Source organism: Cryptomeria japonica, chromosome 3 (assembly GCF_030272615.1).
Source record: "Cryptomeria japonica chromosome 3, Sugi_1.0, whole genome shotgun sequence".
Taxonomy (NCBI): Eukaryota; Viridiplantae; Streptophyta; class Pinopsida; order Cupressales; family Cupressaceae; genus Cryptomeria; species Cryptomeria japonica.
This window is the reverse complement of record NC_081407.1, coordinates 294,262,051-294,334,139: the sequence shown is the minus strand read 5'-3', so window position 1 is coordinate 294,334,139 and position 72,089 is coordinate 294,262,051.

The following is a 72,089-nucleotide window of genomic DNA, read 5'->3' as shown; positions in this document are numbered from 1 at the left end:
GGGATCAACGAACTGCTTGGGGTCAACATGCCGCTTCCGATTGGGAAACACATTCTGCAAAATCACCACTAGTCTAAAGACTAGTATACAACATACCAGTTGGAACAAATACTGGTTGAGCACAAGCTCATACATATAAAAGGGGATCTCAATACAAGTGTGTGTCCATCAATGACAATCACATCATAAACAACAAAAATGCTAACAGAGTTTGCAATCCTAAATTACACCAAAGAAATGAAAGAATACAACAGTGTAGTCCGCAAGATTATGAAAATCAAATCACAATGCTGAAGACCCTATAGAAGACGTTCTCTATCAAATACGGCTATATATGCAAAGCAGTGAGGTTTCATCTTTAGAATGCAGGGTTTGTCAGCTAGGGTTTGCAAAACCCTATGTTGGTCAAGAGCAAGCCATCAAAAATCATGAATCAGTTCAAGAATATAAAGGTTTACTTGACATTTCGAGTAATAATATAAGCAGGAGGACACTTTGTATAATAATTAGGTGTAAGTTTCATACATCAACTGAATGCTCAGAAAAATACAGTATGTCCAACTAGGAGAAATTAGGAGTTTAAAATACTCCTCACAGAAAGTACTCAAGAGAATAGCCTTCTCACAAAACATAGTGTGAAATATTCATCTAAGAAGCATCCAAGAAACATTCCCAGTGAATAAAGGATCAAATAAAGTTTTATTTTTTGTCAATGATCAAGAGATTGACCCAATACAAATAAAATGTGAGGTGCATAATGAGGTTCATCTTCCTAACCTATTTAAGACAAAGAAGCTCCAGAAAACCTTATTTTTTTTGCAACACGTACTCAGAAAAATTAATTTGCAAAGAAGAGGAGCGAGCACAAGTTCATTTACAGTTACAGAGGAAGTAAGAAAACATGATTTCGTCGATTGTTAGCCAAGGAAGCTAGGATTTGAGCTTATATTTTCCAAGGAATTACAAAATAACTTTGTTAGAAGCATACCAATTTTGCAAAGGCCGAGAGTTTTTTGGGAAATGCAACAAAAAACCCTTGTGAAAGCTTCAAAAAACCCTCAAGTTTTCTTAGATCCTAGGTTGGCCGACAGTAAAACAGAAAAGGGAAATGGGTGATTTTTTCTTTGTTTCAAAGTAATTATAGACAAAGCAACAAGTATGCACAATGTTCTAAGTTAAAAAGCACAATAAGTATCAAATTGGTGTAGATCAATCTTACCTGTAGCAGCCCGATGGTGAAAGAAAAATACATCAAGGCTTCTGTCAAAGAAAGCTTTAGAAACCCTCATAATGGCAGCTATGAGTAGTATGGAAGTAGGGTTTCACATTCTTATCAGCCTACAGCTTCCTTGAGAAGCTTGAGTGCAAATGAGATGTTTCATCTCTTGGCATTTAGGTTTTATTTTAGGGTTGTTTATGCCCTAAGGAAAATGTCGACCATTTGCTTTTGGTGGCATTTTATTTTTTTCTGCAAACTGTGAATTATATGTTTTGTGAACTTGTCTCTCTAGATGTAAAGCCCAGGCATTTTATTTGTGTTAGTGTTTTATGAGACAAAGTTGTAAACGACTTTGAATATAACATGCCTTGTGGTGTTTTCACCATTATCATTATTTTCCTTGTCATTCAAATAAGAGTGGTTTCCTTTATTTTTGCATGAGAATTCATTGTACATCAAATGAATTGAGAGGTGTCATTATAAACATTCAACTCATTTTGTTAATCTTTAATGAAAATGAGGGCATATAGGGTGGTTATGAGTAAGTTGCCAACAAAAGGAGAGAATATAGTGTTTCGTCATCACATTGTGGAGACAATATAGGTTTCTTTAACTTCTTTGAGCATTTTCAGAAGAATTTATGGTTTGATTAAGTCATGTTTGACTTTTTCACCCTTTTGGAGTACTTTTGAATAAGATCTAGAGGCTAGATTCTAGGGATATTTGTTGAATCCAACCTCAATTGGTTTATGGTTCCTATCTTCTTGGTTTTTTTTTTAGGGAGAGGAGGTTTCGTCTATTTATTCATGTTTGTAGCTCATTTTGAAGTAGTTCTTGATGATGCAGATTTTGACCTTAGTGACTTTTGACAGTCATTTATCCAATTTTTGGCATATTTTGTAATTCATATAATTTGATATTTATAGAAGCTACCTTGGAGACAAATATCAGAGTATTTTTACCTTCTTATCATTAAAAAAATTGTGTATTTCATGTCATTGATCAAGGTATTAGTGAAGTTTGAATGCCTTCTTTATAATTTTGTGTCATTATCTTCATGCCTTTTCTGTGAAATTGTTATGTGCAGGTTACATTTTATGTTTGAATAAGTGATGTGAGCTCAACTTCGTGAAGTTTTCTTTCCTTGTGTGAGAAAATTTCATTCAGACCTTCTTGTGAAATACTTATGCATGTTGATGTTTATAATGAGTCATGTAATTTCATTTCTATCATCTTAGTATTCAAGTGTCTTGTTTTTCTGAGTATCATAACTTGTAGTTTGGTGTATCATTTTTTTTTTTTTCTTAATTTAATTATTGTAGTAGGTTTTACTTTCCAAGTTATCCTTCTCCCTTTTCTTGGTAAGTTTAGTTGTGTAGGTGATAACTAACTATGAGTCGGCCTTATCCAGAGTTTCAGTTCAGTCATAGGTGACTTGCAACCTTGAATTGATCCTATGTTTCTCCAAAAGGTTTTATTTTTCAAACTTTATTGAGGGTGCATTTCTAGGAGATAACAGTTTTTGGAACGCCTGGTGGGATTGTCGTCAAGACAGTTGAAGGATTTTCAACGCGTTGTTGGTTTTGATGTGCAACCAACAAATTTCAAGCCTTTTAGAAGGTGATTTTAAACATATTTCGTGAATCTGATTTTTTGTGAGCAGACATAGTGCATATTTACAGATTATGAGAAGAGTGAAAACAAGAAGCAACTCTTCATCTTTTGAATACTTACAACTTTCTTGTCTAAAAAGGAGAGGGAGAGTTACAAACAGAACTCCTGAGCAATCCAAAAGAGTGTTGTCAACACCACCCAGTTTTAGGCCAGCAGGTCCTATTTTTTTATTTGTTGTTTTACCCATCTTTCCACCCTAGGTTAACCCACCTCCAGTTGTTCCTATGGCTAGACATTTTCCTTTTGCGCCATTCAATGGAGGTAGCCCCTTAAATCTTACAGTGCATTATGATATTCTAGTAGCTGCAATTAAAAGTCTATCATTCTATACTGGTGAAGATCCGACCACTCTCATAGAGCATATTAGTGATAGAGCCTCTTTTTGTGGAGTACATCATATCACTCAGGAAAATGTATCCTTAGATTACTTTCTACTTCATTTAAAGGTAAGGCTTTACAATGGTTTAGAGGCCTGGTAGTTGCCTCAGTTGTAACATGGGATGATTTAGGAAAAAATCTATATAATCAATTCAAGGACAAGTCTGATCATCTATCCCTTTTTGGGAAAATTACAACTGTTAAAAGGGCCCCTCAAGAGTAGATTTTTCATTTTCAAAGGACTTGGGACAAAATTCCCACCACTATTAAGCCATCTGTTGAATATGCTTTCCTCTACTACCTAAGATCCCTAAATAGTGATATAGAAGTGATGATCCAATCAATGGGATGAATTTCATTACCTAATGCATATGAGATATCCATCAAAGTAGAGAACAACTTAATTCAGGTGGGAAAAATTGCTCCTAGACTTCCTATGATCATATTTTCTGACATTCAACCCAATATGCCTTTGCAAATCCCATCACTCCCACCTTTGCTAGTGCTGCCAACATTACCAGCAACTTCTTAGGCTATTGTAATTCAGGAAGTTGCTTCTTTAGGCTCATCTCAAGAGCTACAATAAATTAAAATCCCACTTTAGACTTTTGGCAACAAGCTAGTGAACTTGGAAAAGCAACAATCTCATAATAGACCCCCTTATCAGCAACAAAATCAGGTTTCAAATCAATCTTTTCAAGGTCCAAAACATAATGTAAATCAGAGGCCTTTTCAAACATATAATATAGCACCTATCAGTACAATGAAAGACCTTGTACTTGTTCAAAATAATCTTGCTTCTGATTATGAATGGTGTTTTCCTTGTGGTCAACCTCATGACCAAGATACATGTGCAAATGGTGTTATCAATCAATGTTTAATGGTGCAAAGTGCCATGACTAGTTTGAGTACTACAAGTAAAAAACTTAACTCACCTAATGATGAAACTCCAGAAAAGAAAGAGCAACATACACATGCCACTACTCTGCTAAATTGCAAGGGAGAGGAGTTTTGTGGAATGAATGCAGATGATACTCCAGTTGCTGCTAACACTAGATCAAAGAGGAGAGCTTTTGGTCTTGAGTGAGCATCTAGTAAAGAAAAGGAAGTAGTTGCACAACCATCTGCATCACAAATACCTCGCATCCTACAGAGAAACACCTAACCAACTACCAAGTGTTAGTAAGATGAGAGGGGGGGTGAATCATAAAAACTCAATAATCATTGTATACATCAGATTCAACCTTGGTAGTCTTTACTGATATACAACTATGACTGTAAATCATTCAAACTCATAAACAAATACACTTAAAACATCATAACACATTTAACACCAGATTTAACGCGGAAACCCAAATAGGGAAAAACCATTGTGGGATTTCAGAACCACTAAGAAATATACCCTTCTAGAGTATGCTCAGTTAAAATCGAATCCTGTTACAAATTACATAAACACATTGCTAGATGTGACCCTATTAAGGGATTTCCCTAAGATTTGTTATAATCTTGCACTTTTTTAGAAGTGACCTTGTCAAAGGATTTCAAACACTCGTTCAGAATGTTACCTTGCTAGAGGATTTACAAATAAGACTGTTAGGTCCACTCGGTTAAGAGATTTCCTGTCACTTACAAAATAAATAATAGTATAAGATATATCTGCAACTTCACATCTGAAATGCTAATGAAGACTCTATGCGCTCAAAATAATCTTATCATAAGACTTATCTTGCTTCTTGCTAGGCTTCTCAATCTGTTCTTTAATCAGATATTCAATCTTCTGTGCTCGGTGATTACTGTTGTAGTATCACTGTTCTTCTATTTGCCCGCATCTATTGTTTATCAATAATTTCTTATTTAAAAACAATTCCTAACCGCTTAATCTCCTTGATCACATTTCCCATGATCAATCTTAGCCATCAGATCTTCAAACTTGACTAGGTTCATTATATCCTTCGATCTAAAAACATTTTATCTCACCTTGGAACTTGTACTAGGTTATGATCGATGAATCTGCGTTGTACATCTAACTCCAGTATTTTTGTTGATGTAGATCTTCAACAAACTTCTTGCATGACATACCAATCATCTATACATCTCCAACTCACTGGGATCTTTCATTTAATAATGCTTTTATCCATCCAATGCATTTTGTTATTACTCAGTTGTTACTCGGTAGATATTCTTCCTTTTTTAACCGATATCGATAACCTTAGGGTTTACCGACTAGCTTCTTTTCTCCATAACATAGAGCAGTATCAAACCTATATTCATCTATTGAATGAAATCTTTTCTCCTTCATGTTCAGTTTTTGAATAATCATTATATAGGATATCAAAATAATCAAAACAACAAAATATCATCATTGTCTTACTCGGTAATAGTTGCCCATTGAATAACTTATTACTCCCCTTCATTTTCATTCTTTCTATGTCACTTACTGACATCTTTATACTTATCAAAATATTCTCATTAAGATATGGCAACATCATACTGAATCAGAAAATCAATTACTTTACATCAATCACAAAATAATATTATTAAGACAGTAATAATCCTTTCTCAGTTATATCCATAATCTTCAACAACCTTTTCAATATCCTCATACCAACAAACTTACTGGAATGCCAACAATCTCCCTTTGTGAAATGATAACAATCTCCCACTTTGGCATTGATGGCAAAACCAACTTTTAATGGCAATACAAACTTGATTTTATTTCGATTGATTCAAATTTGGATTGGTCTTCTCCCATCTTCACCTATTAATCTTCACTAATTAGTCTTCTCCCCCTTTGACAACAATGCCAAAAAGTAAAACTAATTCATGATTTCTTCCATTGTGAAGTAATTTGCTTGCTGAAAATACAAGTGTATCATCTCAGTCTCGGTCAGAGCAACTTGTCTTCAATCATTATTTCCTGCACAACTTTAGGTAACCTCCTAAAGTGTGTAAATCAACATCAACTACTAAATAGTTAATCTGTAGATTCATAGAATTGATGCTTTCCACGAACTCTATGAGTGAGTGCTAGATAGGGGTAGGACCCCTAACTTACTTCTGAGATACTCAAAAGTGTCCTTTGGCAGTGGCTATGAAAATGTCTACTATTTGTTCCTTTGAACTAATATTCTAGCACAACTTTCTTCTCTTGAACTTCTTCTCTGAGATAATGATACTTTATAGAGATGTTCTTTGTCTTAGATTGCATTACCGGATTCTTTGAAATGTTAATGGCACTAGTACTATCACATAATATAGTTACTGGCTTGTTAACTTTCTCATTCATTCCTTCCAACAGTTGTTTGATCCATGCAATATTGGTAAAATTCAATCCTACAGCAACATATTCAACTTCAGTTGTTGACTGTGAAATGCATCCTTGTTTCTTGCTAAGCCAACTTACTAGTTTGTCTCCCAAAAAGAAAGTTCCACCACTTGTGCTTTTCCTATCATCAATGTTCCCTACCCAATCAGCATTAGTGTAGACTTTTAATTCAAAATCATTCCTCTTTTTAAACACTAAACCATAATTTTTTAGTCCCTCTTAAGTATCTGAAAATTCTCTTGATTACTGTCATATGGGTTTCTTTGGGATCTACAGAAAATCTTGCAACTATACGTACTGCATGTGTTATATCTGGCCTGCTGTGAACCACATATTGCAACTTTCCAATCATAGATCAGTAAAGTTTCTCATCAACAGATGTAGATTCATCACTCTTTGATAGTTTACAATTGGTAGTCATAGGAGTACTTATAGGTTTAGAATCCTCCATTCCAAATTTCTTCAAGATTTCCTTTTTATAGTTGGATTGAGTAATGAAAATCTCATTTTTCATTTCCAGTATTTGTAAACCTATAAAATACTTTATTTCACTGATTAATGACATTTCAAATTCTTTGAACATTTCATTTCCAAAGTTCTTGCATAAAGAGTCATTTCACAAAAAATAATATCATCAACAAATATGGCTGAAAGCAGTATTCCATTGTCTTCATCATTTTTCATATACATGTTGTGGTTTTCACTTGTCCTTATAAATCCAATCTTGATTAAGTAAGAGTGCAGTCTTTCATACCATGCTCTAGGTGCTTTCTTTAGACCATATAATGCTTTGTTCAACTTACATACCTGATCTTTATTATTGTCTTCAATAAGTCCTTCAGGCTATAAAATATAAACTTCTCCTTCTAGTATACCATTTAAAAATGCATATTTAACATCCATTTGATATACCTTGAAATTTTTGTAAGCAACATATGCCAACAATGTTCTCACTCCTTCAAGTCTTGCCATAGGTGCAAAATTCTTACCATAATCTATTCCTTCTTCTTGAACATAACCTTTGCAAACTAGTCTTGCTTTATTCCGAATGACCTCTCCTTTTTCATTTAGCTTGTTTCTGAAAAATCCACTTTGTACCGATCACATTTTTCTCTTTTAGTCTTGGGACCAGTGTCCATGTTTCATTCTTCTTGATTTGTTCAATCTCTTCTATCATATCATTTACCCAATCTTCATTACTAAAAGCCTCTTTTACTATTCTTGGTTCAAATTTAGATATCAGACATGTGTTTTGTCTCAGTTTGTTCCTTGTCATCACTGGATCATCCTTATCTCCTATAATTTGACTTGATGCATGATTTCTTCTTACATACTTGGCTAATATAGGCTCGGTAAGATCTGTATGATCTTCTTCATCACTCGGTAACTCGGTATTTTTTCTTCATTTTCTCCATCAACTTTCTTGGTACAACTTCTCAGTTGAACATAAACAAACTCTTCATAATCTAACGGTTCTTTGGAATTTCCTTCATCATTTCTTTATGCAAATTCATCAATTTTCACATTTACACTTTCCACTATTTTGTTAGATGATTTGATCAGGCATTTAAATGCTTTACTTCTAGAAGAATAACCAAGAAATGTCCCTTCCTCGCTTTTCTGATCAAACTTTCCATTTCTGTCATCTTTGTGAACATAACATCTGCTTCCAAATATTTTAAAGTAACTTACATTAGGTTTCTTGTGATACTAGATTTCATATCGTGTCTTCAAAGTTCCTTTCTTCAGTTGTACTCAGTTCAAGGTGTAAACTGCAGTGTTGATCGCTTCTCTCCAAAATGTTTGAGGTATCCTCTTTTCTATCATCGGGGTTTTGGCACAATCTACAATTGATCTGTTTCTTCTTTCAGCTATCCCATTTTGCGGAGGTGTTCTCGGTGCAGATACTTGTCTCTTTATACCATGATCATTGCAAAATAGGTTAAATTCATCATAAATTTATTCTCCTCCTCTGTCAGATCTTAGACATTTCAACTGTCTTCCTGTTTCTTTTTCAACTCTAGCCTTGTACCATTTGAACATTTGAAAGGCTTCTGATTTTTCTTTTAAAAACATAACTGACATCATCCTTGAGTAATCATCCACAAATAATATAAAGTATTTATCACCAAAATAAATTTGAACTTTCATAGGGCCATAGGGATCAGTGTGCATGAGATCTAAAATGCCTTTAGAAGTGTAAGACTTACTTGTAAAGATTGACTTTGTCATCTTACCCATTTGGCATCGTCGGCATATTGCATTCTCAGGTTTTTCCAAGCTTGGTAGACCTCTTACTCGGTGCTTCTTACTTATTTTGATCAAGTTATCAAAATTTACATGACAAAACCTTTTGTGCCATAACTAGGTATCTTCTATTTTAGCATACAGACAATTGTTCTGAGTTGAGTCAAGATGAAATGTATTACCTTTTGTTTGTGTCCCAGTAGTAGCCAACTTTCCATGCTTGTCATGAACTTTGACTCTTCCTTTCTGAAATTCTATTTGGTATCCTATATTGTTTAGTTGTGCTACACTCAACAAATTGTATTTAAAACCTTCAACCCAATATACATCATCACATTTAGCATTGCCAAGAAGTGTGATAGAACCTTTACCTTTCATCGGACATGGTGCATCATTACCAAATCTCACATAACCTCCATCATAGTCTTCTAATTTAACAAACTTGTGTTTATCACCTATCATGTGATGTGAGCATCCACTATCTATGATCCAAGAATCATTTTTATTTATGTGAGATATGAAGGCTTTTTCCTCATACCTTTCTTCATCTGATCAATCTTTGATAGCCACATATACAACTTCCTTTGTCTCAATCCCATCAGATTTGTCATCGTTGGATTCCTCATCAGCTACTAGGCATGTCTTTCTATCTCTCCTTCTGGAGTCTTGGTGTCCTCTGTATTGGTTGTCTTTCTGTCTGTCATCTCAGTATTCTTTCTTTTCACTACATTCTTTGTCAGGACAGTTAGAAGCCATATGTCCTATTCTATCACTGTTAAAACATTTTAAAGGTAACTTTCCTTTATACTTACCTTTGCCTCTTGGTAACCTTCTGGCTAATAATGCTTCAAACTCTTCTTGCTTTTTGATTTCCTCATATAGTTTGTGTACCTCTTCCATGTTTTTGTGAAATCTCTCACTTGCTCCACTATGATTTCCTTCAGTATACTTATACATTCTATCATTGTAATCATCAGATTCACCAAGATGAAAAGAACTGAATGCAGATTCAACTTTATTTACCGAAGACCCACTGTTATCAAAATTACTTAACTCAAATGCATGTAGCTTACCGATAGTAGCATCCAAAGAGACTGGCATGTTTGGTACAGACCTTAATTCATTGATTGCAAAGACTCGAATGGCATAAGCAGGTAGAAGTGTTCTAAGCAATTTACTCGTTACATCCTTTTCTTCAATAGTTTCTCCTGCTCCTTTGATTTGATTGACAGTTTCCTTTAACCTTGTACTGTATTGGGTTATGTTCTCACCTTCATTCATTCTCATGGATTCAAGTTGACCTCTTAGACTATTTACTTTTGCTCTCTGAGCATGTTCATCACCACCATACACAGATATAAGCTTGTTCCATATTGCTTTGGCATCAATGCAGCTTTCTAGATCATTGAACTCTGAATCGGTTAATGCTGATGTTATTTCAATCATTGCTTGAATATGTTCTTGCTTTGCCTTTATCTCTTCCATTGTCATCAGGTAGGTGCTAGGTGCACTATAGTCATTCTCCAGATAGTATGTTGCATATTCTCTAATTCCTTATAAGTGCAGCTTCATCCTTTTCTGCCATCTGGAGAAACTAGACTTGTTTAGCTTTGGTGCATCCCTTTTATACATCTTTGGATCTTGCCTCAAGTACCTTTAAAATTTTCTTCTAGAGTTCAAAGCTCTGATACCAATTGTTAATAAGATGAGAGGAGGGGTGAATCATATAAACTCAATAATCATTGTATACATCAGATTCAACCTCCGTAGCCTTTACTCATATGCAACTATGACTGTAAATCATTCAAACTCATAAACAGATACACTTAAAACATCATAACACATTAATACTAGATTTAACGTGGAAACTCAAATAGGGAAAAACCACTGTGGGATTTCAGACCCAGTAAGAAATATACCCTTCTAGAGTATGCTCGGTTAAAAGCCAATCCTGTTATATATTACATAAACACATTGCTAGATGTGACCCAATTAAGGTATTTCCCTCAAATTTGTTAGAATCTTGCACTTTGTTAGAAGTGCCCTTGTCAAAGCATTTCAAACACTCATTTAGATGATTACCTTGCTAGAGGATTTACAAATAATACTGTTAGGTCCACTCAGTTAAGAGATTTCCTATTACTTACAAAATAAATAACAGTATAAGATATATCTGCAACTTCATATCTAAAATGCTAAAGCAGACTCTATGTGCTCAAAACAATCTTGTCATAAGACTTATCTTGCTCCTTACTGGGCTTCTCAATCTATTCTTTAATTAGATATTCAATCTTCTGTGCTCGGTGATTACTGTTGTAGTATCACCGTTCTTCTATTTGCCCGCATATATTATTCATCAACAATTTCTTATTTATAAACAATTCCTAACCGCTTAATCTCCTTGATCACATTTCCCATGATCAATCTTAGCCATCAAATCTTCAAACTTGACTAGGTTCATTGTATCCTTCGATCTGAAAATGTTTTATCTCGCCTTGGAACATGTATTCCTTCCTTGGAACTTGTGCTAGGTTATGACCAATGAATCTATGCTGTAGATCTAACTCCTGTATTTTTGTTGGCGTAGATCTTAACAAACTTCTTACATGACATACCAATCATCTATACATCTCCAGCTCATTGGCATCTTTCATTTAATAATTCTTTTATCCATCCAATGCATTCTGTTATTACTCGGTTGTTACTCGGTTAATACTGAACCTTTACTCGGTAGATATTCTGCCTTCTTTAACCAATATTGATAACCATAGGGTTTACCGACTAGCTTCTTTGCTCGGTAAAATAGAATAGTATCATACCTATATTCATCTATTGAATGAAATCTTTTCTCCTTCATTTTCAATATTCGAATACTCATTATATAGGATATCAAAATAATCAAAACAACAAAATCTCATCATTGTCTTACTCGGTAATAGTTGCCCCTTGAATAACTTATTACTCCCCTCCATTTTCATTTTTTTTGTGTCAGTTACCGACATCTTAATACTTATCAAAATATACTCATTAAGATATGGAAACATCATACTGAATCAGAAAATCAATTGCTTGACATCAATGACAAAATAATATTGTTAAGACAGTAATCATCCTTTCTCAGTTATATGCATAATCTTCAACAACCTTCTCAATATCCTCATACCAAAAAACTTACTGAAATGCCAACAATCTCCCTTTGTGAAATGCTAACACCAAGGAGCAGCCCCACATGCAAGTTGACCATGCTGTTGTGAAAACCCATCAAAAGGTGAGTTCAATTTTACCTTTAATCATTATTGAAAATATGAAGAAAATGAACATAACTATGTCTATGTGGGACTCCCTAGATATCCTCATTAAAAAAGATATGCTTCAGTTAGTGTTATAAGATTTGAAAGAATCAAAAGAATCCCCAGTAGGTCAGGATAGGATTGTACTGACTAATAATCTTCAAGAAAACAAGCTACTGAACAAAGAAGAAGACAAAAATGCGAAGCCTCCTCCTTTTTATTTGTCTTTAATCATTGAGGATAAGTTAGTTCACAATTGCATGGTTCATAGTGGAGCAAGTAGTTATGTCATGTCAAGATAGATTGCTGATACTTTTGGATTAACTTACCAACCTTTAGAGAAAGGAGTGTTGTAGTTAGATGGGACAATGGTGAAGACAATAGGGGTAATTAAGGATTTGGGTTTAATATTGCATGCTTCCCCAAATTTGTCCATTCCCCAAGAAGTGTTTATCATTGATCTTCCTCCTTATTTTGCCTTGTTCTTATGAAGAGATTTCACTGCCAAGATTGGAGGATATTTATCATCAGATTGGTCACACATGCTTTTTAGGACTAGGTATGGTACTAAGGTAACTATTAGATTTGATTCCCTTGCCAAAGATCATGTTGAGACATATACACCATCTACAGTAAATATCAACACATTTATGCCACAAGAGGATGAGCTTGTTGTAGCTCACAAATTGCAGTCAAAGAGTGTTCCTAGGTTACTCTTGAGTGAATGGGCAGCAGAAAATATGATTGATAACCCAAACAAGTACATCCAAAATACAAGTCTGGGTAACTATATTTTACATGAGTAGGAATCTGAGATGCCTAACATTGTGAAGAAGGGAGAAAGTGTATCAGAACAATGAGATGAATTATGGAACATGTACTTTGATGGTTCTTGGAGTAAGCATGGAGCTGGCAGAGATGCAATGCTTATGTCTCCATAGGGTGAGCAATATTTTTCAGCTTTCTAATTTTGTTTCTCTTGTTCTAATAATACTGCTGAATATGAAGGTATGATTCAAGGACTAGAATGGGCAAGGAAGAAGAAGATTAGTTATTTAAAGGTACATGGTGATAGTGAGCTCATTGTTAATCAAGTAACAAATGTTAATATTACAAAAAATGATTCTTAGGTCTTATAAGAACCAAGTTTGGGATGCTATAGAATAATTTGAAGCATTTAACATAGTATCCATTCCTAGAAATGAAAATAAGAATGCTAATAGATTAGCTACAATTGGTGCTAAGTTTGATATTCCTGATATGGTTAGCAAAGATAAGGTTTCACGACATGTTAAGATAGTGGTCAAAACTTCTATTCTTGATAATAATGTCAACTAGCAAGTGTTTCGAAATGATGATCAAATCCTTAATTTTATGCTTCAAGAAGATCAACTCTCTACCACTAACCAAGAAAAGATAAAGCATAATTATGATGAACATAATATTCAACTGAAAAGAAATAAATTGCCCAAAGGTCTTGTGACTTTTGAGTTTGTTTTTAGCACTGATGATTAGCTTAAAAAGAGTAAAGTTGGCATGCAGATCAAAGAAGAGCATTATGAAGAGGTGGAGATATTTAAGGGTAAGTTGTTGAAACTTGGTAAGCTTTGTTCCCCTGAAGAGAATCAAACTTTTATTATTTTATGCTAGGAATTTCATGATGTGTTTACTTGGGAGTATTCAAATTTAAAGGGTTTTGACCCTTATATAGCCCAACACACAATAGAGTTAGAATCAGGTACTAATCGTATTAGACAGAAACAAAGGCCTTTAAACACAAAACTTGAGCCTTTAATGATTAAAAAGTTAACCAAATTGATTGAGGGAAGCATCATTTACCCTATCAAGCACACATCTTGTGTCTCCAAGCTTGTTCCCGTGAGGAAGAAAAATGGAGAGATAAGGTTGTGTGTTGATTTTAGAGACTTGAACAGAGAATCTGTGAAAGATCATTACCCACTACCTTCTATGGAGAAGATGTTGCAAGTGGTTGCAGGGTCTGAAAGATTTTCCCTCCTTGATGGTTAATCTGGGTATAATCAAGTACAAGTTAAGGATGAAGATGAGCACAAAATTGTTTTTACGAGAAAATTGGGTACCATGGCTTACAAGAAAATGCCTTTTGGTCTTTCTAATGCTAGATAAACTTTTCAAAAGGCAATGTATATGGCCTTTAAAGGTGTGATGTATAAGTTGGTACTAGTCTATCTGGATGACATAACTGTGTTCTCAAAAAGTTCTGATGAACATTTGTCCCATTTGAAGTAGGTCTTTGAGACGTGCAGGGAATATGGTATTTCCCTCAATCCAAAGAAATGTATTTTTGTTGTGCAGGGGGGTAAGTTATTGGGGTACATTGTGTCCAAGTAGGGTATTTCAATCGAACCTGAAAGAGTAAAAGCTATTTTAGATCTGCCTTTACCCAGTCACAAGAAGGGATTGCAAAGTTTAATAGGCATAATTAATTTTGTTAGGAGGTTTATACCAGATATTGCTAATTTATTAAAACCTCTAACTGCAATGTTAAAGAAAATTGCAGCTTTCAACTCGACTAAATAATCAAAGGATGGTTTTCAGGCTATCAAAGAAGCATTGTCCATTTCACCCACCTTGATAAATCCATATTTCTCAAAGGACTTCATCCTTTATGCTTATGGAGGTATGGACACTATTTCTGCTGTGTTGGTGCAACAAAATGCTAAAGGTTTTGAGCAACATATTGCTTTCTTTAGCCAGGGTTTAGAAGAGTATGAATAGATGTATAGCTTTGTTGAAAAGCATGTTCTTTTAGTCACTAGAAGTTTAAATAAATTCAAATATATGATCTCTAACAATAAGATCCACTTAATGGCTGCTCATCGAAGTGTAAAGGAGATCTCGTTAACCTGAGATTTGAATGAAAAAAGAGCAAGGTGGGTTACTAAAGTCAAGGAGTATGATGTAGATATCAAGATAACAAAATTGCTTAGAGGAAACGGATTGTGTGAGCAGCTTGCTACAACAACTTAGAATGACTCAGAGCATGAAGAAAATAAGGTCTTGCTTCTAAATGATGCACCTAAAAATGCCGAGTCAAGTTGGGCAAAATACATGAATCATTTTCTACAAACTGGTGAGTTCCCACCAGGCCTGGATAGAGCAAAAAGAAGGTACTTTATGTTGCAGTCCATTCCCTATATCCTTATTGATAATGTTTTATTTAAAAAGGATTTAAATTGTGTTCTATTGAGATGTATTAATAATGAAAAAATTGATAAATTGCTACTTGAGTTCCATGATGGAACTTCAGGGGGTCAATTTGCCCCTAAAACAACTGCTTGGGAAATAATGAGGGATGGCTATTACTGGCCAAGATTGTTCAAGGATGCCCATGCTTGGGCAAGAAAGTGCATAAAGTGTGCTAGGTTCACAAGTAAATAAAGGCTTCTAGCTTTGCTATTGCAGCCTATTCAGGTATATCCACCTTTTATGAAATGGGGAATTGATTTTATTGGCACCATAAATCCACCTTCAAGTGTTGGGCATAGGTGGGTTATTACTACTACTGACTATTTTACAAGATGGACTGAAGCAGTGGCTCTGAAAGAATCCAATGAATCAGCTATTTTGAATTTCTATGATGATTTAGTAACTAGATTTGGGGTTCCTGAATCTATCATATCTGATAATGCTTTGGTTTTTGTTGGTTTAAGGGTGAGTGACTCGGCAGTTAAAAATGGCATCTATTTGAACACATCCTCTAATTATTACCCACTGGGTAATGGTTTGGCAGAATCAACTAATGAGAACCTAATAAGGATTATCAAGAGGACTCTGCAGGATAATCAGAGGGATTGGCACAATAAGTTGAAATCTTCTTTGTGGGCAAATAGAATTACTCATAAAACATCCATTGGTATCTCACCCTATAAGATGGTATATGGTAAAGAGGCAAGGCTTCCCATTTCTACTGATCTTCCTTTACTTGATCTTGTGAATGCTCTAGGCAGTTTTGAAGCAAATGATCCTATGGAGGTGAGGTATTTTGAGTTATTAGAGTTGAAGGAATCTAGAGATAAACCCATGAAGGTAATGGAGTATCAGCAACTCTAAATGAAAAGGGTCTTTGATAAGAAAGCAACTCCCAAAATCTTCAAAGAGGGAGATATTGTGTTAAAGTGGGATGAGTTGAAGAGTAAGACAGGGAAGCACACCAAGTTTGACACTTTTTGGAATGGACCCTTCATCATATTTGAGTGCAAGGAGCACAATGCATTTTAGCTCTCAACCATGGAAGGATAGTTGTTACCTATCCTTGTGAATGGGATACACCTCAAACATTGCTTTGAGGTATGAGAGTTTTCTATGTATATTAGTAGAGGTTTCCATCTTTCAATAAAAGTGTTGTTGCACTCTAGTTTAGATGTTTTGTTTTCCCTAAGTGTCGTTTCAACGCAGTTTGAGTAGTCTATTTGTTTTGTTTTGTTTTCCTAGGTCTCCAAGGTTTTTTTTATATGCTAAAAACTAGGGGTTTTGTTTAAAATTGTTCTACTATTTGTATTCACTGACTGGTTGAGTATGCATATACCATTTATGACAATAAGACTTACATGTTACTATCACAAACCTTACACCCATAACCAATCAATTAGTGAATATGACAGTAGTTCATTAAATAATTTTCTTGAGTCAAAACGGTGCATGAGATAGCTCTCATTAACTTGTCAAGTGCATTTCTACAACCCATGATTGTAAAGTCTCATGCTTCACTATCATAGATCCTAAGCATATACTTTAACAAGCTAGCGAGGGTTATTATCTACACTTTTTTCTAAGTGACTTTGTGTCCAAGACTTGTCTAGGCTACTGGTTTTGATGTTTAGAAGGCAACCATTCAACAGAAATCACCAAAAATGTTACTATGCGTGTGAAAAGTGGACCTGTATCTGTATCTGGAATACCCAACACTTCAATTAAGTCATTAGATGCATGGTTAGACATATATAAGCATGAATAAGAAAACCATTACAAATCGACCCATTGCCTTCTAAAAGATATGAGTATAAGATTGCTCTCAAATTTGTATAAGCAATACCAGTGGCTAGACTACACCAAGATGAAGGATTTAATCTATATGAGCATTATATTAAACTAAATGGATACAAGATGGATGAATAGATATGCAAGATTAATCTAACATGATTTAAGCAATATGAAATAACTAATATGCAATATCTCAATGCAAATTATCAATGAACCTAGAGCAAAAATAACATAATAATAATATATTCTCCAGGATTTTTTGAATGAGAGATGAGAGCCTGAATTTATAGAAAATTCAGAAAGAAACCAAAGGCTGAGATCAAATGATGATGAGCGGTCAAGATTTTCCAATAGGAAGCACAATCTAGGTGAATTGATGTGATTGGATGCTTTTCTCAGTTTTAAAGGAAATTGAACTAAAATTAAGATAAAATTAGAAAAAAAACAAAAAAAAAAAACTGATTTATTCTCTATTTCATTCAATTTTAATATTTAATTATTTTAATTGCTTTCTTTGAGATTATTTATTAATTTTTAATTTGTTTTTCAAGATTATTTCCAATTGATTTCTTTTCTCAAATTTTTAATTCTTTTTTGGTCAATTAATTCATTTTTTGATTTATTTCCTTTTTTGAAGATTTGTGCTCATAATTTCCAATTCCTCTTTCTTGATTTGTTTCCTTTTTTGAAGATTTATGGAAAATTGATTTATTTAATTAAATATGCAAAAGATATTTAATTAAATAAATAAGATAATTGTTTAAAATGATTTACTTGGAATGATTTAATTAATTAAATAAATATTTAATTAATATGGAGTGATTAATTTTGCCATGTGACATTGATGATTTTAGAAATTAATTGTGTTCTCAAGATTTATTTAATTGCCTTTGGTTAGGACCTTGGTGACGTTGTCGAGATTAGGGGCCCATGGTTTAGATGATCATTTTTAGGGTATTACATTTGCCCTCTTTGAATTAATGTGCGAGCAACGCATTGGTTCAAAGAATAGTTGATGTCTAGGAGATACCAGTTCTGAACTTGATTGATCATGAACTAGACAAAGAGCAAGGTGTTTAGCTTGATTCAGAGCGACAAAGCTGAATGAAGTCTGATTAAAGTGATACCGATCCCAAACTTGATTGAACTTAAGAAATATAGAAAACAAAAGATATCAAACTTGAACTTGATTGATCAAGAAGCGGATCTTACTGATCTAGAACTTGATTGATCTAGACACAGTGAGTGATGATAAAAATTGATCTTGAACTTGATTGATCAAGATACAATGAGCAAAGATAAATTGTTTAGCTTGATTCAATGCGATGAAACTGAATGAAGTCTAATTAAAGATAAATTGATCCTGAACTTGATTTAACTAAGAACGATAGAAAACAAAAAATACCGAACTTGAACTTGATTGATCAAGAAGCAGATCTTACTGATCTAGAACTTGATTGATCTAGACATAGTGAGTGAAGATAAAAATCGATCTTTAACTTGATTGATCAAGACACGATGAGTGAAGATAAACTATCCAGCTTGATGAAAAACTCCTAAGTTTTGTTTTCTCATTTGAGGCCATTAGTTTTGTCATTCAAGACTCACCCTTGTGTCATACAACAACCTTCATAAAAGCCCATTTTGTTGTGTGAAGTCTAATATTTTTTCATTTGGGAGTTTTTTGTCGTACGGGGCTCAATCCTATCTTGTACGGGTTTCTACTCTTCTGTATTTTGTCTTTTGGAAAATAGTGACCATTTTTGAAGGTCTAAACTTGAAATTTTTGTTTGCAATTGATGTAGTTGGACTTGCATGATGTTTTACTTCTCTTGTAGGCTAATTTGGAATGTATTCTGATACTCCATCGTTTGATTTTGCAGGTTTGATTGCCCCATGTGCTCTTTAGGTGTGTTTATCCACCTACCATGACTTTAGTTCGGTAGCTATCGGAGGTTGAGTAGGCTCATATTGACTTGTGTGGCTTGACACATCTATTGAGATTACACGATATTCGTGTGACTCACAGTATGCTCACAACATTGGTAGAGAGATTCCATTCTGAGCATAATACCTTTCAATTAGCAGTTGTAGAGATGACTATCACTCCCAAGTATGTATATAGGATCCTCCGTATCCCTTATGCTGGGGATAAGGTGAATTACGATTTAGGACACCTTCCCAGATTACAGGCAATGAGGCATGTCTTCAGGGATCCTGATATCCTGACATGTTCTATCAGCTGGGACATCATGATGAGAAGGTACAGTGACGGTTTCCTCTAGCTTGCATCCTAGAAGGTTTTATTGGTTGTTTTCTGATGTCAGATAGAGGTTAGTAGGGATTTCAGTGTGGATGGGGCTGGATGTTGGAGAGATTGATTGAGACCCCTCGGAGACTTGGTTGGGGTTCATACATTTTGGCCCACATGTATCGCGAGATGCATGAGATAGTGTATAGGGAGGGCAAGAGCATGGTTATTGGTGTTTTTATCTTACAGGTTTGGGCTTGGGAGCACCTCCCAGTTTGTCAACCTATTGTTGATGATAGCAAAGAGCCTGGGCAGCCAGTTGTATATAGGTATGTCGGTTATGTTACACAACCCCATATGGGCAAGACAGATTTTTGGCAGTGGTAGTTGGATGACCTGATAGTCATGGTATGGAGGCCATATAGGGGCTTGGAGCCATGGGATGACTGGAGGCTAGTACGCAGGGACCTTTTGTTACTCGCCTTCTTATTGGCAGATCGCAGATGATAATGAAGTAGTTTGCAGTATCACGAGTGATGAGACAGTATGGTCGTCCTTAGGGGGTATCACAGGAGTTCATAGAATATGCTTGATATGTTGATGATGAGAGGAAGGGATGGTCACCGACGTTGTCTTATGCCTTGGCCATACAGGAGCTAACTAGTCTATAGAGACTGAGATGGGATTACCTAGGGGATATTGTAGATGCAGAGGTATTTCCCCAGTATAGATATTTTTTCCAGCAACATCCATTCCCTCGTTTGACGGATCCAGCTGAGCAAGCTCCTCACATTGAGGTGGTTTAGGATGATGCCCCCATGCAAGGACAAGGATAGGGTCAGAGGCAGGGCCCAAAGACAGGGATAGAGAGCTGAGGATCCGAGGTGGATAGGTGATGATCCTGGTGCTAGTAGTAGCAAGGTTCCATTTGATGTGGGACAGCAGAGGGGTGAGGGTGGATCTCTTGGGGGTAAAGGCATGAGATTGGGCGAAGCTAGGGAGGAGCGAGAAGCTCTAAGATAGGTCTGTCAGCGGCAAGAGGAGCAGGGTGGAGTTGGAGGTGGAGATGGGGGTGGAGAGCCTATGAGAGAGCAGGGGACAAACGCTAGATGGTCGATGAGGGCACGTTTAGTGGAGTTGCAGTCACATTTGATAGTGGCTTAGACTCAGTCGGCGAAGCGAGACCGGTAGCTTGCACAAGTGAGGGTTGACCGAGATCATCAGCTGGCTGAGCTGAGAGTAGAGCGTGATCGTCAGGTTGTGGCAATGAGAGTAGAGTGAGACACCCTTCAACAGGAGGTTTTGCATTAGACTAGCAGGGCAACCTACTATGTTGCAGCATATAGCATGGCAGTTCTAGTTGCACAGCAGGTCATCCCTTATTCAAAGTATATGGCACGGTCTGAGGGAGCACGGGCACCTCGTCAGGATCCCGGTCATCAGGCTCCTCCTCCTCCACTTGGTAATGAGGGAGACGGCACTAGCTAGATATTTCTTTTTGTAGCAGTGATATGTTTTTGTAGACACACCCATTTTTTGTAGCCTATACAATTCTTTCTCCGATGGGAGTTTGTACATATCATTGGACATCATTTTGTACTCCTAGACTTGATATGATATATATATATATACAAGATCCAATTTGACTTCATTACACTTGTGTTGATTTTATTTTTGAGATGTTCTCTATATGCTTTAATCAATATGTATGCACTTCTAATTTAGCATGAATGTATGTAATGCAAATGATTATGGATGACTATTTTTGTTTCTTTTTTTTCAGATGCAAATAAATGAATGTGAAAATGAATGATGAGAATGAGTAATGCAAATTTTTCATTTTTCTATGCAATAAGATGAATGCAAATGAGAAATATTGAAATGTATGAATCTATATAAGATGCTTATGTATATAGCTAACATCTCAAAACATAAGTACTCGATTGGAGAAATGATGAAAAGAGACCACTTAGCTAAGAAATGATGATACTTCAAACTCTCATGCAGAAGATAAAGAGACTATTGTTACCATACCAAAATCACTCTAAATTCACAAAATGCAGAATGAGATGCAAGATGATATGCAAAATGCAACCTAAACCTAGTCACTGGATTTTGAAAAGCTTAATTTTCAGCATTGAGCATTTTACAACCACAACAGGAAGATTAGAGTTCCTTGTTTTTCATGTGCAATATTAATTATCTTGTTCGCAATGACCTATTTTTTTTCATTCATATTCTTGGATAGATTACGCATGGACCTAGATTGCACAATAAAGAAATTACCTCAAAACAGAGAAAGAAATGATTGGAACCTCCCTATTGCATTCAAATAAGTGGAGTCAAGGTATGTGTGGTGATTTCATCTTAGTGTGAAGGCACTTATCACAAACACCTAGCTGATTAGATGTTTTAAGATCATCTGAATCATTCCTACAAGCAGAAAACAACTAAAATATTATGCCCCCAATCCTTGCTCCTCTTGGTCACAATAGACTTCCTCGAGTTACTCTGAGGGATAATAATTAAAAACCAATATAAAAGACAACACACAAAGAAAATTTTCATGCATAGCTCAAACTATTCAGTGATTGTTTTCAGTAATGTTGTTTTGCTTGTGTACTCAGTGATAAAACTCTTTAGTAGTTAGGAGACAGGTGACTGACTCCAATTGAATGACTGGGTATCACTGACGTAAAGATGACTTGGTTGATACTGCTTAGGGCATGTAAAGTGCTCTGTTGATTAACCTAAGACTAGGATAATGATCATTTTGAAGCCATGAGGGTTCTAAAAGAACTAGGATGTCACAAAAGTGATTGAAATATGTACAAGTGAAAGTAAAGATGCATGAAAGTGGGAATTCCAACATTGCGTTGATAGATGGAGTGATTGAGTACAAGAGGCGCCTGTTTACCAGGTTTTCACCGGCTTGGCAAAGATTCATTTTTTTAATTTTTTTATTTTACCAAGGTGCCTGTTTACCAGGTTTTTACCAAGGCATTTTCTCTCTTTTTCCTTTTTTTTCTTTTTTTTTTTCTATATTTAATTTTGAATTTCTTTAGGAAATTTTCTAATTTTTGGGATTTCTTCAGGACATTTTATGATTTTTTAGAATTTCTTCAGGATATTTTATGATTTTTTTTTAGGATTTTGATGTTTGTCCCTAGTGTCTAGCAAGGGAAAAGGGATTTTGAGTACATGAATGGATAAGTGAATGATGGTGGACGCTTTCAAGGACTATCTTGCAATGTTAATCCAAGCACATGGTCTAGATATAGCAATATAAACCAAGGATTTTAGCGATATAAACCAAGGATTTAAGTGATGTAAAGCAAGCATATAGTGTAACGAAGCCATATGGTCTCGAGAAGTGGCCATGTCAAAAGGTTTGTGAAAAGCATGTTTTTTGCATTTTGTCCATAGTGTTGATCAAGATCAAGGAATAGATTTGGATAGGGGATAAATAGGATAATCAAGATCAAAGGTGGTAATGGAGGATGTAAGAAAGCAATGGATAGGAGCTAAAGGGTCTGGATCAAGTGTAATAGATAGGACACATGAAGTCTGCAAAGATTCTTAACCTTGTCAAGATCAAAGCTGGAAAAGGGATATGAATGTAGATAGAGCGAATGAGGGATAATGGAGGAAGAAGGATAATAGAGGATGTACATGGATGGAACTATTAATCCCAATATGGAAAGCTAATGTATTGAGAGGGGAGGGGTGAATCAGTAGTTGAAATCCTTTCTTCAACAATAACTTTACTGTTATGCATAAACCAAAAACTATTGTAACATAACATAAAGCTAAAACAAATAAATAACAGTCATACACGATTCACTCCATAACACATATATTTTGGTTACATAGAAACTCTTGGTTAGAGAGAAAAACTATGGTGGGGATGACACCCACAACTTCACTACTGCAATAATAAAGAGTGCTCGGTTAGAGCTACATGTTTAGCTATTTTTGATAGCCTACCCTGTTAGGAGTATCAAGATCGTTAGATCTACCTTGCTAAAGGATTTTACAAAACTTATTCTAAATGCTACACCTGGTTAAAGGCTTTACAATTTATAGACTTTGTTAGAGTCTTTTACCCTATTAAAGGTTTCTCTTACAACTTCAAAATATTACAATAAAATCTTTACAAATATCTGCAACTTTACATCTCGAATGTTATAGCAGATTCTACGTGCTCAAAATGAGATTACCTTGCTTATAGAATACCTTGGTAACCCATCAAATAGCTCGGTAAACCCTTTTGTTTACTCTATTCTTTTACTGTTCTCTGAAATCATTCTTGGTGACCTATGTGTCTCTATAACAGTCATAACACTCAGTGCTTTCCCATGATTTTGCTTTTCACATATGTCTATCTTCACACTCATACACACATACCCATTTGATCCTTAATTCATGTTGTATTAATAGATCTCTTATGTTGGTGATTTGGTTCATTGCTTCGATCTTACAAACATGATTTATCGAGTGAATAATGATACAAAATATTTCATTAGATAGATGACCTCAAAATCATACACAATCTAGAAGTGCAATTTCCAATGTGATAACGGTTCTTTGTTTCTCGATCTTGTAACATGTCTCCACAGATGTGTCTAGGTTCAATGAATCTGGTAACACATTTCACTTAGCATTGATGTATCATTATTACTGCTTGGTAGACATAGAATGTTACTCGGTAGACAGCTCAATTTATACTGGGCTCTGTGACTACTTTCTTCTATAACCAACTACTCTATGCTTACCGACTAAATATTTCGATAGTAGTAACCGACTAGAGTATATAGAATGAGTTTGGACATAAAACTAATGGCAACTTAATAAGTAGTAACAATCTCCCCTTTTGACATTAGTTGAGATGTTTGACAAAACTACTTTCAAAGTCATAACTCAAAAATCTATATACTTACAAAATTTGACTAAATAGACAGTATATACATTAGTCAATAAAATGGTATATTCGGATATACTCCCCTTATCAATATACTATACAAAACTCTGATTTTGCATGCTCGGTGATCAGTGTTCTATATTAACTACTTGGTTCACTGCCCGGTGATCACTGGTCGGTGTTGTACATCTGGTTACTTTGGCCTACATGATATACTCCCCTTGTATACTACACTCTCCCTTTGATACTTTGATGATATACTCACTCCCCCTTTTTGACAAACATCAAAACTTAGTTACCAGTCGGTGGAGGCAACTGGTCAAAAATGGATTTATACTTTGTCTTTGCATCAGTGAGAGCGGCAGAGAGGGCATCCTTGACACTATCCATGAGTGAATTCTGAGCTGAGCTGTAATGTTAGCTAACAATGAAATTAGTCCATCTAAGGTGCTTCCCTCTTGTTGAGTGGATAGGGAGGTAGCCTTGTTGATCTATTCTTGGACAGATGAAAGATGAGGAATGAATAATGTCTGAAGAGTCATTATGTCCATCCTTATCTTGTGCTCTTCTTTCCTGAGTTCCAATTGTTGAGCCATGAGCTTTTGTAACTTTATATAAAAATGCTGAATAGAGTTTGGCTTAGTGGTCAACTTATTTGAGAGATCGGTGATCTCTTTCTCAATCACTTCTGTTTTATTTTTGATATCTTTAATGAATAAAGAAAATGTACAGAGTTTCTGAAATAAATAAAGAATGTGCTTGAGTTGAGGGGACAACTCAGCAATAAATTTGACAAGTTTTACTTTGCCAATAGCATAGCCTTTTGTACCTCTTCAATCATTTTAGCAGTGAGCTCTTTGTCCTTCAATTTGCTCAAATATTTGGATGCATCTACTCTAGATGTCTCTATTTTAGTTAGGAGTTCATCTAGTTGAACATGGATGGCTGCATCTGTTGTCACTTTAGCTTCAGGTAGCATATCTATTAATAATGCTTTCACCTTCTAAAGTACTTTTTTTTTATTTTGAAGAGCCATTTGTTTTTCCTATTCTATTTTGACTTTGCATAGTTCACCGAATTCAATGAGTGCTTGCCCTTTTAATTTGGATATGTCTACATTCGGCAACACTATTGGTTTTGACAAATCTAATTTAAAACTATGCTTTTTCATCTTCTTTTCTTTACCTTTCATCAGTTGAACTAATACAATGGCTTGTGAGGTTTGTTGACCCTCGGTAGGTTGCTTAGTAGAGGCAATAGTCTTGTCAATTTCTTGAACCTCTGATGTAGCTTTTGTTGTGTCCTTCGGTGCTTTTGTGCTTGGGGTCTTAGATGTAACATTTTCAGTGCTAGAAGGAGCTTGAGAGGTCTGTTCCCCGGTGGCCTAAGAAGCAGTTTCTCCTTCTGTAGACTTTTGACCCTCTGTTCCATGTTCAGTATCCTAAGGGGCCTCGGTTGAAATAGGCTGAGTGACCGGAGGATAGGGCTGAACTTGCTCCAAAACTGATTCACTGGATATCAATTTGGCATATGCATTCCCTTCTATCATTTCCTGTTCTTGTGCCTCGGTGTCCATGATATCCTCATCAACTTGTATAGTGTCAGCAGGGTCTTGCTCGGTGATATTAAGATCTTGCTCGGTGACATCAACTATTTCAACTTCAGCTTGCTCACTAGCATTCTTGATTCGAAAGATTTCCTACCATTTTTCTTTGGTCTCATTCTCTACATCCAAGTAAAGGCCATTCATTAATTTCAAGGCTCTTTGCTTGACTAGGAAGTTTGTGTGGTAGTTTTTCAGATGTTCAGTGATCTCATCTACCAACATGTCTGGAAAGAAATGTACCAGACTTCTTTCTCTCATCTGTTTCTCTAAGTCCATGGCATACTTCCACCTATTATCAATATGAAAATATAATTCATTTGGAAGAGATTCAGATACTTCCAATGGGACCAATCAGAATTTCAGAAGTGTGCAAATGACAGCTTCTTCTATTTGTCTCTTTTCATCATCAGATCTGGATTCATACTTAACATATCTGAATGCTCCAAATCCACCATATCGCTTCAGATTAGTACAAAAATTGTCAACACTATGTACATCTACCTTTTTACTCTTAACAATCTAAAATTTTCTTGCATCTTCAGATTCGGTGTCAGTGGACTCTTTAGTCAAAATGAGTCTCTGAGTAGATTTCTTGTAAGTTTTTGTTACCTTTGGTGCAACAACATTCTTTGGTTTCTTACTCGGCGACACTGCAGATGATCTTGTGTTTGGGCACTTGACTGAAGGAGTCGGTGATACTTGTGATGTATCCTGTTTCTTTGTTTTCAAAACTTTTCCTTTAGGAAACTTGGTGCTCAGTGTTATAGCTGCTGCTTGGGCTTCAGATTCCTCCTTAGTGATTACTAGAGTGCCTTTGACAAGTGTGGAGGAATAACCTTCTCCAAATTTCTCCATTAATGCCTTGATCATTTTTGTTGCTTTCCTTGTAGCCTTGGGTGCTACAATACTCATTTTTACTTTCTCTTTAACTTCTTCATAGGTTCCATACCTCAGCTCGGTAGCATGCCTTGGTAATGTAAGAAAAACATCTATCTATTGTTGTGTGATGTCAAATTCAATCTCATAACCCATAGGTGGCAAAGATTGAGTTCTCGGTTCCACAACATTAACATAGCAGTAGTCGGTGTCCACTTCAAAACATATGACATCCTTGTATTTCTCTACTAACTGTGGTTGAATTCTATACCTGTTATGCATCTTTTCGTGAAACTTGCTAAAGTAATCATCCATAATATTATTAAAATTATCACCTAGTTGTTTGATGAAGTCATTGATTTGATGGGTGATTGGTCGATGTAGCTCCCAAACTACATTACCGAGTGATGGAAAGAATTTCTCAAAATAGAAAAACATGCATACCAGAAGTGATCCAAACTTCAGTGTGTTAGCTAAGTTGTTCTTCTTCGGCTTCCTTATGGTGTTTAGATTCTCAAATAGGTTTTTCAACAATACTTCACAAAGATCAATTTTCATTCCTTTCTTCACAATTTTATATGCTAAATCGACTGCTGCACAGGGTACACTATTTTCCCTTGCTGATTGGAAGAAACAATAACCTATTACTCTAATGGAAAACTTTAGCTCTGCATTTGTCACATTGTTTAGTTTTAGTCGTTTGCAATCAGATTCAACTCCGGTTAGAGTGATCAATTCCTTTTGTGATATCATTTTCTGAGCTCAAGCATGATCAAAAATATGGTAATCGGTGATCAAATGAATGATTTCCTTGGTGATTTTGAATGGTTTCTCCATTAACCACATGAAATCATCATGAACTCTGCTCAAAACAAACTTGACCCATTGTGGTTTGAAGACACGGGGATAGGCTAGGGCTTCAGTCAATCCCTTGATTTTGATGTGTTCATACTTGCTATACAATTTCCCATCGGTACACAATTCACCATAAGTGTCCTTGATTTCAACATGACCTAGTTCCTCAACATGACACTTAGTGAAGAATTTGACATCCTCAACTAGTAAAACCTTATCCGGAATGAGTGAAAATGTAGTTTTATCATCCGGTTCAGATGCTACTTTGGGAGTTAGAGAGTATTTTAGTGAGGGCTTTTCAATGTTCTCAACAACAATGGGCTTCTGGATCTTAGGTGCCATAGCAGATTTAAGATAATCACTAACAAAAGATCCTTAGGGTTTGAAAACTTTAAAACGACAGACATTTTCCACTTAGCAAATATAAAATAGATTATCACAATGATATTTCCCTATAGCTAGCTCTTAGAAATGCTTGAGATCAATGTGTAAATACCTTGAATTTCACTTCAAAGGAGGTTTGATCGCCTTTGAATCACTTTGCTCTGCTCTCTGGAAACTTGGTAAGTGTAAAATGACCGTGCAAAAGCTTTAAGTACACAATATACCTTATCGGTCTTCATGTAGTTAGGTCAAAAGACATTAAATGCACTCGGTACCACTTCCTTTTTATGCTTTAACCAAGTAGCTAGACTTCCTGTATTTACCAACTAGACAAGCTTCTTGTATTTACCGACTAGACTAGTGCTAAAAAAGACTTGATAAAATTTCAAACTCGCTAATGCATCTTTAGCTATGCAAATTTTGAACTAAATGCATGATAAAATATGAACTGTTAAGATTTAGCCTTTGAGAGAATGCAGTCCCTTCATACCCTTACCGATTAATTTGGAATAGGTGCACCTAACTTGGTAGGTAAGGTGCTTTCTTCATTTGACACAATTTCCTTCTTTTTCCAAGTCATCTGTAATTTGCCTTTTATTTCTTCAGTGTCTCCTCTAGGTTGATCTCTGCAATCTTTAGCCAAGTGTCCAACTTTGTGACAATGAAAACATGCCATACCAGGATTTCTCCATGATCTTCGGTTGTTCATTCAAAACCTTATAAAGAAGTTGTCACTTATATGTCCATATCTTCCACAACATTCACACGATATCCTTGTATTTTAATCCCATGGTACTACAGAATACTATCGGTTAGGACCTGTGTGAGTTCGGTAACCTATAGCATTTGTTCAGTGTGTAGACCACATATAGTTCTTTTGCTTAAACCAACACTTGTCGGTACTATGTCCATATCTATTGCAGTTTTTACAAAACCCTTTGAATTTTGCCTTCTAATAATTGCTAATAGACTCTGTCCTACATTGGTTAGATGTGTGACCATACTTATTGCAATTGTTACAATAATCATTAGACTTAGTGACATCCGGTTGCTTACCTTTTCTAATTTGGCACAAGTTGGCAGTATGACCTTGATTTCCACAGTAGTTGCAAATAGGCTTCTTTCCTTTGATGTTCTTCTTGTTTCCAACTTGCTTTGATGATTCTCCTTTCTCGGTAGTGTGGATTCCTTTGTAACCAAATCCAGCAACTTTGTTGGATCTCTTTGTATTCAGTTGCTCGTCCAACATCTTTGATGCTTCATAGCTCTTCTTCAGTGTTTCTTTGGATTACTTCACTGTCTCAAGTTCATCAGTCAACTTTGATACTTCAAGTTTTAATGCTTGATTCTCATTATCCTTTAGATTTGCTTCATGATGTGCATAACCCAATCGATCCAACAAATTACTTTGAATTCTAGTCAACCTTGTGATTTCATGATGTGCATAACCCAATTGATCCAACAAATTACTTTGAATTCTAGTCAACCTTGTGATTTCATCATTCTTTTCAGATACTAGTGCTTAAAGCTGTTGTTTTTCTCTTTCTAGATCTCTTACTTTATCCTCGGCTATCCTTAATGCATCAATATTTTCAGTCATCTGTGTGCTGAAATGTTCATGTCCTCTTTTCACTGCTTTTTGCTGATCAATCAGTTCTTTGTTCTTTTCTTTCAATTCTCCAATCATCTCTTAAATCTCTTCAAATATACTGTTCTCAAATGATGTTTCAATTTGTTCTAGTAGCTCTTGAGAGTCGTGCAAATCATCAGACAATCTTCTTCTAACTTTCAATGATTTTTGCATTTGTCTTTGCATGTCTGCAGTCACTTGATTAGCATGATCCAACTCTTCTTGCAAATACACAATTCTTCGAGATTGTTTATAGCCTTCCATTGATAAGATCTTTTTCTTTAGGTTGTTAAACCCTTATCCAAGATTCAAGCTCTGATACCAATTGTTAGGCCAATATGGAATGCTAATGTACTGAGAGAGGAGGGGTGAATCAGTACTTCAAATCCTTTCTTCAACAATAACTTTACTGTTATGCATAAACCAAAAACTGTTGTAACATAACATAAGGCTAAAACAAATAAATAACAATCATACATGATTCACTCCATAACACATATATTTTGGTTATGCAGAAACTCTTGGTTAGAGAGAAAAATTGCGGTGGGGATGACACCCACAACTTCACTATTGCAATAATAAAGCGTGCTCGGTTAGAGCTACATGTTTATCTATTTCTGATAGCTTACCCTGTTAGGAGTATCAAGATTGTTAGATCTACCTTGCTAAAGGATTTTACAACACTTATTCTAAATGTTGCACCTAGTTAAAGGCTTTACAATTTATAGACTTTGTTAGAGTCTTTTACCCTGTTAAAGGTTTCTCTTACAACTTCAAAATATTACAATAAAATCTTTACAAATATCTGCAACTTTACATCTGAAATGTTATAGCAGATTCGATGTGCTCAAAATGAGATTACCTTGCTTATAGCATACCTCGGTAACCCATAAAATAATTCGGTAAACCTTTCTGTTTAATTTGTTCTTTGACTGTTCTCTGAAATCCTTCTCAGTGACCTCTATGTCTCTGTAACAGTCATAACACTCAATGCTTTCCCATGATTTTGCTTTTCACATATGTCTATCTTCACACTCATACACACATACCCATTTGATCCTTAATTCATGCTGTATAAATAGATCTCTTATGTCGGTGCTCTAGTTCATTGCTTTGATCTTACAAACATGATTTATCGAGTGAATAACCATATAAAATATTTCATTGGATAGATGACCTCAAAATCATACACAATTTAGAAGTGCAATTTCCAATGTGATAACGGTTCTTTGTTTCTCGATCTTGTAACATGTCTCCACACATGTGTCTAGGTTTAATGAATCTGGTAACACGTTTCACTCGGTGTATATCACCTGGGTGTATCATTATTGCTACTTGGTAGACAGCTCAGTGTATACTGGGCTCTATGACTACTTTCTTCTATAACCGACTGCTCTATGCTTACCGACTGAATATTTCAGTAGTAGTAACTGACTAGAGTATATAGAATGAATTTGGACATAAAAATAATGGCAACTTAATAAGTAGTAGCAGGAACTTGCCCCCAATGTAAAGTGCAAAAGGATAGTGGATTATGTATGATGCCTGTTTGCCAAGTTTTCATCATGGTACTTTCCCAAGGCGCCACAAGATGTGGTTTTCACACAAGGATGAAATTATTTCTCTTTACTTCTTTTTTTTCATTTTTTTCATCATTTTGTTTTCTTTGGATGATAATGGAGGAATGATATGGGATGGAAGAAGGACCTCAATGTCTCACTTATTTGGATGGTACCCTTAGAATATGAGTTGCAATAGACCATGGATATGAAGGTATGCTCAAAGATGTTGGCAAGATAATGAAATGAAACTAGGGCAAGGATTTATGCAAAGGATTGGATAAGAGGGATGGAAGGGTGAAAAAGCGGTGTTCGATAATGGATGGGATGTTGAAAGAATTGTGTATGGCTAGATGGAAATGTTGGAAAGATCAACATTGGCACACACCTTGAGGGATGATGGACATATGGAAGAGAAGTGAATCTCATATTTTGAGATTTGGATGGAGAAAAGGTTACAAATTTTGGGGCATAAGAACCCAAAATGGATGAAGGAGGTGATGGAGGAATAGACTCGGAAGGTTTGGATGGAGGAACAACAATTTTGGATGCCAATTTTGATTTTTCTTTAGATTGTTGCACTTCAAGCAGCCACTTAAGGATCCACATGGTTTTTGATTTTTCATGCTTTTGTAGTTCCTTAGAGCGCATTGCTTGTACAAGTGCCTTAGCAACCCATATAACTTTTAACTTTTCTTCATTCTTTGTGGGCCTTTGTGGCATTTTGTATTTTTCTTTTTCTTTTTGGATCATAATTTTATTTGTTTTGACATGTCGATTAGATGGGACATGTTGATCCTTGAATACATTTGGATTACTTGACTTATGACTTTTATGCTTGGCATCCAAATTGCTTGGAGGGAGATGTGTGGATAGATAGGAATGATATGAAGGTCCTTTACAAGGATGGAAGGTACTCGAAGATGTGTGCCTTTGTTGATCCCGTATAAGGGATGGAGGGATATAGGGACCTAGAATGGATGAAAGGGGTGAAGGAGAAAGCATATACTTAGATCTAAGTGGAGAAATATAGGATTTATGAGGGATACCAACATCTTGAGAGTGAGAAATGTAGCCATTATAATCAAGATTTTCTTTTATAGCAGGGGGTTCTAATATACCCTATTCATGAATGTCTAACCTTTTTCTTTGATATTGCATGCTCTGAAAGATCTTTTTAACAAAGGGTTTCTTCTTACTTTTGATGCTAGAGGCAATTCCATTTTGAGGTGGAGGTGGCTTGCAAGGAATGATAGGATCATGAGAGGGCTTTATGGGAATGATGGAACCTTGAGGTGAACTTAAAGGATTATGACAAGAAGATGAAGGGATACTTTGATCTTGACATGGAAGAGGGCCATTGGATAGGGTGTTTGACTCTTCATTTTGAATAGGATTGTTTGAAAAGGTGGAAGAGGCATCATGATCTTGCTTAGGAAGTGGATTAGGAATGGGATTTGGGAGGATCCTTTCCTTTTGAGATGGAAGGGGGTCATCTTGGAAGAAATGGAAAGACATAAGGGGATCATCATGGGATTCTAGTGAAATAGGATCTTTTTCAATCATTAGATGGGATTGAGGACTTTTGGTGTCTTGATCTTGATTTATGGTAGGACTTATTTTTTTATTTTCTAGATTTTCCTCTAGTCATGAAGCCATTTCTAAGGAAGAGGTAGTGTTTTTGATATGCATGGAGGATTCTTGGAAGGTGTTCATATTTTGGTATGATGGTGAAGCATTTTGAGTGGTACTCTCTAGAATGGGTATGATTAGAATTGGAGTGCATGATGGCATAGGATCTAGGATTTTTAAATCTTTATAGGAACTTGTATCAATATTGGCATTAACTTGGATTTCCATAGGAGATAGCCCTTGAAGGTAAACATGAGAAGTTTCATTATTTGAGGGAGATGGTATGGATTGTTGCTGAGAAGTTTTAGGAGATGAAGGCATCCTGGAAGGGATAGAAGCCACATATGGTGCCTTGCTAGACATAGGTTCATGGTTTTGATCATGCTTAGAAGTAGTTCCTTCTTTTTCTTTAGGTGAGTCATTAGGGTCTTCAATTTCAATGACACCATTATCAATGAGATGTTGAATCTTATGTTTTAATTCCATATACATTGAAGTCTTATGTTTGCTATGCCTATGATATGTACAGTAATTACTCAAAACTCCACATCCCCATGTGGTCTTTCAATGTAATATGATAAGATTATTCTCAAGAAGCTCTTTCAAAGATTACTCAGTAGATTGCTCCAAAGGTGTAAACTGTCTATCTAGAGGATATTTGGAGGAAATTTCTTTATGACTTGGTGGAGGTGTCTTGTGAGTGTGTTTTAGATTTGGCTTTTGATTGTTGATGGTATTTGACTGTCAAATCACATAATCATTTTAGCATTCCTTGAAGTTTCTCACACTTGATATAATGCATTTGTTTTTCAAATGGAGTCATTGATTTATTTTGTTGGATTTTCATGTCATATATTTCTTCCTTGGTATCTTGAAGCATTTGAGCAAAGGTAGCCATGGGAATTGGAGCTAAGGGATCCATGGGCTTCTTACTTTTATCAAATTTTTTACAAGAGCTTCGGGTTTGGACAGGCATTTACAACTGATAGGACCGAGAGCTAGTTGTGTTGCAGAAGTCAAGATCAAATTGTAGCTAGTAGTTCGTTTAACATAGTGATTGAGAGAAGTTACTAAGATCTGGTCTGGTTTCAGTAATGATCTATCCTATGTAAGATGTTATCTAAGTTAACTTAGTTTTGATAAGATGTTGCTTTAACTACCTGAGAGATGATCGACAAAATTGTGCAATGCAAGGGCAAGGGTATACTATCAAGGTTATTTATGCTCAGGAGGATGATAACCAGTTTTTAGGCTCGTTGTAGACTGTTTTAGACAAGTTTGACTATTCTGGACTGGAAAAATCAGAGACTCGTACGAAAAGATTTCTAAGATCGTACGATAGTATAACAACTTCAGGATAATAATGGTTCTATTTTGTAAGAGTTGCTGCTAGTATCGTATGACAAATTGGCATGTCCCAAACAACAAAGGATTTAGTGCAGTTCTGTCTCGAACGACATAGGATTTAGCTTTAAATGATAGACTGTTGGGTCTCATACGATAGAGAATTGAGCTCAGACAACAAATTAAAAGACTTGTACGACATAGGATATGGTGCAGGATGACAAATGATTAGGTTCATACGACTGTTAACAGGACATAGACAAAATTTTGAGTTTTTCAATAGCAAAGCATGACAACTGAGTATGACCGATTTTGAGCTGGACTGATTTTTGACCGAGATAGACTAGTTTTGACACAGATAGAGTTTAAACACTGAGTTGTTGATTTTTTTGATTTGTTTTCTCCAGTTTCAGTATTTCAGTTTTAGTTTTAGGAATGAAAACACAGAAAACACGCAGTATGAATAGTAACTCCAATCACAACATGCAAACCCTACGGAAGTTGGCTTAGAGAAGAAAACCTTTGCTTGTTGACTTAGGTACACACCCAATAGCTAATTAGAATGCGGCCACTGAGTCTCACACAATGGATTCTCAACGCCGTATTATCCAACTCCAAATGCTAATGGGGGCATGATATGGCAAGTGTCTTGGGAGAGTTACTAGCTCTCTTGCACAAAGATTATCAACCCTTCCGAGGTAAATCAGGTAGCTTCTAATTTTAATTGGATCTAGTAAGGGGTCTGTTCGACGCGTCAAGGTATAAACTCAATTAAGAGGTCTCCCAGCCTTAAAAACCAAGGTTCAATATACCGAAGGTACTGAGGAGAGATTCCCGAGCACTGTTATTGACTCAATTTTCATCAAATCACATTTATTTTATAGTGGGTTGGAGTACCCAATGTTTAGCCATTCCCACTTAGGTCATTCCTCTCACACCAATCGTAAAGGATTTAAGAGTTTTAAAGCTCCTCGAGAGGGCAGGCCTGCTAAAGATGTACAAATCTCAAACAAAGAAAATGCCTCAAGGGTCTAGATTTTTTATTGTCTAAAAATACAAGAGCATACTCTCCTACCTCTCAGAATTTTCTAAAAACACGAAAGACAGATTTGTTCATTAACCAAATAGCAAGTTAGGTGCCTAAAAAATTAAAGAATACACGATGTTTGATTGATTCTCTTTAGGCAACCTGCAAAAACAACATATCAGTAGTCATGTTGTTTTTATTCCTTAACAAGTGTATGTTTGATTGATAAATTCTTTGACAAGCATCCTACAAGAAATTTGTTAGGCTGTTAAAATCTCAAGCAGATAGAAGACAATCCAGGGTTAGTGTCAGTGTAATCAAAATTGGACAGAAAACCTAAAAAGTGAAATTTTTTTTAACCCAACAGAATACAGCATCGTACGACAATAAAAATAGTATTAAATGACAAAAGACTTTTATTGTACGAGTCAAAACTGAGCATAGGATGATGGAAAATAAAATCATATAATTAGAACAGTATGTCATACGATACCATTTTCTGATTCGTACGATAAATAACAGGCTAGATTAAAAAAAATGATTTTGAAGCCAAAAAAGTAGTCTTTTGCCCCACGTTGGGTGCCAAAAATGTGTGTGTGAAAAGTGGCCCTGTATCTGCATTTGGAATACATAACACTTCAAATAAGTCATTAGATGCATGGTTAGATAGATATAAGCACGAATAAGAAAACCATTACAAATCGATCCATTGCCTTCTAAAAGATGCAAGTATAAGATTGCTCTCAGATTTGTATAAGCAATACCAATAACTAGACTACACCAAGACGAAGGATTTAATCTATATGAGCATGATATTAAACTTAATGGATCCAAGATGGATGAATAGATATGCAAGATCAATCTAACATGATTTAAGCAATATGAAATAACTAATATGTATTATCTGAATGCAAATTATCAATGAACCTAGAGCAAAAATAGCATAATAACAATATATTCTCTAGGATTTTTTGAATGAGAGATGAGAGCCTGAATTTATAGAAAATTCAGAAAGAAACCAAAGGCTGAGATCAAATGATGATGAGCAGTCAAGATTTTCCAAAAGGAAGCACAATCCAGGAGAATTGATGTGATTGGCTGCTTTTCTTAGTTTTAAAGGAAATTGAACTAAAATTAAGATAAAAAAAAAAAAAAACTTATTTATCTCTATTTCATTCAATTTTATTATTTAATTGTTTTAATTGCTTTCTTTGAGATTATTTATCAATTTTTAATTTGTTTTTCAAGATTATCTCCAATTGATTTCTTTTCTCAAATTTTTAATTCTTTTTTGGTCAATTAATTCATTTTTTGAAGATTTGTGCTCATAATTTTTAATTCCTCTTTCTTGATTTGTTTCCTTTTTTGAAGATTTATGGCAAATTGATTTATTTAATTAAATATGCAAAAGATATTTAATAAAATAAATAAGATAATTGTGTAAAATGATTTACTTGGAATGATTTAATTAATTAAATAAATATTTAATTAATATTGAGTGATTAATTTGCTATGTGACATTGATGATTTTAGAAATTAATTGTGTGCTCAAAATTTATTTAATTGCCTTTGGTTAGGACCTTGGTGATGTTGTCGAGATTAGGGGCCATTTTTAGGGTATTACAGTTATCATATTTTCACTTTCAGGCTCAATGAGGTAGAGAAATCATGTTGTCAAGAAAAAAGGTGTAGAGTTTAAGAAAATCATTTCTTTTTTTTAAAAATGAACATAACATAAAAATATTTGTGCAATATTTTTTGAAAAATAATATAATCTTTATTCATTAAATACAGAAATGTACATCTAGTCTCACACAAGCCGTGAGACTGGCTTTTACTTCTTTGAAACAAAAGAAGAACAACAATTATATGAAATAAGTAAAATAAAGGCATAAGCATGTAAAGAGGGTAACCAATCATGGTCTGAAGCTGATTGTTTCTGTACATCCCAAGCCCTTTCAAGTTCTCGGATTCCTGCATTAGTCATAACAACATATGGTACATGATCATGTGCTTATACATATATCAGTTGATCTCAATGTGCATAAAAAACGTAAAGACATGTATCAGCAAATATAAAAAAAAATCTTTTTCTAACTGGTTTGTTCCATGTGCAGCAAAAGGTCTAATCATTTTCAATATCAACATGTGGGGTAAAATGTGGCTCCCACAAGGGTTGAGCCCAATATGCAAATGAAATGTACAATAACTAAATTTTCCCCTAAGACAATTTAAGTTCGAAGTCTTGCCAAAGGAATAATTAGTTTTGAAAGAGAAAGGATATGTGGTGTTTGTTTTTTGTATTTTCCATCAAAGGATTCATTTGGCAGAAACTCTGGACTGAAATGGTCTCAATGTCTTTCATGGAGTAACTAGTGAGTGGTATACACAATGATAAATTAAGGCAGTATAATGACATCCCACTGTCAAAGAATTGATGAAAACAAAGAAGATCAGTGAATTCTTGAGTGGACAAGGTGGTATCCATGAAACTTTTTTAGAATTAGAAGTGATTATTTTGAATAGCAGCCCAGTGAAGTGGTTGAAGAAAATCAGTCAATATGTGTAGTCAAAAAATTACCATTTGGTAGTCACTATTGAGTATAACAATTCAAGAATCAAGAAAGGAAACAAAATCATTGTAAAAAAGAAGCATATGTGAGGCTCAAATTTATTGCAATTTAATTATTTGTTTCATTAACAATAGAGCAGATATGAGAGAGAAACTATGAATTCCTTGATAGTCCATAATCTTAGATAGGAGGATTTGTCACTAATGGCACATAGGGATAACAATCTTGAAGAAAGAAGTGGTATAATATTTAAAGGAGCATGAGTGAAAAGTGCAGTCAAGATATATGGAGAAGCTCAAATACCTTTTGTGCAAAACCAAGAGCAGGGCATGGCAAAAAATTGACTTATTACAAAAGAAAGGGTAATCGTCAAAGGAAATTTATGTTGCAGCCTCAAATATATATTCCATGTTATAGCAGTTTGCCTGATGATAGAGCAATGGAAAATATTCGTGTTAAATAAGACAATACAAAGAATTCAAAGCCACTGTTACAAGATCAAAATTCCTTCAGAGAATAAGAGAAAAAAATCACTTTCACACGCGGTATGCTACGGCATTTTAGTATCCGTCATTATTATGCTAAAATCCTAGTGCATCTCAATGGAAAACCCGTGGCAAATAGAATACCCACTGAAGGAGGGTAGAGTTTGCAGTCCTAAATTACACCAAAGAAATGAAAGAATACAACAGTGTAGTCCGCAAGATTATGAAAATCAAATCACAGTGTTGAAGACCCTGTAGAAGACGTTCTCAGTCAAATACGACTATATATGCAAAGTAGTGAGGGTAAATCTTCATAACCCTAATATTTCATAATGGCAGCCATATGGACGGTGTGTCGGCTAGGGTTTTTGAAACCCTATGTTGGCCAAGAGCAATCCATCAAAAATCATGAATCGGTTCAAGAATATAAAGGATTACTTGACATTTCGAGTAATAATACAAGGATGAAGACACTTTGTATAATAATTAGGTGTAGGTTTCATACATCAATCAAATGCTTGGAAAAATACAGTAAGTACAGCTAGAAGAAATTGGGAGTTTCAAATATTCCTGACAGCCTGTACTCAAGAGAATAGTCTTCTTAGAAAACATAGTGTGAAATATTCATCCAAGAAGCATCCGAGAAACATTCCCAGTGAATAAAGGAACAGATAAAGTTTTATTATTTTTGATGATCAAGAGCTTGACCCAATAAAAACAACAGTGAGGCACATAATGAGGTTCATCTTCCTGACCTGTTTAAGACAAAGAAGCTCTAGAAAACCTTATTTTTTCTGTAACATGTACTCAAAAAAATTAATTTCCAAAGAAGAGGAGTGGGCACAAGTTCATTTACAGTTACAGAGGAAGTAAGAAAACATGATTTCATCGATTGTTGGCCAGAGTGCCAGACAACAAATTAACCTTGACCAAAGAGGCAAGGGAATCCAGTGTTATAGATGGAGACTCCATGTATGTTTTGCTCTTTTCCTTTTGTGTTCAATTTCTTCCTCAATAGAAACCAAGGAGGCCAAATTATTTGAAGCCATATCCTAGCTCAACATATAAATTTCCTCCACTTTTCTCTTAAGTACCTCCTAGCTCTCCTTCAGCTCTGCCACTGCATTTCTTTCAACCCTTGAAGATAGTTTCACATTAAGATCATTTAGCATCACATCAACTTTTTTCTATTTTTCTAATTTGCCAGCCATATCATTAGCAGCCTTCCAAATCCTATCATCTTTTTCCTCCATTGCCCATTTCTTAGCCTTAGTCCCTGCTTCCACCACTGCTTTGAACTTGTTTATCTTTCTTATGGCCACTTCAAACTGCAAGAAGGGCCATTTAATAATCGCATCCCATCATCTAATATTTTCTTTCATCTTTGGCACCTGTACTTTTAGATTAGGGGAGCTTGGATTGGAGGTAGAAACTTCTTATCCAAGTGTGAAAGGGGAAACCTCCTCTAAGGCAAAAAGAGACTAGTCAAATTCTATGGTCCGGGACACTTTAAAAGCCTCCTCTTCATATAAATTTACCATTTTTACTTCTTGAGAAGGAGGGGTTTGGGAAAAAAAATTATTTTCCCCTCTAATAGGGTTGAAATGGATAGGAAAAATCTTGGCTTTATCTATAAAGAAGCAGCATTGGGGTTTATTTTTGAAATAGAAGAACCAAAGAGCTTCTCCACCAAATTTGAATCTGATAAGGGACCAGGGAAATCAATGAGGCCCCACCATGTTGGGATAAGGCTAGGTGGAAATTGTAAAGCCTTAGAATCAACTCTTGGTGAAGAGGAAGGGAATTTTTCAACTTAGCCCTAACAATTGATTGTGTTAAGAAAGAACATACCCTGAAGAAAAAATTAATTTTTATTTCATACCTTAGATGACTGAGCATTGGGAAGAGATAGGAATATAAAATTTTAAATCTTCCATCTAATGTCAATTATTTCTTCAGCAACAAGGTTGCATCCTTCCATATCCCTGGTAGGTCTTCTCTGTTATATCCACTTTGAAATCTTGAAACCCCTTCTCCAAGATTAAAAAATGTCTTAAACTCATCTTTGTAAAACCTTTTCTACTTCTTAGGAAATTTAATTCCTTTGAACAACAATCCAATAATAGTAGCTATCATGCCCGAAAAGACTTTAAAGACAACTCCCCCAATTTTCACCTCACCCTTCTCCCACAACTTAGCAATTATTTTTGAAAGATCAAAGATCTAAGCCTTGCATAACTTCAACATAGGTGGCAAGGTTACCCTTAACAACTTTTGACCAAAGAATTGCATTATTTTTGAAATCATCATAGTTATCAGGTTCAGTTTCCATAGGATCACCCCTGATAGCTATCGTAGAGAACCTAGGGATGAAAACTAGAGGGGGAAAACAAAAACAAAATTATAAAAAGAAAACCCTTGCAAAGATTTTTTAAAGTACAACTATAGTTTGATTGAGATGTTTGCCACCTATGCATTAAATGACTGGGAGAAATGGCAGTAATGGGAAGAAAAAAGGCAATATTTGGATTAAACTTCTTCATGATTCTTGAAGTCATCAAGGATAACAACATGATCCATATTATGAATATCATAAATATCCATCCATATTTTCAAATGAATGGAAAATGGACTTAAAGAAGCCAGCTTATTATCAAAACTTTATCGCCTTCTCTTTTTGTATACCTAAAACTTAGGTGGCTAATTTGATGAGTGAGGTCCATGCACTTGGCAATAAGGTGATCACATTTCCAATAGGGTTTGGCTTCATTTTTTAGCAATAAAATAGTAATTTTGAATTACCTTCTACGATGATTTGATTGTACTCTCTAGCTTTCACAATAACTAAACCATAATAAGTAGTTGCTACCTTTGTCATACTAGAAATATACATCCCAAATTTAGTCACATAGGCTAAGACCAAATTGCCTCTATGGTCGTAAATGACACCACCCCCACCCGCCTGACATAAATTTCCTTTAAAAGAACTGTCAAGTTAGAATTCAAATTATGGCAACCTAAGTTGGAGGGGCCTATTTAATAAAATTACTAAACCTAATAGGTGGGGATATGAATCTATAAAGAGAATCAATTAATCTTTAATTTCTCACAATCTGCCAATCAAGGGAAGACGATGGAAGAGATTGTTTATATCTTTCAAAATAGCCCATTTTTTCTTTGAAATTACTAATAATTGTATTAGCTATAGAGTCCAACCTGATTTTCCTTTACCTAAAAATTATGTTATTTCTTTCCGTACAAAGCCTCACCCAACATGAAAAAAGGCCTACTATTATGTTCCCTAATAAGGGGATCAGACAAAGGATGAGACCAACTAGAACTGTAGTCCTTTAAATGTTCATTCCAAACCTACTCAACAAGGAAAAAGAAAGAGATTCTCTATCTATCATTCTATGAGAACTGGTAGTGGACCATAATATGATTAATACTTTCTTCTTTGTTCTCACATAAAACACATCTATTGACAAATCGAAAACTACACTTTCTAAGATTGTAAATAGTAAGAATTCTACCATGGCAAGTTGTTCACCACAAAAAGAAAACCTTTGGAATTGTATACAATATTCAAATAATGGACCAGTTGAAGAGAGGGGGGGGAGAAGTAGCCATCTCAAATCTAGAACCTACCAAGTACTTGCCATATTTTGAAGAAGTCTAGATCAACCTATCTTTACCATCCAACCTAGAAAACCTAAATTTATTGGATCCTATGGAGGTCAATAATAGACATCTTCAAATTAAGATCAATGTCAGAAGCGTTTAATTTCTACTTAGGTAGAGAAGATCTAAGAACCTAGTAGTCACTCACATAAATAATATACCTCATTGTGCAAGTGGTTATGTTCATTCATATTGTCTATAGACATTTAGATTCAATAGAATAGAGGATGATAGAAAATTTCTTTGAGTGATAACTAGTTGCTCTTGATAGAGTTTTCTCAATATTGTTTCAATATATTTTATACAAATTTAAGAGAAAAGGGAATCTAGATGAAAAAATATGTCATATGGTTTGATAGTTATATGGAATAATTCAAGAATGCTTGAATGTCGTATTAGTTAAGTAGGACTCACAACAACAATAATATGCAACATATATAGAGATTTTTTGAAGCTAGACATGGTAAAGAAGAACATGATAGATCTAGTGTATGCTTCAAGAGAATTCTTGCTAGAGAGAAACTAAAATCTAAGAATGCAGTCACATTTAAATATGCACATGTGATTGTGGACTAGTGCAATAAAAAATTATCTTCATGATCAAGTATGAGCTCTATAATTTGACAATTATTTTGATTAGTTGAAGGAAATAATATATTACCTAGATTTTATTTTTACACTTATTGGATCAACAAAATGGCATTCATTTAAGAGTTCAAATGTAGGAACATGAATTGCGTTGATAAGGGAGTCTACATGTTTTTGTCAATGCTACATTTTAGGTGATTGGAAAGCATGTGAGAATATAAAATAGGTTGAAGAGTGAAATAAAATATTTTTGACAACTATAGAAACATGTAATCGATGCGAAATAACAATCAAATAAAATGATCAAGTGTTTAAAAAATATGACTATGATCATTTTTCGACCTTGTACAAGAAGGTAAATTTATTCAAAATTTATTTTATTTCCCTTTTATTTACTACAATTTAGTTATATATATTAATTCATGTATGTAAATTAGTCAAATTATATATCACACAGGATTGTGAATTAAGTTTTATTTGAAGGACATATGTATGTTGTTGTTTCACCTAAGGATAATGAAGAGGAAAAAAAACATTGGCTGGCTAAATATGTTGAGGCTAACGATAATTTAATTAAACCTCAAGAAGATAATGATGTCTATCATTATCCAATAGGTTTAGTTGTAATTATTGGCACTTGGCTACAAAAATATCTAACAAGAATGGTTTGCCTACATTCAAAGTTTATGAACCACATAATAATATTACACTACTAATATTTGGTTGTGGAAACAAAAATAAAAGTAGTGAGATTTTGTGGGATAACTACTAATAAAGAGTTATGGGATATTTATATGGAAGACCATGAGATGATTATAGATGCATTGCAGAGGATGAAAATGGTACAATGAAATATATAAATACAGGTAAGTATACATGTAGTTTTATATAGTTAAATTTATGATTTGATGATTTTTTTTTGGATAAAAGGCAAAAGCTTGTACTTTTATTAATAATAAGATTCATTACATGGCTAGATTTGATACAACAAGAATATAAAGATGAAAAAATCACTAATAGCATTAAGTAGAGAGAAGCTTAGTTTACTCCTTAAGAATGAGGGACTAACCCCAACATATCATACACTGGGAAGACCATTGGGGTGTTACACAAATAAAATTATACCAACCAAAAGTCCTTACCTTTTATAACAACAAATTGCAAAGTAGATCTAGGGGGCTAACTTAGAAACAAAGTATACTAACTTGAGATTTCCTTGGCTAATAGATTATTTATTTTTTAATGTGGAAGGCGAGAACAAAGGGAACCAAGAAAAGGGGGGCATTGGGCATTATGTTTTTGATAAAAAACATATTTTCATTAGACCCAGACATGACCAATGACTAAAATTACAAAAACAAATTGTGTTGAGCCCTTCATAAGAACAAAATTAACTTATGGACTTGGAACAAATGAATAAGCAAGATGGAAGTTGAAAATACTTCGTATAAACAACAAAAAAATTACTAGAAACCAAAAAATGAGACAAATATCTTCATAATTGATGGTTAAACCAAATCTATCTTTAGGGGAACGTAAAAAAGGGACTTTATCCAAAAAAAAAAATATGAAAACCACCACTCTATGTTGCAGACCTTGTTTCATTGGGGCCCCATGGAGTTATGTCAGCGATCGATTAGGTGGTTCTTAAGGAAAACTATTGTCCCATACACATCAACAATTGTATCACAGAATTGAGCACCTTTCTCCTCCTTGTGGGTATTAAATATTCCCAGACACTATGTCTTCCTTGTCTTGATAAATCATCATCTTTAAGGCCACCTATACTTTATAATGGTTATCTCTCCTTACAAGGTTAGAATGGAAGAAAAGACCCCAAACCAACACTTTGTCTTTATGTAAATCATACTATTTAACATCTCATGAAATGTTTGCCCTAGGAGAATAAAATACTTTAAAAAGCCATTAAAAAATAACCTACTTGGTCATATATTTTGATCAAATCCATAGCACTTGAAAGAAAATAGGACACAATTTTTGACATGAAGACAAGACTAGGACAAGTAGTGTCTAGCATTTCCTCACTAATTACTACCCTTATGACATTCTCAATTCTGTCACAATAAAGCTTGAATACTGTTCTAAGCATCAGGGTCAAGATATTAATTGATTTTGGGTACTGTAATTTGAGATGGGTGACTAGAAGACATTTATTAAGAGCTCTACACTCCATCAAATGATGAAATGTTGAAAAATGACACCAAGATTTGGTGAGAAAGGAAATGAAAAGTGTGGACATAGGGGGAATGGCAGCAAGAAATCACTAGAGTCGAAGGATGAGGAAAGCTTACGAGGAAAAAAGGTAAAGAGAATAGAAAAAATAGCAATTACTCACCTTTCATAATAAATTAGAGTGGAGAGTATTTTAATATTATTTCACACATTGGAAGAGGCTTCTAAAAATTAATTTAGGCCAAGTTGATTAAAGAATGAATGCATCCAAACTTGGTTCTATGGGTGTGCATTTGGAGACCATTCTACAATGCTTGCCACATGTTATGTATAGACCCTTAGCATAGCACCTAAGTAACATCATGAGCTATTTGGGGGCCAGGTGAGTGTACCATGCTTTTATATACCAATTTGGTTAGTAAATTCATTAAATATGTTCCCAATTCTAGAAATATTATGTAAGCCTTAGAAATGGAGCTTGTATCGTCTTATTGGATTTGAGTTCTCAATCAAGAAATGATGAAATATTTGTTCACGAGTATGAAAGACAATTGGATGTCAGACTTGACAAATGATATTGGTTGATTCTAGATTTATCACCTCATGCCTTGTACTATCTGCTCTAGGGATAGCACATTTGGCCTATTGTTCTGATCACATGCTTTAAAAGTAACCCAAATCATATCATCATGTTTTAGCAATATTGATTTTTTTTATACATAGTTAAAATTGATTTATTTTCATTTGTAACCTTAAGACATCCTATTAGGACCCCTTAATACATAAAATCTTGAATGACCCTTAAGTTTGTATTTTACCTAGCATTTTAATCTATAGATCCTAATTATATAGATATCTAAATTATGATCACATGAGACATGCAATTTCATCACTTTCATCAAAGATTTTGATAGATTGATTAAAATACTTCTCCTCTTAAGACATCCTATTAGGATCCCTTAAGTTTATATTTTACCTTGCACCTTAAACTATACATCCTAATTATATGTATGTGTATATGCATATGTATATGTATATGCATATACAAAGTACAATGTTAGTATTAGGTGTGCTATTTACATTGTAATTCTTAATTCAATAATGTGGTAATTTGAGTTAGGGCTAAATAATTTTCAATAATATTACAATGATCTAATCCGAACTCAAATTACCACCATTTTCAAGCATAATGACCATACAACCAAGGTACCCTAAAAGACAAGAAAATGACCTAAAATTAAAAGGGCAAAGGTTTAGTCGCATTGATCAACATTTCCTCACATTGAAAATAAATGGATAAATTTTTGGCCATACATTCAACTCCCTCGCATCTATATCTAGCAAAATTACATGGTTTCTTAAATTATCCAAATATAATCCCCCCACCAAAACCACTCTAGCATGGAAATGATGTGGCGATAAAGCTCCTCTATAGTCACATCTCCACTACAAGCCAAGATCAAGGTATTCAAAAACCTATTATTCCAATTTTCAGATTATACGTCTAATATCTATTGATAGTAAAATATATTTTGAATAGTATATTACCTACTATAAATTATAAAATATAAAAAAACTACATTTATTAATTGGACTTAATTTTTACAAAATGAAATTTGGTGAGTATTAAATTTATGTTATGTAAGATTGAAATTATAATATAATAGTAATATTAAATTATTATATGTTATTATATTTTTATTTTTTATATTAATAAATAGAGTCACTCTAAACTTAACATAAATAGAATATATTGTTGATTTTGATTTTGATGTGATAGATGCATTTAAACATTAATTTTTTAAAAATTAAAAATTCTAATTAAATTCAAATAATTGAACCCTCAGTAAATCATAACCCTTATTTAACTTTAATTGTTGATGTCAACATCACATTAATTGTAATCTTTGCCTAACATTAATTTGAACCCTAACCTAACCTTCATGCTAACATATCTATAATTGATTCTTAAATAAAAAATATTATAATATTATATTAATATATATCTTATTATATAACCTTATCCCTATTACAAACCTAGTTTTGAATCAAAATTTAACCCTAAATGATATTATATTATATTGCATTACATTAAATTAATATAATTATAATCTTTATCAAACATTGTGAAACATCCCTAACTTAAAGTTAACCCTAACCCAGATCATATTCCTAATTGATCCTCAAACAAAATCATTATTATAATATATTTAATATTATCTTATAACCTAATCCTTATTCAAACCTAACTTTGAATCAAATTTTAATCCTAAAAATTATTATATTATATTAGTTTACATTAAAATTATTACATTATGTTACTTTATAATAAAAGAAAAGCAAACAAATCCTTAGGAAAATCCGAAAGCAATTTAATATGGAGATGCTCGACATTGCGTTTTGTGAGGAATTCAAATTATTATATCATGGGTTGGGTTTAAAAGACATCTAAATATTTAATTCTCTATGGCTATTATAGATAGTCTCAATATTTAATGTTGTATAGTATCTTATTTTTGAAAATTCATTTAAACATTTAATCTTAAGATACACATGTTATTATTTAATAGGAACTATCTCATTGTTTAAAATCCTGTTTTAACACCTAATCTTAAATTGCATCTCTACACTTAGAATGCACGTATAAACTATCTTATTATTTAAAATCAAAATAATGTTGCACAACCATCTCTTCTCCAAAATTACTTTTTAAAATTTCTAGTCTTAAAAAGTAGGTGTCCAATTAGAAGCACTTCATGGGGATAAGGTTGTGTTGAAGGGACAAGTCTTTTCACTTTAATTTCAATAGTATAGAGTATGCAATTAAATTTAATATTTGGTTGTATTATGCATATTATGTGTAGATTTGTATGTAATACTATATTTAATTTAGTTTTAAATAATTTTAAACTTTAAAAATATGTGTATTTTTTAAATCAAATTTGAGTATAATGTTAATTATTAAAAAACTTATTACTATTTTTCTTATGTCTATATAAAAAATCTTATTACTATTTGCAAGTAAGGAAGTATTACCTATTTATTTAAATATATAATGCAAATTATATTTGAGGGAAACTATTGTCCACCTTCTTGATAACAATTGGGGCTTTCCTTACTACTAGATTTTCCTTTTCATGGGAGGGAGAGGTGATGTTTACCTCATCTCCATATTCATGTGGATATCCATATGACTTTACCAACTCATTCTTCATTTTATTGTGTGTGATAGAAGAAGTCCACACCCGCTCAACCTCTATATATATTTATAAACCACTTATGGTAGTTGTCATTAGATTTGAGATACCTTGAGTTGTCATGACATTTAACACAATCTTATTCCACTCTTTGATGGATTAATAACTCTCCTATCAAAAAATGCATGTATCTCTCCTTGACTTCCAATTCTCCTCCTTAAAATTACACATTTTGGAAATATGTCGTACTTTTCAATACTTGAAGCATTTCATAGGCAAGCCATACACAAATTCCAAAATCCAATCTTCCAAAGTTGATGTGAATCTTTATGGAGTGTTGAATGGGTTTTTAAGTTAACTTTCACACAATTCCTATAATAGTTGATCAAATTTATTCCTTATAAGGCACAAGATCTCTACACAAATACCCTAACTACATGACCTACTAATATATGTATATCCTCTATAAAAAAATCTTGTAGCAAGTTATACAGACAAGTCTAAAGGGGGACTTCTTTAATAATTTCTATGTTGTGATCAAATCCTAACATCCATTCTCTTAAGAGTAAACATGCATTCATCATGAACCAAGGTCCTGCATTGACTAAATTTTCTCTTTCAACTTCAAATTGTGTAACGCCCCACCTAGTAAGAGAATGCATTTTAAAACTATGAGGAAATTTAATTGGTGTTATGATTATTTTATAAATTTTTAGTTATAAAGAGATATTTACATTTATAAATTAATAAATATGATTTGAATCATAATATAGTCATGTTATACAAGAATTTTTGAAATTATAGTTCAACAATAAAACTATGGATTAATGATTAAATTGAGTAATTTGCATGATATAATTACATGATTATGTTATATATTGTGCATGAAGATAGGGTTAAAAAAGGGAGAATCAGCTAGACCCCCAACAAAGTACTCCAATTGTGAAGTTTTAAAATATGAACAATAAGGAAGTGTATAAAGTTTTATGTTGTGCTCGTCTAGTATAATTATAATCATGACCTGTTAATTGTAAAGTGATGTGCTTAGGTTGTGTAAATGTAGTTGGGAGGATGTGAACCTAAATTTTGAATTGGTTTCTCATGAGGTTTTTAAAGGAGTTTAATTGGTCAATTTTATTGGTTCTTTGGTAAAAATAGACCCATATGATAAGAACCTAGGGGATGGGGTGTTGGCATTTGCATGAAGATTGCATTGATGAACTTTTATGTTGTTATTGATGCCCATTTTAACTAGTAATGATGTTGTAATAATATTTTTTTGTAATTGGTAAGTGAGCTTGTGAAGCAAACCGGTATTACTAGAGAAGAAGTGAGATAAACCGGTAAACCCTACCTGTTGATATTCTAAACCCTAACTGATGGAGCTTGGTGAATTGGTTGTATTAGTTTATGATCAAATGATGAACGGTAATGATTATGCCACATATGAATGTTGTATGAGAAGAGTTTCAAATGGTTTTGGCGCGTAGAGATAACAGTTTTTATCTTGGGAATTTATTGCATGCAATGGAAATTGTGTAATGAGTTACAGTATTCAATAGAATGGTGATCAAGGAATGGTTAGCATTGTCTTGAATGATGTGCATTGATTGTTATGTAATCCAACGGTCATAATTGAACAAATTTGTTTGTAATAACTATGAGATAATTAGGTTTGTGATGTGTTACCGACCTATTGTTTTGTTTATAAGGTCGATGAGTTTCTTTGTTGTAGTGTTGGCAATTGTGGTTGAGAGTAAGAGTGAGTGGTTGTTGAACAAGATGATGTATCTACACTATGTGTAAAGGCAAATAGGAGCACGAAAAGGATCTGAACAAGAAAGTGTAGTTCTATTCAAATAGATCAGCAAACCCCTGTTGTTCTCTAACAATTACAATAATCAAATCCCCTAACCAGATAAGATCTAACAAGCTTAGTGTTATTTAAATCCTCTAACCAAGTGGTCCATTATCTTGGATTTAAAATCCTCTACCAAGGTTACTCCTAACAGGGTATTACTTCTAATAAGGCATTATAGTCACACTAATACATTTGACCTAAAATTCCGACAGCGGTTTCTGACAGAGAAGGTATATTGTGAACAAATTTGATTTTTTAAAAAAATTTGCCCACATTCGTCAGAATTCCAATGATAATTAAATATATGTTTGCAGCAGAGAAGGAATTGGCAATGACATTTATGTTTTTTTACAAAAAAAGCTCGTGTTCATCGAAATTCCAATGACAACAGGCATTACTTAAAAAAAAAAAAGACCAAGACATTTCAAATCATTTTCGCAGTCTCTTCCCATTCTCTTGTTGCCACCCCAACAACGTATTCCCACCCACATTTCCACCTCTGGTTTCCTAGAATCCCCCAACCTTACCTCCGCCACTACTCATTTCTTGTTCCTGGTCATAACTGTTTAGGTGGGAACCACTGGTCAAGCGGTTAACTCGGTCGTGAAAGGAACTTAAAAAAGGATTGAAGGCCGCCCACTTCATGATCATGATGTGGTTGACTATCTATATAATATACAATATAGTGACAAACCCCAGCCACGACCAGTTTTTTCTGGGTAGAGGAAGCAACATAATATATCAATAAGCTGGTCATTGAAGCATTGTTGGGGGTAATTGTCGAGTCCGAACCCAACATTATTGGGCCCCCCCACCCCCAAGTGGTCGGAATTTACCAATAGCGATCATCCGGGCATCAAATAGGACCCGCAAGGAGAGGTACAATTTTTTTTATCTTAACACTTTTTGTTTTCATGACATTTGAGTGAAGTAGACCACAACTGCAATTGTTATGGAACCTGAGAAGCTTCTTGAAATTTCATATTGATCAACCTTGCGAGTAAACCATGGCTCCATTGGGTTTGTCATAACAATTTCAGCACCATCCATGATTAGTCCATCATCTTTCATGATTAACAGTATTGAACTTATCCAATGTCACATAACAGTATGCAATGAAACTTTAGTCATTATTCTTCTGTATGAGATTTTTTAACCAAGATTATCATATTTCAGCTTGTGTGATAAGTTTTGGCATGGGAATCAACTAATAGACAACATAGATATTTATCATCAACCTCCTTTTTTTTCACAAAAAGGATAAAAAATTATTAAACACAACGAGAATTACAAAGCAAGAAAGTAGATACATAACCTAATCTAATCTCCATTTTCATAACCGAAGAAGGTAGATACAACTAAATAATCTTGAAATAATTGCATATGAAGGGTACTATTAGAAAAAAACTTATGTACCATGCTAGTCTATGTAGCTACTACTAATTATTGCAAAGAAATAGATACATGTGTTAGAATGTGTTGAAATAGTAGCTAGCTCGAATACCTATCTATTGTATTTTAATGTTGTCAATGAAAATTAAAATACACATGTATTATCTATTATATAAATCGAACTTAGGGCTGGGCCCAAATACATGTAACTTGTAATTATGTCTTGCTTGGGCAAGACCTATATATAATGTAACTTGTGGATAGGATAGGTCCTATAAATGTAACTTATAATTTGGTCTGACCCTAATTGGGTGATGTAACTTGTGGTCCTATATTGAATGTAACTTGTAAGTTGGTCTGAATGTAAGTAAGGATAAATGATAAAAAAGTATGATAATTACACTAATACATATATCACTCTCATGCCTTCCTTAATTTGATATAAGGTCCCTCTATCCTATTAATGCATGATAGCCTCAGTAAGATAAATGATTGAATGAGAGATAAATGAAGTCTCTCATTCAATCATCTATCCTATCGATAAACTATGATAAAGACTTCAAGCTATTGTTCCTTCATTTGATCGATGATCATTCTTAAATTTGTATATATTCAACCATACTTGCAAAGTTTGATCAATGCTTAACTACCGATAATCATCGGTTGTAAATCTCATAGGACAAAATACTGATTGGTATCGGTTTACATTAAAACCAATGCACTCTGGTTAATATCGGTTAACATATTAACTATGAACACCAATTGTTATCGGGCTTAACCAATGCACTCTGATTAATATTGGTTAATATATTAACTATGAATATTGATTGTTATCGAGCTTAACTAATACATACCAATTAGTATCGATTTTCTTACATATGATAGACACGCCGATTAAGTATTAGGTGGTTTGTTAAGTGATATACACCAATTTAGGTTTCTATCCTCCTCCTTTGTTGACATTCCCTCCCCCATTGTCTAATATATCTATGACTTTTCCAACAACTTTTAATATCACAACAAGAGATAATTTTGTATGAGTTTCTTAAAGCCAACATTATTACTCTCCCCTTGAAAAATTGAAGAAAAAACCATAAACAAAATTACGACAATCCTTTTTTCAAGCATCATCAACTAGTCCAATAATGAATGTCATGATTTGGAGATTAAAATTCAACAACTTATTGTAGTTCTAGTAACATTTAAATAATAGGTGACAATGAGTTATACACTCATCATATCCCTTCTAAATGACATTTATAACCTATTATGTTTTTATCCTGCTATATGACATTGGTAGCTTAATTACCTATTAGGGGCTCATTGTCATTCATGGTAATACAATTTCATGTGCAATCATAATTGGGAGGCAACTTAATAGCCTAGTTCTTCTTCTCTCTACATTGTGGAGCAAGAATAATAGTTGTTAATTGTTCCTCTTTTTTAATGATCCACTTTACCTTTGTTGATTTTTATCTTCTATAACTTGATATTCTTTCTTGCATAGAATTGTCCTGAATCCAAATTCTCTACTTTCTTGGACATGTGTGTTCCTTGATTAGGACCTCTTTCATTGTTTTGTAGGCAAATAAAGAAATACATCGACCTCTCCTCTCTACTTATACACAAAATGGCTAATTGAAACCATTTCATATACACAAAATGTCTCTACACAATGATCGAGCCTCAAAAATATGACACCCCTGTTCAACAAGGGTTGATACTCTACAACATGATGCCTATCATCCATGAGCTCAAGGTGGTTGCTTTCATGCTCAATAAAAATATGATCAAAACTTTTTGTAGTTTCACCACCATCATAATATCATTTTTCTATTGTTAACATCATACATCCTCATGCTATGCTGGCAATTCATCAAGCTCTTCAATTTCTTCACTCTTTATATTTTAGTGACTAGCTTTAAATTATGAACCTTCAAATAAATCATCATAATGAACCCTTGACTGTCTGGTGTTGAATGAAAATCCTTCAACTGGACTGCATTGTATAAGAATTTGGTGTGGATCTTTCATTCTTTCCTTGATTGGCCATTTTTTATTGTTCCACCCGATAATTTTGTATTTCAGGTATGTAAAATAGCTGCTCTATAGATTTTATTTATCTCTCTACATTCTTTTGGTTTCCTTCATTTAAATTATGTAATGTTTCCATAATATCTCTTTTACAACTATCTCTTCCTTTCTTTTGCAATTAAGAGATCACTTGAATTGTAGGTAGACCCCTTCAAATGATAGGGTAGGCTTCCTTTTATACCTAATATATGTCTTGAAAGCATTTTATCCTGATGGCATTAAATTAACATACTCTCTCTTCTATCTGGTATTGGTGGAGTAGAGGTTGCATTGCATCGACCTAGGATACATATTTCCACAGATACAACACTAGTTAAATGTATCCCAGGTTGATGCAAAGCAACCTCTACTCCAGAGACCACCAGAAAATAGAGAAAGAACTTTAATTTAATGCCATCAAGATAAAAGGCTTCCAAGACAGATAAAATTTGAGTTTGATTGTCATCATTTACTTTGCCAAATACTTCACATGTAAACCTGAATCAATTTCCTACACACAAATGACAAAAAATAGGTTTGTTGATGGGGGATTTCCTAGGTCAAACCTCGGGTTGTGAATTAACCTTGAAGTATAATGTTTTCCTTTTGAGGGAAAGGATAGATCTAATCTAAAAATACCTAAAATTGAACATGATACCTTGATGAATCTTTCTTGAATCCTCACACAAGGTTTTAGGATGTCATGCAAACTATTGATCATGAATGTTGTGCTTTAACTTGTGATGCAGAGGAAGGGTTTGATAAATGAACCTTTAATATTTATAAGGGAAATACAAGGTCCAAACCCCTAGGCCTACTAGCACCCAAATGGCTCAAATAGGTCAAATGCAAACCAACACTTTTCCAAATGATTACAAAGGTATGGAAAGTTTTTACTACCTCAAAATAATTTTTTTTAATTGGTTTTGTGGTTCCAAGTCCTTGTTTAAGTGCAAAGCCCTCTTTTTTGTTGGCATTATCTGAACCAGTATGAGGACATAATGACATTGTATGTTGTCATTGATGTCAATATGCTAAAGAGGTGAGAACCGGCATATGAGAGAACCGACATAACACTATGAACCGGCATTTGTGCCAAAGTGAAGTGGTGTGCTTGTTCAAGGTGAACCGGCATATGGTTATGGGAACCGGCACATGGAAGCATTGTATGACTACCGGTTGGTATTCTCAACTTTAGGGCTTCCGGTTTAAGTGTTTCAAGCCTGTGTAGCTCAACCGGTGATATTGTGTGATGCATTAGCATTGTAATGAAGAACATATCATGCTACCACGTCAGCCTTCTGTGCGTGAAGGATCTTGCATGAAGGAGATTGTTCCTATCTACCTCAGGAATGTGCGAAGTCTGTAAAACAGTGATAATGCGTGATGGGTAATTAGTCACCATGAAATCAGTGAAAATGGATGATGGAGAATGTCTTGAGATTGGATCAAGACTGTTGCAATTAATGGAGTGTTCTCAATAGTCAGGATTGAACCGTTTGAATTCCTTAACCTAACAGGTTTTAGGGTTTAGGATTTATGCTACCAACCTATCTATTTTCCTATAAGGTTGATGTTGTGTCTCTTTCTGAGGTTGTTGGCAAAAGTTGTGTTTGTGTATCCAAGAGAAGGGATACATGATTCTTGCCAGACCAAAAGGAGAGAAGTGATACCTACAGAGTGTAAGTGCAGAAGGTGAAGAGGAACTTAAGTGGATCTGCACTAGCATTGAGTGTTGTTACCAGATCATTGTAATACCTATTGATCTCTAACCACCTCAACAGTTAGAAAATCCCTTAATAGGGTAGCCTTAACTGGCTTGCTATAAATCCTTTAATAGGGTAATTCAAAGCTATTGAGTTCAAAATCCTTTAGCTATTGAGTTCTTGAAATCCTCTAACAAGGTAACCTTTAACAGGGTTTAACCCTTAACCGAGTATTGTAGCCATCCCTTAACCGGGTGATCCCTAACAGGATCGGTTCCTAGCAAAACCTATTGTAATGTCTCTAACCGGACAAGGCTCCTAATAGAGCGGACTTCTAAAGAGTTCAAAAATAGCTTGTGGGTATTCATCCCCACCGTGGTTTTTCCTAGTTGGGTTTCCACGTGAAAAATATGTGTGTCATGTCTGATGCTTTTATCTTGTGATGCTTTCCTATTGTCTGTCAAGCATATGATGGTTCTGTGTTTTATGCTTGTCAATAAAACATGTTGAACTAGCTGTTATTATGATTTGATGATAGATTACTTTTTTATGCATAAGGGTGAAATGGTAGTGTAGTCTTGAGTTGAGTGAAAAGCTAAGTGAGTAACCAGTTAATGCTTGTCTCAATCATTCTTAGCTTTACCGGTTGCACTCTATTTCAAACCGGTGTCACTATTTGCCAGTCATTTGAAGGGTCTGTTGTCAAAACCAGTTTAGGACTGTATTTTTGTTTGTCTTGATTCACCCCCCCCCCCTCTCAGTACCAGGTTAGTACTATCCGTTCATCATTGAGTTATCAATTTGTATCAGAGTGTCCTCTAGGTCCTCTGTACTATAAGCTTAACCGCTTGAGGTAAAGATCCCAGTCTAATGATGAAGAGGGAAGGTCCAAATTTTAATAGAGAAAATTTTAGTATATGGAAAGACAAAATGAAGATATACATCAGAAGCATGGGTTCTCAACACTGGAGCTATGTTGAGACTGCCTATGTTGCTCCTACCGGTACCTTTACTGATGACCAAAAGAGAGAGATGCAGGAGAATGGGAAATTCATGGAAGCCCTAATTAGTAGTTTATCTGACATTGAGTTTATTGATCTTTAGGATAAGGTAAATCCCAAAGAGGTATGGGATACTCTTGAAAATATGTATGGCGGTGATAAGCATGTAAAACAGGCTAAGGAAGAAAGCCTTAGAGGGAAGTTTGAAGATATACGGATGGTTGAAGGTGAGACCATTCAATAGTATGGAATAAGAATCCAAACCATTGTTGGAGATATCAAGAGTGTAGGTGGTAAAATAGAAGATGCCACTATGGTAAGCAAAGTCCTGAGATCCCTATTGTCAGTCTATGCAATAAGGGTTGCTGCTATTCAAGAGCTAAGATCAATAGACAAGACTAAGGTATCCCTAGACTGCATCATTGCAAAGTTGACAGCCTATGAGCTAAATAGTTTCGATGGTAGTGTTCAAAAGACTGAATCAGCTTTTAAAGCTTCTGCAGTACCATCCAGAAAAGGAAAAGAAGCTAGCACTAGTGGTGAACCAAGATAGTGCAGAGAAATGGATGATGAGTAGATTCTGATGGCATTTGAAGCTCTCCTTTCTAGGAAACTTCCTAAAGGAACCGACAAATATAGAGGTAAGCTACCTTTGAAAGGCTTCTCTTGTAACTGGATAGGACATTTTGCTATAAACTGCCCTAATGGCGACAACAAGGACAAACAGAAAAGGTTCAAGAAATTCAAAGGAGGAAACCGGAGAAACTGTTTTGTGGCAGTTGATAAAGGTGTCATAGATGAAGAATTAGAGGATAAAGAAAATGAAGATATTGTGTTTGTTGTTGTCAAGGAAGATGTGTCAGACAAGAAGGCTCTTGTCTCCCGGTTTGATAATTCCAATGAGTGGATCATTGACAGTGGTTGTTCTCACCATATGACTGGTGACTGGAGCAAGTTTCTATCATTGGAGGAGTATGATGGTAGTGTGGTTTGCTTTGGCAATGATGCACCATGCATGGTCAAAGGCAAAGGGTCCATCTCTCTAAATGGAAAGAGTAGTGCTGACAATGTGTATTGGGTTGATGGTCTTAGACACAACCTTCTAAGCGTTGCCCAACTAAATGACAGTGGCCTCACTTTGGAATTCAAGAATGGAGTTTGCATAATCAAAGGAAAGAATGGTGAATTGGTGGCCACCAGCATGCAGACCAAAGGTAACCTATTTCAGCTGAATGCAAATATAAGTACATGTCTTATGGCTAAATTTGATGATAGCTGGATATGGCATAGGAGACTCTGCCATGTAAACTTTGATAACATTGTGAAGGCTAGTAAGATCAAGGCAATTAGAGGGTTGTCGGTGCTGAGAAAACTGGATAATACCTTGTGCAGAGAGTTTCAATAGGGGAAAATGTCTTCATCAACCTTTAAAGGTAAATCTTTCACTGCTAACAACTTGCTTGATCTTGTACATACTGATTTGTGTGGTCCTATGAAAACTAGAAGTGTGCAGGGTGATAGGTACTTCATGATTCTCACTGATGACTGCTCAAGAATGATGTGGGTCACATTCTTGAAAGACAAGTCTGAAGCCTTTGTAAATTTCAAAGCTTTCAGAGCATTAGTGGAGAAGGAAAGCGGTAAAAGGATCAAGTGCCTAAGAACTGATCAAGGAGGGGAGTCACTTCTGGTTAATTCAACAAGTACTATGAAGAACATGGAATCAAGAGGCAATTGTCTGCCCCCCCGACTCCACAGCAGAATGGCCTAGCAGAGAGGAATAACCGGACTATGGTTGAAGTAGCTAGAACCATGTTGATTCAAGGAAAGGTAGCTCACACCTTTTGGAGAGAAGCGGTGAGCACTGTAGTCTACACAATGAACCGGGTACTCATCAAGAAAGGTAAGGATAAAACTCCTTATGAGTATTGGGCTTGTAAGACACCTGTGGTCAGCTACTTTAGAGTGTTTGGTAGCAAATTTTGCATCAAGAGGAGTGAACACCAAAGAAAATTTTATGTGAAATGTGATGAGGGAATATTCTTATGATATTCCACCAAGAGAAAAGTTGTCAAGTGTTTCAACAATAGGACTCAGAGAATTATGGAAAGCATCAATGTAAGAGTTGATGAAATCTCTAAGAAAACTAAGGAAACTAATAGTGAGCAAGCGGTGAATGAACTGGTTGCAACCTTCTGGGAACCAGTTGACAGCCAACCGAGTACCAGTAACAATGTTCCTACACCGGTAAATGTTGATGCTAATACTGATGGGGATGAGGATGAAGAAGAAAAGCAAGAGGAAACTATCAAGACCATTCCTTTGTATGTCAAGCTGAATCATGATCCTAGGCAAATCATAGGAAATACAGATGTAGGAATCCTTACAAGAAGAGAAGTCAGAGAAAACTCATGTATGATCTCTGAATTTCAGTCTAAATCATTCAAAGAGGCACATAAGGATGAAGAATGGATCAAGGCAATGGAAGAGGAACTTGACCAGATAGAGAAAAATGGTACGTGGTCTTTGGTACCCAGATCGGAGCACAAAAATATCATTGGTACTAAATGGGTTTTCAGAAATAAGCTAAATGAGGGTGGCATAGTGATTAGGAAAAAAGCCAAATTAGTGTGCAAAGGATATACTCAAGAAGAAGGAGAAGACTATGGAGAAACCTTTGCTCTTGTAGCTAGATTGGAAGGAGTCCATATGCTTCTTGCATATGCAGCTTTTAAAGGTTTCAAAGTATATAAAATGGATGTAAAATCTGCATTCCTAAATGGTGTACTTGAAGAGGAGGTGTATATTGAGCAATAGATGGGTTTGCCCTCTCTAAAGACAGTAACATGGTATGTAGGCTACATAAAGCCTTATATGGACTAAAGCAGGCACCTAGAGCATGGTATGAACATCTACATTCCTATCTTGTGAAGATTGGATTTGAGAGAACAAGTGAAGATAGTAATATCTACTTAAAGTCTGAAGGAGATCAGATCCTAATTTGTGAGGTATTTGTTGATGACATTATCTTTGGTGGAGATGACAAGATCAGTCATGAGTTTGTAGATGAGATGAAGAAAGAGTTTGAAATGTCACTCATACGGGAGATTAAATTCTTCATTAGACTACAGATCCAGTAAATGAAGGATGGAATCTTTATCACTCAGTCCAAGTATGTCAAAGAGGTGTTGAAGACCTTTGGCATGGAAGATAGCAAACCGGTTGGTACTCCGATGGTGACCGGTTGTAAACTATCTAAAGAAGATGACTCAAAATTGGTTGATGAGAAGGAATACTGATTAATGATTGGTAAGTTGCATTATGTAGTGCATAGCAGATCGAATATTGCACATGCAGTTGGGATTACTGCAAGATTCTAGAAAAGCCCAAGAGAATCTCACTTGGTTGTAGTCAACCGGATTCTTAGGTATCTGACGGGAACTGTTGACTATGGATTGTGGTATCCTTATAGCAAGGATTTCAACTTGAAAGTATACACAGATGCTTATTGGGTAGGCAATATAGATGACCGGAAAAGCACAACCGGTGGTGCATTCTATCTTGATGGTAGACTGGTCTCATGGATGAGTAAGAAGCAGAGTTGTATTTCTCAGTCTACAGTAGAAACAGAGTATGTTGCAGCTTTCATGAATTGCACTGAGACAATTTGGATGAGGCATGTATTAAATGGCTTCAAAGTTCTTGTATCTCAAACCGGTAAGTATATTTTGTGACAATACTGGTTTAATTAATATCTCCAAGAATCTGGTTTTACATTCTAGAACAAAGCACTTTGAGCTTAAGTATCATTTCTTAAGGGAAAAGGTTCAGAAGAAAGAGATTGCACTAGAACATGTTTCCAGTACGGAGCAGTTAGTAGACATATTCACCAAGCCTCTCCCAAAGACTACATTTATGCACTTAAGAGGTGAATTAGGGGTGTTTCCCCTTCAGGAGGTAAACTAAAAGAATATGCTGCACATCAGTGAGGTAGTGCATAGTTAGATTTATTTTGGATTGATGTGTTGATGGATGCTACTCCTTAGGGGAGCAGCATAATGGAATAGGGAAGCTTGTGCCTCCACTTTGGCATTATTGTCAAAGGGGGAGAAGATGTGAAGCAGAGACATATCTTTGTATAATGCCATCAATGCCAAAGGGGGAGATTGTTGGCATTATGTGAAACGGTATGAGGATATAATGACATTATATGTTGTCATTGATGTCAATATGCTAAAGAGGTGAGAACTGGCATAAGAGAGAACCAGCATAACACTGTGAACCAACATTTGTGCCAAAGTGAAGCGGTGTGCTTGTTCAAGGTGAACCGGCATATGGTTATGGGAACCGACACATGGAAGTGTTGTATGACTACCGGTTGGTAGTCTCAACTTCAGGGTTTTCAGTTTAAGTGCTTCAAGCCTATGTGGCTCAACCAGTGACATAGTGTGATGAGTTAGCATTGTAATGAAGAACAGATCATGTTGCCACACCAGCCTTGTGCGCGTGAAGGATCTTACATGAAGGAGATTGTTCCTATCTACCTTAGGAATGTGTGAAGTCTGTAAAATGGTGATAACATGTGATGGGTTATCAGCCGCCATGAAATCGATGAAAATGGACGATAGAGAATGTCTTGAGATTGGATAAAGACTGTTGCAATTAATGGAGTGTTTTTAATGGTCAGGATTGAACTATTTGAATTCCTTAACCTAATAGGTTTTAGGGTTTAGGGTTTATGCTACCGACCTATCTATTTTCCTATAAGGTCAATGTTTTTGTCTCTTTCTAAGGTTGTTGGCAAAAGTTGTGTGTGTGTATCCAAGAGAAGGGATACATGATTCTTGCTAGACCAAAAGGAGAAAAGTGATACCTAAAGAGTGTAAGTGTAGAATGTGAACAGGAGCTTAAGCGGATCTACATTGGCACTGAGTGTTGTTACCAGATCATTGCAATACCTATTGATCTCTAACCACCTCAATAGTTGGAAAATCCCTTAACAGGGTAGCCTTAACTGGCTTGTTGTAAATTGTTTAACAAGGTAATTCAAAGCTATTGAGTTCAAAATCCTTTAGCTATTGAGTTCTTGAAATCCTCTAACAAGGTAACCTTTAATAGGGTTTAACCCTTAACCGATTATTGTAGCCATCCCTTAATCGGGTGATCCCTAACAGGATTGGTTCCTAGCAGAACCTATTGTAATGTCTCTAACCAGACAAGGCTCCTAACAGAGCGGACTTCTAAAGAGTTCAAAAATAGCTTGTGGGTAGTCATCCCCATCGTGGTTTTTCCTAGTTGGGTTTCCATGTGAAAAATATGTGTGCCATGTGTGATGCTTTTATCTTATGATGCTTTCATATTTTCTGTCAAGCATATGATGGTTCTATGTTTTATGCTTGTCAATATAACATGCTAAACTAGCTATTATTATGATCTGATGATAGATTACCTATTTATGCATAAGGATGAAATGGTACTGTAGTCTTGAGTTGAGTGAAAAGCTAAGTGAGTAACCGATTAATGCTTGCCTCAGTCATTCTTAGCTTTGCCAATTGCACTCTGTTTCAAACCAGTGTCACTGTTTGCCAGTCATTTGAAGTGTCTTTTGTCAAAACTAGTTTAGGAATGTATTTTTGTTTCTACTAATTCCCCCACCCCCCCTCTTAGTACCGGGTCTATACTATCCGTTAATCATTGAGTTATCATTTTTAGCCTTCTAGGTGTAGTTGCCCAATTAGCCCTCCAACAAGGAAAATGAATTGTTTTCTCTCAACTTTCCCAAAAAATAAACAAATTTTTGGGATATTCAGACACCCATTTGTCTTCTCTTCAACATACTAGAATATTGCATATGGTTGCTTTGGAAAGTATATGTTGTCCTGTAACTATGCATTGTTTTTAGACTCCAAAAATGATAATTTTACAAAGGAAGTATATAATGTTTTAACTCCCTGACTCCCATACTCTCAAAAGTCATCCAATATGATTCAAAACTAATGAAAATGCAATTATTTACAAGGTTTAACCTTTTTAGTTGCAAAATCCCTTATTTAGCCTCTCACAAACCCTTAAAAGTAGGGTTTCCCAAAAAATTTGCCCCTCCTTAAGGTGGATTTGCTACTGCTTCTTCTTAGCAAGCAATTTCTCCACTCTTGCATTCATTGTTTTGGTGATCACCCCGGTTTTCCACCCAATATGCAAATCAACCTGTTAGTAATTTATTGTACATGTTAGAGGAGTGCCATCCCATGAATATTAGGCCTTTTACATTCATGGAATGACCATTCTCCTTGTAAATCAACCAAATCAATTGCCAAATTGCACAAATCTATTAGAACAGTCAATGCAACTAGTCTAAAGTCTGAGACAAATGGATTATCGATGCATCTTCCCTACAAATAAGATGTTCAAGGTCTCTTCAATACATTAGGAATTCATATACAAACTCAAGATAAAGTTACCATAAGCCAAAACACCAAAAAATTTCAAGAAAACAAAAAATTGCCGTTATTGCTTGTCCCAGTCCATACACCAGCATTCTCTATCATACAAAGCATTACATCAACCATTTGATGAAAAATTCTTAATTGCTGACACACAAGTTCATGAAATGACTTATTGAACTTGCCTAAACTCTTCTAGACTCCCTAAACCATAAATTCCTATTACGTCTTTTTGTTGGTCCTAAGGTCCTTACCAAGCCCTTGAGGACAATTACAAACTTATTACAATTTTCATCATTAAAGGCCATAATGGACCTTAAGACACCATAATTGATTGGCTCTTCACTCCTAAGACCTTCAAAAGTCTTTAATGGCTTCATTGAGTCATTTGGTCTTCCAAATGCATCTGCACCAACTTGAATTCTCCTTCAATGCTTGATGAATGCTTGATTGCTTGTTCACTTGGAATTGAATTGATTTAAAATTAAGAGATCACTTGAATTGTAGGTAGACCCCTTCAAATGATAGGGTAGGATTCCTTTTATACCTAATATATGTCTTGAAAGGATTTTATCATGATGGCATTAAATTAACGTACTTTCTCTTCTATTTGGTATTGGTGGAGTAGAGGTTGCATTGCATCGACCTATGATACATATTTCCATACATACAACACATGTTAAATCCCAAGTCAATGCAAAGCAACCTCTGCTCAAGAGATCACCAAAAAATAGAGAAAAAAATTTAATTTAATGCCATTAGGATAAAAGGCTTTCAAGACAGATAAAATTTGAGTCTGATTGTCATCATTTACTTTGCCAAATTCTTCACACGTAACTCCTGAATCAATTTCCTACACACAATATGACAAAAAATAGGTTTGTTGATGGCGGCTTTCCTAGGTCAAATAGGTTTGAATATAGCTTGAAGTGTGCAATATGGAAGGTTTGTATTTTTAATCTCCTGCCCATTTCTTAATTTAAAAGATGATATCTTTATTAAATATCTACTCTATTTTTGGAGGTAGACATATTTAGGAAAAGATCTCTTCCTCCCTCTTTAAAATGATCCCTTTAGATCTAATCTAAAAATGCTTAAAATTGAACATGATACCTTGATGAATGTTTCATGAATCATCACACAAGGTTTTAGGATGTCATGAAGACTGTTGATCATGAATGTTGTGCTTTAACTTGAATTTTCCTTCAATGCTTGATGAATGCTTGATTGCTTGTTCACTTGGAATTTAATTGATTTTATAGTTAAGAGATCACATGAATTGTAGGTAGACCCCTTCAAATGACAAGGTAGGCTTCCTTTTATACCTAATCATACATAAAGTGTTTGAATTTTTTCTCACACATGAGGCAAGAAATGAGGGGTCATATTTTGGGTCCCAATCATGAGTGTTGTCAATTTAGGATGTGAAATGCTAAAGTGGGCATCAATGTCTCAAGATCAGATGGACCTTAAGTGATTGTCTCCCTTGCATATGATTTGTTTGGGTGATAAACTTCATCACCCTACTCAAAAGAATTTTATTAAGTCTCAAATATAGGGAAACAAAAGGCTTCAAATAGAAAACTTGTACATGAAACTAAATCCATTGACTAATCAGAAGAGAAAAATTAAGAAATGGTTCGATCATCTGAGAGACGTTGTAGACTTGCAACTCACTAGCTACAAGAATTTTGTTTTGTTTTGTTTATGGTTGTGGTGTTTGTAGGGAGACATTTACAAATTTATATCTATTTTCATTATTTAATGGTTTATGGGTTTGTAATGGTAATTTAATGTTCTTTCATATTTTTGTATAAATTCTTTATAATAGCCTATTATATTGATTTGTTCTATTATGGATAATGGTGTGGGTTAGATGGATTTTCCATTAGTGCATGAAAGCATTGGAGGAGTTCTACTTTTAAAAATTACATGAAACATTTTTAATTTATTTGATTCAGTGTTATTTGAAAAAAAGTTTATCAATGATGTTTGCTTTCTCCAAGAATTGTCTAGGATATTTCGATCAGATAATATGTAACATCCAATGACTAAATCTTTTCTCTACAAATGCTTATTTTATTTAATTATCATCTGAGTGTGAATTAAAATTTATATCTGTACGGAAGAAGAACATACAAGCTGAAGACTCATGTGCAAGTAAATTTTGTAAAAGAAAGCAAGCAGGCATTATCTTGCATGACATGGAAACAAGCTCATCAGCTTCCTAGAAGAGAGCAACTGGAGAAAAGTAGAGGAAAGTGTTAAAGGGTGATAAATACATAGAGAGTATGCAATACAAACAAACAATGTTTGGAGTGTGTGATGTGACATCTCTAATTTATGTCCGGATGGACTAACTGGTTTTGGAGTTCCTGCGAAACCTATTGGGCCACACTTTGAGGAAATCAATGTGTTCATGCAAGGATCACCTTTTTTCTATTATGAGAATGATGCTTTTGTACTGAAGGATATTTGGAAGGCAATATCCAAAAATTTCTGTACTGTGGAACCAGAGTTGGTGGACTCGAATTAATTTTCAGCTTTCAGAAGACCAAGAGGTTATGTACACAATATCCCAATAGAAGGGAAATTTCAAGCATTAACTCTCGCCCCCATGACTATTTAGGAAGAACTTCCTTAGACAAAGGACTATTTGCCTCCATGGGATCAAATAAAAAAATTGAAGCATAGACTCTAGATGATGTGGTGGTGTCCTTCGTGAAGAACTCTGTAGTATAATTGAAAATTCATGAGGGAAACTGCAAGATAGTGAATAGAAATACATTCTTGAAAAGTGGGAAAAATGGATCATGGTTTGGGTGGGGCTAGGTCAGGTGGCTCCTCTAGAGGTTGACGAGATAGAAATCATATTAGGATTTGGAAAAGATCACACTCGTGGAACTTTGTGTTTGACTAATCGATTGCATTCTTTGGGTAATGCATTCCAAATAGATACAGTTGCATACCATTTATCTATCTTTATTAAATTATTTTATCCCGATGGCATTAAATTAAAGTTATTTCTCTTTTATCTAGTATTGGTGGAGAAGAGGTTGCTTTGCATCAACCTGGGATACATTTGACTTGTGTCGTATCTGCAATGTATCCCAGGTTGATGCAATGCAACCTCTTCTCCACCAATACCAGATAGAAGAGAAAGTACTTTAATTTAATTTCATCAGGATAAAAGGATTTAATCAATACAGATAAATGGTATTCAACTATATCTATTTGGAATACATAACCTAAAAAGCGCAATCGATCAGTCGCACATGAAGTTCCATGAGTCTAATCTTTTTCAAATCCTAATATTATTTCTATCTTGTCAACCTCTAGAGGATCCACCTAACCTGGCTCCACCCAAACCAAGTTCCATTCTTTGCACTTTTCAAGAATGTATTTTTGTTCACTATCTTGCAGTTTCCCTCGTGAATTTTCAATTATAGTGCAGAGTTCTTCACGAAGGACACCACCACATTGTCTAGAGTCTATGCTTCAAATTTTTTCTTTGATCCCATGGAGGCCAATAGTATTTTGTCTGAGGAAGTGCTTCCTAAATAGTCATGGGGGTGAGAGGTAATGCTTGAAATTTCCCTTGTATTTGGAGATTGTGTACATAACCTTTTGGTCTTCTGAATGCTGAAAATTACTTCAAGTCTGCCAACTCTGGTTCCATTGTATAAATTTTTTTTGATATTGCCTTCCAAATATCCTTCGATGCAAAAGAATCATTATCATAACAGAAAAAGGTGCTCCTTGCATGAACACATTGATTTCCTCCAAGTGTAGCCCAATAGGTTTCGTAGGAACTCCAAAACCAGTTAGTCTCTCCGGACATAAATTAGAGACGTCACATAACACACTCCAGACATTGTTTGTTTGTATTACATACTCTCTATGTATTTATCACCCTTTAACACTTTCCTCTACTTTTCTCCAATTGCTCTCTTCTAGGTAACTGATGAGCTTGTTTCCATGTCATTCAAGATAACGCCTACTTCCACATGAGTCTTCAGCTTGTATATTCTTCTTCCGTACATATATAAATTTTAATTGATGCTCAAATGATAATTAAATAAAATAAACATTTGTAAAGAAAATATTTAGTCATTGGATGTTACATATTATCTGACAGAAAGATCCTAGACAATTCTTGGAGAAAGGAAATATCATTGATAATCCTTTTTTGCAAATAACACTGAATCAAATAAATAATAAATTTTTTATGCAATTTTTAAAATTAGAATTCATTCAATGCTTGCATGCACCGACGACAAAGCCGTTTGACCCACTTCATCTCTCATCATCAAAATTACGACGACAACTAAAGAAATATTCGACAACGATGATGTATATCCGACATCACTTCCATGTCGGATAGTCGTCGAAGAGAAAACATAACATCCATCGAAATTCCAATGGTAATCCATCAAAATTTGTGGTCAGGGGAGAAAATATAGCCACCGCTGGAGGAGTTCATAACGTCATCAGACAACAGATGCAATTGGCATCATTGGGAAGACCGACGATGAGTTTTCGATGGTAAAATTGGTCGGAAGTCCGACGTGGTGTTGTCAAAATGTTGACAATTAGCCATCGAAAATTAGGCCCAAATGTACTAGTGTCAATCCCTTAACTGCATGGTCCCTAACAGGATCCGTTCTTAACAAAACTTATTGTAAAGCTTTAACAGGCTTGGCTCCTAACAGGGCAAACTTCAGAAGAGATCAGAATACTTGTGGGTATTCATCCCCACCGTGGTTTTTCCCATTTGGGTTTCCACGTCAAAATCATTGTGTCAAGTGATGAATGTTTTTGTGGTTATGTTTGATATGGTTAATTTGATTAACAACTAAATCCACTTAGATATGATATGATGATTGACATCAATCTGAAATGAGCTTTTACTTTTGTTAGTAAAGTATTTGTATGTTTTGGTTAAATGGTTTGTGAGTTTTAGAGTTGTTTTACTATTAGTTTGTTATTACAGTCAACTTGTTTACTTGACAGTGATATTGCAATTTGTCAGTTTTGAGTTTGTCTTTAGGCATTGTTTTTGTTTAGTGAAATGTTTATGTCGGTTTTCTATCTACTGATTCACCCCCCCCCTCTCAGTAGTTAACCAGATCCTTATTGATTCATCATACCATCATGAGGGCTTATTGGAAACATAATATAGTTCATTGGTCATGATTTGAGCTCTCAAAATGTGTCTTGAAAGAAAGTAACAATTTTGTAGTGTGGGTGAAGCTATCGGGACTTGTCACCATCCTAACTATGTTACAAAGATTTGGTTGAGGACTTTTGTCAAGTACAACCCTCTTCTCTATGTATTACACATGTGTTAGGACATGTGATACATGTGACCTCTTCTAGAGTTTAAAATATGATGAAAGGAGTGAGCTACAAGGCACATGTCACCCTCTTCTTAATGAGGAATATTTGCACGGGACTCTTTACAAATAACTCCTCTCAAGTTTAAGAATCATCACTTCTTTTATGTGGGCGAGGGAGGCATTACCCTCTTATCCCAAGAGATAAATTTGTCTTCTGAAAGAAGAAAGGATTGTTGGAGGAGGAGAAAAAGGAAGATCATTCTTATGGAAATGGAAGAGAAGAACAAGCTTGGAAGATGGGAGGGAGATCTTGGATATGGAGGTGAAGAGTAGGATGAAGATAATATTGAGAGATAAATTATAATTTTTCTTTTTCTTATGCATAGTTTTAGTGAAATATTTAGTTCTATGTATTTGATTTACAAAAATGAGTTAAAGAGAGAACACTAGAGTATTTTTTTATATAATTTGTAATTGTGATTTGATAACAAAATTCAATTGTCGATCTTTATGGTTATGTAGTATTACTCCCATACTCGGGGGTATGACTGGGGTTCATGGGACCTCATGATGTCATTATGGAAGGGAGGAGAGAAACACCTAATTTTTTATATTTCAATATGTTTCTTTAATAAAAATCATATATTTGTATTGAAAATGCTAGCTTCCTATGTGTTGGTGGCACTATGCAAATGTTATGTAATGGAAGAGAAAGCCTTGTTTTCATTGTCTTGTTAGATTTTTATAGAGATGGTAATGAATAGGTATTTAATTGTGTTTGGTTAAAAAAATTATTATAAATAAAATAAACTTCCTCTATTGGCATGTAGTTCATATGGACTCTAGAGTTTTCAAATATTATTAATGTATAAGTATTGAGAGAAAGTATTCTACCAGTGGCATATTTTCATTGATAATTTCAATCTTAAAATGGAGATGATCAAAACAATATTCTATTTTATTCTTTAATTTATAAATGTTCTTCTTAAAGATATTGGATTTTTATGTTCATAGATAAATACTTCTTGTTGTAGATAATATATCCTTGTAGTAGGACAATAAATGGGAGTATATCATACTATGGTAGAAGTTTATTTTCCAATGATCAAATAGTAAGTTATTTTTTACTTACCTTAAGCTGCTCCAACAGGAAATAAAAACAATTACTTACCTATTTAAACAATTATGTTATCTCAGGCTAGCTAAAATAGGCCATGTTTCTCTTGCCAAAATTTATAGTAAGATATAAAATCAATAGACGAAAGGATTTTATGAATCTAGTTATGTATTTGTTTCTTTTAAACCTAAAAGATAAAGGAAGAAAGATAATATAATGTGTAGTATATGTTTTTGTTGAAAAAGAAAGTGCATTATGGGGTAATTCTTATATCACAAAAAAAACAAGGAAAGTAATATATATTTTTATTTTATAAAATAAGCAAATAAAGTTAATTATAGTTGTAAGTTTATCGTACTTTTGAAGATTATTAAAGGAATGTTTTTAAAATCAACAAGTTAAAGAGATAAAAAGTTGAGTATTATTGTTCAAAAGAGGTTATGTAAATAAGTTTCAATCTTATTAGAATCTACAAATATATATTTAATATATTAAAAATAAAAGTAGATCTTCTTTCATCTAGATGAGATGGGAAAAGTCTATTTTAAAGTACCAATTCCTTAAATATAAATTTGACAACAATGGTTGAACAATCAAGAGGGCTTTCAAAAGTGGATGGGGGAATGCACAAACATTAGATGATATAGGTTTCCATTCACCAGAGGTGGGAAACTAGATTAATGCCTTCAAAGAGTATAGGACTACCACATCCTGGCACATATAATACCTCTTGTATTGATGACCAAGTAAAAGTTAGAGAAAATGAATAAAAATTTAGAGCAAATGAAAATATGACAGACCTTATGGATGGGAAATGTGACTGGTTTAAATGAATAGAAACATTGATATAACAATCATACTAGAACTTCTATCACTTACCCATGTTTTCATACAACCATTTCCTTGTAGACACATTATGAGAAGATAATGGTGAAATAATTAGAGAAGGTAAAATGATAAGATATTTATATCTAACCAAAAACTCATAATCCATGCATGAAGTAAATTCCATTTAGATAAATAGGTAGAGCACAAGAATCAAATATAGATTGATAGAATGTATAGTATTAGTAAGAACTTTAGAGGCAAACCAGGGGATGCTAACTATTTTTTTTTTGCCTCTACTCCAAATACTTGCATATAAAGTGAGTTTAAATAGAAGTGAAAATTTTAAAAATTATCTACATTTTTCTTTCTCAAAATGTGAGCATCACAATTGGTATTAGAGCCCCAAGTTGCAACACTAGGGCATTGTGTAGGTCCAATTGAGTGCAAGTGACTCAATAAGTTTGTAAAGTGTTTGTTTAAATAAATTAAAAAATTTAATTTGGACTTATGTATATATAAAAGAATAAGGGTGAACTACATTAGGACTTTAAAATTGAGTTTTAATAATTCACATCAAATAATTGAATGGTGGTCTATATTTTTGAAATTTAGGTCTAAATGCATAATAAGATATGATATTAGAGGCTCCATGGATCAGATAATAAAGGCATATGAAATATACTCATGTTTACCAAAATGACAAACACTACAATATTGATGTATAATGCATGACTAAGGTGTAACTAGTGTCATTTCAATTAAAATAAATTATTAAATATCATGGGAAATTACTAGGATTGGGAAACAAGAACTATAAACTTCTCATACCCTTTATTAGTGACCTCTTACACATATCTAAATTGTATGCTTATCATATAAAAAGGAAGTGAACCGTTGGAACATGAATTAATGACTCTACTACTTAAGGTTTGTTTAGAAGATATTAAATAAATAAAAAAAATTATGAAAAGTTAATGAAATGACCCTACACTTTTTTCATGAAATGTGACACATATAAGAACTATTAGAGAGAAGACCTCCCTAGAGTCATGTAACAATTAATTATATGGTCAATGAATGTGATACATGAGAAAACTATATAGCCCCATGTATATTCCTTCCTTGTACTATATGTCCTTATTATAAATAACTGTTGATTTCATATCATATTGTCATAAAGTTATGACCCTAGCATTTTTTTACTGCATTATTGTCCTCACGCATGCAAAATCGAATCATCTATCCTGATAGGAGACCAAAGATTTCTTGGCTTGCGAAAACAACTTGTTCCTTGGCCTCTACATCAACCCGACCACATTCTACCCTAGAGAAAGGGGTAGGATAGGGGTGTGGTTCCACTATCCCCCCTTGGACAGGGGAGTGGTTCCCTTGTCCTCCCAGTATATTGGCATGGCATCCCTTTCCCTACCCTATTTTAGGGCAGGACCCTTCCTAGAGCATGCCTTGTGGGTTGTGCCTTGGGCAGGAAACCTCCACGATGTCGGCTCGTGACAAAATTCAAATACACCAACCTATATTTAAGGGGAATTCATCCTCTCATTTGCATAAGTTGAAGTTGGATAAGATTGGATTATGCACAAGTGATCAAGAATTGAAGAGCATTCAAGGATTCTTTTCCAGCATTGATCATTTGCAAGTCTCCATTCAAGGCTAGGTGTTGCATTCAAGTCAAGGATTCAACCATTAAAGAGGATATTTAATTCAACATCGAATTCTACACAAGCATTTCTATCTACATGGCTACTACAACCTCCCTTGAGGTGATTTACAATTCAGTCTTTCATTTACATCTACTTGCAAGTACTTTCTTTCATTACTTGGTTAATTCAAAAACTGGGGTTTGACCTAAAGGAAAACCCCCAACCCCAACCCATTTTCCTCTCTTTTCTATGTGTAGGTTGCAGGTGCGCAGCTGTACTTTCGGATTTGAGCTTCATTTGCAGACACGAAAAAACCCTTTTCATTTTGTGGATTTTTCAGAGGACATGTACATTCCGGCCACTTCATCTTAGCATTTTGTTGCCAGATCCAGGTGCACAACTTCATCCAATATTCCAATCTCAAGTTATAATCAATTATTGTCACTTTTTCACTACATAATTCAATCAATTTACTTTCTATTTCAAACAAGGAAGAGGGGATCAACTTAGCATTCCCAATTCATTCAGAATTCAATCTACCATCTTTGTGTGGAGATATTGAATCTTGTGAATTATTATCCCCTTCTTCCTAATGTAATAGTGAAAAGTGCTTGAATGGTAATCGATAGCAAAAGTCTCATCTCTCTTTGAGGGAAAGGGTAGTTTTCTTCTTGATTTATCATTCACCATTTTCCCACCATTACATTTTGT